Source organism: Miscanthus floridulus, chromosome 17 (assembly GCF_019320115.1).
Source record: "Miscanthus floridulus cultivar M001 chromosome 17, ASM1932011v1, whole genome shotgun sequence".
Taxonomy (NCBI): domain Eukaryota; kingdom Viridiplantae; phylum Streptophyta; class Magnoliopsida; order Poales; family Poaceae; genus Miscanthus; species Miscanthus floridulus.
The window spans coordinates 68,034,312-68,106,400 of NC_089596.1; the positions used below are offsets into that span (position 1 = coordinate 68,034,312).

The 72,089-nt window shown below is 46.0% G+C and overlaps 1 protein-coding gene, 1 long non-coding RNA gene, 1 other non-coding gene and 1 pseudogene across 3 annotated transcripts; 3 read left to right on the plus strand and 1 right to left on the minus strand.

The window, feature by feature from the left end:
• Positions 1-800: 800 nt before the first annotated feature.
• Positions 801-1,758, plus strand: LOC136519105 (uncharacterized). Its single transcript, XR_010774691.1, has 3 exons — positions 801-967; positions 1,189-1,291; positions 1,420-1,758. It is a non-coding gene; the product is annotated as an uncharacterized lncRNA (long non-coding RNA).
• Positions 1,759-36,474: 34,716 nt separating this feature from the next.
• LOC136518639 (ent-kaurenoic acid oxidase-like) lies at positions 36,475-49,294 on the plus strand (annotated as a pseudogene).
• On the minus strand, positions 45,927-46,063 carry LOC136519263 (small nucleolar RNA Z247). Its single transcript, XR_010774817.1, has one exon. It is a non-coding gene; the product is annotated as a small nucleolar RNA Z247 (small nucleolar RNA).
• Positions 49,295-50,039: 745 nt separating the features above from the next.
• Positions 50,040-52,125, plus strand: LOC136518022 (protein IN2-1). The gene is made up of 9 exons (XM_066511671.1): positions 50,040-50,232; positions 50,355-50,429; positions 50,693-50,753; positions 50,844-50,930; positions 51,019-51,117; positions 51,225-51,333; positions 51,426-51,502; positions 51,604-51,792; positions 51,885-52,125. Exons 1-9 carry the CDS (start codon positions 50,201-50,203, stop codon positions 51,891-51,893), a joined length of 738 nt encoding a protein of 245 aa, XP_066367768.1. The 5' UTR covers positions 50,040-50,200; the 3' UTR covers positions 51,894-52,125.
• The last annotated feature ends 19,964 nt before the right edge of the window (positions 52,126-72,089 follow it).

Genomic DNA, 72,089 nt, shown 5'->3' on the forward strand with positions numbered 1-72,089 from the left:
GTCTCCAACAATCGCAGACTTACAGAACTAGATCTCAATCACACCACACCAGTACACCACGCTACAACAAGCCGCAAGAATGGTACTCGCCGATCCTGCGCTTGCACTTTCATTTGCCTTGACATCTCTGGGACGGGGACGGGAGAACATATCCCTTGGACCTACAAAGAGTCAAAGACATGCGGTTTGTGGCTTCACTCATCAGCAAAAGACAGGAAAAAAGAATTCAGCACCGACGACGCCCAACCGCCATCCAACGCCCGGACACTGTCAAGAATGCGCCGTGCATCAAATTAGTCGACTTTTAACACAGCTAGCCGGGCCGGGGCGATGAATTCACTTAAACTTATCAACCACCGCAAAACAGCATCATCCAACCGCCCGAGCCCGGTACAGCTGCAGCAGCCAGCAGGCGCCGGTGCCGACAGTCGTCTTACCGATCTGGTCACCTTAATTTCCGCGGCTGCTGGATTCGGTACGGTGTTCCAAATTTCCGCGGCGGCGAGGGCAGGTGTCCACCCGCGGCTGCTGGATTCGGTTTTCCAAATTTCCGCGGCGGCGAGCGAGGGCAGAGAGTCCACCCGCGCGAGCATGCAATGCAACTCGTCGGGCGATAGCATGGTCCACGCACGCAAAGCGGCCGGCAAAGCCGAGCGCGGACAGATCGACAAGTGCAGCATCTCTCGCAAGTTTTCTTAAAGAAACCCGAAACGAATATTTGCATGTGTGCGCATGCGCGGCGGTTCGGGCTATATATGCCTCGGCGATCTCTCGCATCCCTACTCACCAAGTAAGTACATACATACATAACCGAGTAACTCAACTACTGTAGGCTATAAGAGCTATAGAGATAGATCTTCATACATCAAACGATAAAACAGAGAGAGAGAGAGAGCTGAGTTGTTTGTACAAGAACGCGAAAGAATAATGGAGGGCGTCGGCCACAAGAACCTGCAGCCTCCACTAGGTGATCGATGCATGCATATGGTCATCTTTAGTTTATACTGCTAGCTCCGATTCTTCTCTTTGTGGTTTCGCTGATCGATTCTGTTCTCCGTGATACTCTGAATTTGTTCCTCGCTCGTTTGAATTCGATTCTTCGAGCACTGCATGCTCAGAATTCAGATGCTCTCTTCGTTCTTTGCTCCATTATTGGCTGATCTCGCTCGCTCCGCCGTTATATATTAGGCTACCCGACTGTGGACGACTATTCGGAGAAGCAAGGCGCGGCGTCGCCGCGCGCCGGACAAACAAGAGCGCGGGGACGAAAGACTAGTTTCATCGATGGATGGTAAGTGTCATCAGTACTTTGCTTGCGGATGTAATGTAATTCATCTGCCAATGCCCATTGCATTCCCAAAAGGGTGTTATTTGATTAACCAATGCGCGCGTGTGGTTCGATGTTTTTTTTTTTTGCAGTATTGCTGCTCTGTGTTGCTGCTGGCTATGTGACCTCTGCTGCGACTAGAGCGCAGCAGGACAGACCTGATGCATACAAGCATAGAGTCCAAGCGACAGCCATGTACTAGTGTGCTGCATCTGCATACATGTATACGTATGTGTTAAGGAGTTTGAAAGCAGATAGTTGGTGTTTTTCTTCGTTACTTCTGTGTAGAGTGAGATATATGATCGATCCTTTTCAGTCTGATGTATCCATGTATCTGTTTTGATCACAATGCTAGCAAAAAAAAAAGTATGGGTTTTTTTTATGTGTATGCATAAACAGTTAATCATGTTGGATAGATCATGAGCAGTTAAATGTGAAAAATCCTAACTGGTTGTGTGTTGTCAATGGTTATGAAAGTGCAAAGGTAAGAAAGACCTACTGTGCTGCACTTTTAAAGAAACAAACAGTGCAATTCAGAGGGCTGTCTTATGCCTTGATCAGAGGCAAGGACACACTCGTAGCAGCCACCAAGATTGACTAAAGAAAGCTCCCCAATGCGCAGCAGCAAGATAAATGAAGAGGCACCCCAAGCCATCTCAAGCTAGTGAAAGTAACTCTAGAACAAACCATTGATCAGGTAGTTGCTGCAGCACTGGGAAGGGATTCCCACACCTAGTTTCTATTACATTTCACCTGCTCCAAGCAGACATGGGTTGCTAGCAAGCCGCAATGGCTAACTCGTCCAACGAAGGCACTAGCAGCATTAGTTTGTTCATGTTCATGTGTCCTAGTTCTAGAGCTTATCAATCCTACAAATCTAACAATGGTATCGAAGCCAGCCTAAGCTCAAGTTAGAACCAACTAGTTCATGTTGTTCATACCTAGTTCATGTTGTTCTTGTGAATCAAGTACATTAGTTCCTACCTAGTTTCAGTGGTGCTTCCCAACATCTAGAAAGAGGGGATGAATGAAAGAACACCAAACACTTCAAAATAAGAAACCCCAAATCCACATTTCCCCAAGAAATTCGCCAAAACAAGGAACCCTAACCCTAAATAGAAGGGCAACTGTTAACCCCCGGCGCCGGCGATGACCGGAGATCGGGAAGAAGAGGAGTGGTTTGGAGAGGAAGAAATAGTCCAATTAGTGTTCGCCTGCCTCAACGATGGCAGGATTGGAATATAATGTAATGTGCTGGCATGCAGGCTCAGCTGGTTACAGGACCACTGCGGGCTGAATACCTTGGAGCTCTTGGGCCTGTTGCACTTACCCCTCCTGGGCCTTGGCTGGTCTTGGGTTTCACCAGGAAGATGGGCGCTGACACCCCCCTCCCCTTGAGTACCAGCATGTCCCCATGCTGGAGCATTGGGAAACTGTTGGAACAGAGCTTCAGTGTTCTCCCAAGTAGCAAGTTCAAGATCAAGACCAGACCATTTGACCAATAGTTGAGCCACCGAGCCATCACCATGAGGTTGAATGCGCCTCTGTAAGATCTTTTCTGGAAACTGAAGGCCAAGGTCAGTATCAGGGAGATTTGGAGATACCTGATATTTCTGTGAAGGAGCCGGCCACAACAAGGAAACATGAAAAACTGGGTGTATGGTAGATCTTGGTGGCAGATCTAGCTTGTAAGCAACAGTCACAATCTTATCAGATATCTTGAAGGGCCCAAAGTACTTGAAACCGAGCTTTTGGTTTGATCTGGGAGCTAAAGAACTCTGCACATAGGGCTGCAACTTTAAGTAGACCATGTCACCCACTGCGAAAGAACGATCAAAGCGCTTCTTGTCTGCTTGGGATTTCATGCGCTGCTGGGCGCGCAGAAGATGTTAGCGGACAGCAGCAAGCATGGTAGCACGCTCAGAGATGAAAGCCTCGACCTCAGAAGAATCAGTGGCAGAATCCTCAGTAAAACCAAAGTGGCGAGGGGATGGCCATACAAGACCTCAAAGGGGGAGCGGCCAAGGGAGGAATGAGGCGAACTTGATGGTTATCGTCGACAAATTCAGTAAGTTTGCCGAGCCGGAGCGGGGGAGACCCTCAATGAAATCCATGGATATCGCTTGCCAAGACTCTGAAGGAACTGGCAGCGGAGAAAGTAAGCCCGGGTAACGGTAGCGCTCAGGCTTAGCTTGCAAGCAAACTGTACAGGAAGACATAAATGCCTTGACCGAAGACTTGAGGCCACGCCAAGAAAACAGCTTACGGATGCGGCTGTAAGTGACGGGAAAGCCAGAATGGCCGCCCAGAGGAGAGGAATGTAGTGTTGGATATATTATGGGCTTGGCCCATATAATTTTTAATAAATCAAATAAAACTCTATGGTCTGTAACATTAAGCGTTGTATGGTTTAATACCATATGGGATTTTGACTGGATGTTGACTTAGCTTATTTGGTTAGAAATTATTCATCTTAATTGAGAAGCTGAGAAAAGGACACAGGAGTGCCACACGCGCGCGCCGCCGGCCGTGGGCCATGGCCGTGGCCGAGGCAGGCAGGCGGGCGGCGAAATCCACATAATTATCAGAGTTTCTCTCCTTTATGGTGGAGGCGACTTGATTGTGCAGTTACCGTCTCCTGAGTTCCTCCGCTGGCTTTCTCTCTCCCCACCGCTGGGCATAGAAGTAGAAGTCCTCCATCAGTCCAATCTCCCCTTCGCTTCCGAGAGACCACATCTCAGCCGTCCTTTGGCTTTTTCCGTCCCGTACCTCTGTGCGCACGGAGCAGCGGGAGAGCAGGTGCCTCCGGAACCCTAGTCCGCCTGCGAACCTTGCACGGGGTGTGCGGCGATTAGATTTTTTGGGAGCGATTTCACGACTGCTCGTCCGACATCTTCTTCCTGGTGACCGCTCACAGAACCCGTCTTCTTTCTGGTGATCGCTCGCGGAATAGCAAAGTGTCTTTTTCCTGGTGATCGTTCATGGTACTGCACTACGAACACCTTTCTACATCGACTGTGGTCCACGATTTCGAGCAACGCACTATGTCTAGTGCGAATGGAGCCTCCGATGCCCTCAGTATGGGACCCTCCGCTGGGTACACTCTTAGCTCTGTGATTACCGTACTTTACGTACTTACTGTATCGATCAATATATCATACTTGCATGCTATAGTGTTTGTTAGTGATATACACATGCACATATATGTCGTCACGAACCTGCTGATGTTTTATTTCTGGATTAAATTGACCATGAAAATGCCTAATTATCTAACAATCCAAAAACCTAATGATAGACAATTTTCTGTCAGTGATTTTGTTGCTGCTTTAAAGCCGAATAATTATGATGGCAAGAATTTCATGATATGACGTGCCAAGATGATGTTGTGGTTGACTACTATGAACTGCTATCACGCCGCACATGGGAAGCCTGAATAGTTTACTCCTGAGGAGGAGCAAAAGTTCTTGGCTGTCGATAACCTATTTCAAGACGCCGTGATTAGTACACTTCATAGTAAGTATGAGAAAAACTACATATCTTGCACATCAGGTGTAACACCTCGGGTGTTAGCCTTGCATAACTTGACTTGCATAGCATGAGCATGATCATAAAACATTCATAAACAAGCATTTACAATTGAAACATTTGATTGAAACATCTGCAACATTTGCTTGTTATCGCATGTTTCATTAACATATGCAACCTTTCTCGTTATTTCATGTCTCCATGTGTATATGCATATGATCATGAGTGGACACATGTACTTGGTTAATATGAGTCACCAAAATCTTTTGGCAATGCTTAGGTTCACAATTGGAACATGGTTCATGAATGTCATTTTCCATGATCAAGTCCTTAAGTCATGTTCATGTGATTACTTTAAATGGCCCTATGGGAGACTACTACATGAAATGATTGAATGACCTTGCAAATTGCTTAAACATGTTTAGGATATCATCATGAACAACTTTGGTATTTAGGGCTAGGGCTAATTTGGTCATTAAGCCATGCTTTGATGTGTATCATCATTTAAAAGTGACATGTTTGACTAAAGATCAACTAGGTGTTAGAGACCTTGCATGGAGGAGATCACTAAAACAAAGTTGTAGTGTTTGACATAAGGAACAACTTTTATTTTTGGGTCATTGACTGATTTAGCTTCTAACATGCTTGAATTGGGCTCACAAGAATCATCAATTCCCTGTTTTCAACACTTAGAAAAATTTGTCTAAGTCATGTGCATTGACAGTTTGGTCGCGTCGACTTTCGGATGATTTTACTTGAGTTCGGTTGGGAATTAGCACAAGGTCTTTGAACAATAGTTGTAGCTGGTACATTGAGCTACAATTTTGGTTTAGACGGTGTGAGCTAATACTCCATGGATTAGGAGTTTGATCGACATGAAAACACGCTGTCAGGAGGCCATCGTGTTGTCTGAACGAACTGAACGAAGCCGTTCAGTGGCCGACCACCGACAGAGCCCGCGCGCCGCGTGTCCGCGGCGATGGCCGCGCGTCGCCGTTGCCCTGACCGCGCAGGCCACGACGCGCCTGAGCGCGGCTTCAACTCCCCAGCGTGCGCCCGCTCCATTTCCACTCGCTCACGCCAGCTCTCTCCCTCTCCAGCGCCCTCCCTTGCTCTCGCCGCGGAACCAGGCAACGCCGCTGAGCACAGCACCGCCTCCGCCGTCGCCTCACGTGCGCTACGACGCACCACCACCGCCTCCATCTCGCCCGTAGCTACGCCACACCTCCCTCCACCCCTCGTCTTGATTGCAGCGGCTGTCACGCTTCGGTGAGGGCGTATTCACCGTTTCCTTTCTCGCCGGAGTTCTCGGTCGCCATGGCCGCCTCCACGGCAAGCTGGCCGTGGCTCAGCTCATCGGCGCTTTTCCTTCGATTTTGAGCGTTAGCGTTTGGTCAGGACGTGTATTAGCTGGTGCTAAGACGTTACCTTCATTAGTGATCCCGCCGGCGTGGAACGCGACGACCCGCGCCACCGCATTCTAACCCCCGCACCACCGCGCCGTGGTCAAGCGTCGTCGGAGCTTTGCGTGATGCATTTGTTGTGGAAATAGAGTCACTAGGACACCGTGGTACTGTTGCGTGCCTCTCCCAGCCATCCCATGGCCGGAGACGACCGGCACAGAGTTGAGCAGCGCCGCCGTGCCGCCATCACCGGCGACGATCTTGCTCCGCCGCACTAGCACTGTCACCACCTAAACCATTCAACGCGTCTTGAATAGTAGATCACGATGGTGCCCGTGATTTCGCCAGAGAACTCACCGGCGACGAGCTCTGGCCGCATCCGTAGAGTGGCGCCACCGGCCCTGTTTCGTCTCGATGACATGTGGGTCCAACTGACGCGTAGGTCCCACCGGTCAGCGACAGTTAGAGTGTGTGATAGTTCATTTGATCCAGTTTTTTAATTCTTTTGTGAATTTTGTATCTTTAGTTTAGTAGCTCCAAAAATTGTGAAATAAATTTGTTAGTGTTCCTTAGGAAGTGTAGTATTTAGGAAAAATATGTTCTTGACTTGTACAGTAGAAATTTTTGGAGATTTAAATAGGGATTTGAAATGTGCTTTTGAATGCATTCAAATTTGTTTATTTTATATCTAGAGTTCCTGTGCTCCAAAATTTATGAAATTTTTGTGGTAAGCTAGTATTAGCATATATGAACTTTGGTAAAAATTTGAGGACCAGTGCATGTGTAGATTTATAGTTATAGATTTTTATTTTATGAATAGTTAATCCTTGCATGAATTTTTATAAATTATTTATGAGTCCAAAATTTATGAAATTTGTTGGAGGTAATCCTAGTAGTATATGGATGCTGAGAAAAATAGGAAATCTATTGCTTGACACTTTTCAATAGGATTTTCTATTTATGCTATTTCAAGCCTTGCTTCCTTGTCATTTTTGTATAGGATGTTCTACTTAGTAAAATGACATGAAAGTTTTATAGTAGTCCTTTTCTAGCATTAGTAAGACACTGTAAATTTTTGAGAATTTATGAAGTACATCTGGTATATGTTTATTATTTAACCTAGATATCTAAATAAAATAATAAAGGCAATTAAATAAATAGTTTGGGCTTCACCATTATATTATCTTAAAGGTGTTTGGTATGCTTAAACTGTTGGTAGATTCTATGTTGTCAAATTTGGAATGATTACATGAAGTAGAAGTAGCGTTACTTTATATTGCATGTTGAATAGTTTCCGGACAGATTCTGTAGTTTGAGAAGTTGCATGTTGAAACTGATGTGTACTGTAAAAATGGTTAATAACAAAGTTGTAGAGAATTTGATAAGCTTTCCAGAAAGTCTAGGATCACTGAATTTGGATTAGTAGAACTCCAGTTATGAGTGAACTCCAGTTATGAGTGAAACAAGTAGCTACTGTTTTGTGGCATAATTGATGCATTGTGGAAATAGTTAATTAAATAATCGAGAAGAGATATGCACCTACTCAATAAATATGATGCACTTGTTAACATTTATGCATTCGTAATACTTATGCCATACTCATGCATCTAGGATCGGAGGAAGAGATCACGTTGCTGGAATTCGAAGAAGCAGAGGAAGGGAATCAGCAGGAGGATCCGCAAGCCGTAGCTCCCGAAGGCGTGGAGCAGAATCCTGAAGAGCTTCCGGAGTGTCCTGACCACCGCCCTACTTCCTTTCTGTGAGGCAAGCCCCGGAGCATTATAAGTCTCCCAATAATTTACAAATGTTTACTTACGTACTTATGATTGATGCATTAGGTTATAAGAGTTGAATGGAACCACTTGATGCATGTAAATTCCTTGTCCAGATATTAACCCTTTAACCGGTATAGGTCCAGGATCGAATATATGCTTAGCCATGCTTAGATCGGTAGAAGTCGGGTGATGTCCTGTCACCTGCGAGATATAGAGGGATACCGGAGCACGGTTGGCTATATCTGCCATCGTGGAACAGAACCATGGAGGTCTTGGGTGTGGATCTATCCCCGTCTGTGTCGGTTAAGGATCGTACCGTTGTTGGAACTTCTGACAAGATTGAACGCATGCCTCTCACTTAGCTAGCCGGATAACTCGTTCTGACCGCGAAGCCGAGTAATTTAACTCAGGCCAGGACCTGTTCTATTGTGCGCTCCTTCCGGGGAACAATCAGACTGAGCCCAAGGGCAGGCTTGGCCTGAGCATCCTGGCATCTGGTGTTCCAGATTGTGCGATGCGGTACGGACCCACAAAATGTGTACCTGAGTTGTATCAAAGGTGACCTAAGGCTATCGTGGCTAGTAGACCTAGGTTTGTGTTAGGAATAAATTCCCAGCTGGTTGAAATCGATTCGAATCGCCGTCTCTCCCGGATAGTGAGAAACTTGACTAGCTCCAACATCGTAGTAACTGTGTTATGAAACATGATGGTTCGAATGAATATGGAATTACAATACCTGCTATGGTTACTATTGTATGCATCTAAATGATATACCACATGTTTGGCATAGGATAGTTTGCGAATCTAGAAATGGATAGTTATAATTAACTTGATAAAGGAATCATAATTGTACAATGGGTCAATTGCCTTTTACGCAAAATGTTGCCAAGTTACGTCCACTTATACAGCCTTACATAATCCTTGGAGTCATTTTATTTCTGGTTCATGACGGGTAAGTCTAGCTGAGTACCTCCTCGTACTCAGGGTTTATTTTCCCATTGTTGCAGATGGCACTGTGTATCATGGTTATTGCAAGAGTTACTTCTATCCCGCTGTGGATGAGGAGTAAGCCTTGGGCAGGCTTCTTTATTAATTTCTATCTTTGCTTTTGTGGACCGTGATCTTACTTGGCACTGTATCAAACTATGTTGGAAACTTTATCTTCGAACTTATTTGCTTTTGCTTTATTTATCAAACTCGGTTTGTAATAACTTTTATTCGTGCTCTGATGACGAAATGTATCTGTGAACTTTATGTAATATGTGGCATGTATGTTGAATCCTATATGATCTTGGTTGTTGTAAATCGTTTATCGAGACCCGTCGTGGTACTCGACGGACTACTAGGTTTATAGGGGTTCAAGTATGACAGTGCGACCGCTTGCGGGCTACCATTGTACTTGTACTCTTATAAATTGGTCGGTTCTACGACAGCAGGCATCAGAGCAAGATTCAACGTTAATTGTCACAAGTGTATGTAAAACAAAAGTTTTTGTTTTCCAAAAACCCTTCTCTAGCAACTAATAGTTATTTAATAGGTATTTGAAATCAAAAGTGTGCCAATGATCACTTTCCTTATGCCCAAATTAAGGACTATTAGGTGGTTATTTAAGTACTAACATGGGGGTTTTTACTTCGTCGTCCATACGGCGTGCTATAGTATGGATGCCATTCACTTGAGTGGTAATGTATGAATCAAATGCCTCTACGCCAAGGTAAGATGATGAGTGTATGACTACAAGATGTGAGCGTGCGGTCGGGAAGAGTTAGCTTTGGTACGGCTATGTATGCATGCTTGCATGTGTATATGGTATGTATTTAATTGTGGGTTTAAATTATTGTCGGGTAGATTGATACGGAAGTATATGTATGGGTATACATATATGGAAGTATTTACAATTACATTCTGCATATTCATTATGGGTTTAGGGCTGAAATGAAATCTTATGCAGGAACACTAACAACGAAACGTGTAGCTCGGCTAGTTACGCTATTTATGAGAGAACGTATGTATGCCACCGTGTCTACCATTAGAAACAAATTTTTTCCTAAGTTTGTGAGGACGTACGGAATGAGCATGCATCATGATAATTACCATTCACATAATTATATTGTTCCTCCCCTTATAAAATTCTTACTCGGTTATGTAACTCTTATCCATTATGGCATTGTCTCACCAAAGGGTACATGTTAATGGTGCAGATGGCACGCACCAAGCAGACTGCTCGCAAGTCCACCGGAGGCAGAGCTCCCAGCCGTCAGCTTGCTCCACATACCCATCAACGTCACACGTTCCTTGGAGAGTTTGGGATGCCTACACTCTTGTGGAGAGTGCTCAGCTATGTAGGCTATCCTGATGGAATGGAACCCCGCTACTTCTAGGCGAATGAGCAGTTGGGAGAAGGTCTCTTAGTTACTGTGGAGGCCGTTGTTCGTCCCCGAGGTGACGATTCTGAGTGGACAGGCTGGTGTTATGAGTCAACTGGCAGGACTGCTGAAGAAGCAGCTGGCAGGGCAGCCTTTGGGATCCTGAGGGATATAATTGATCGTTTTCCTCAGGAGCTGGTAGCCGCTTTGGTTGGAGTCTTTCCAAGCGGTAACCCCTCCACTGACTCATGGCAGCAAGCAAGAGGAAGACCCTTGGAGATTGGTGTAGCAGAAGGGCAGAACAGCGATAACCCTTCCATGAGCGCCATGTTTGCAAGGATGAGAGTGTTAGATGGAGTAGAAGGTAGCCTCAGACGTGTGTCTGGTGCTCTTGGTCATGCCTGCGAGGACCGACGTCAGCTTTAGAGGGAGCACGACGCCGAGATTGAGAGGCTCACTGAAGAGATGACTCGGTTAACTCACCAGCGGAATGCAGCCTAGTCTAGGGAAGATGTTCTGAGAGCTCGACAGTTCGAGCTGTGGCAGCAACTGGCCAATGCGGAAGAATACAACGATAATCTACATGAAGAGGTTCATCTACTGAACAACCAGCTCCACCCTTATGTCCCACCTGGAGCCGCAGAGATGGATCTAGAAGGGTACGAGGAAGAAGAAGAAGTGGAGCCTGAAGAAGAAGTGGAACCTGAGGAAGGAGATGATCCTACATCTGACCTCGATAGTGATCATGATGAGGATTAGATTGCTTAGCACTTAGTGGAAGGTCTAATATATCACCTTTATTCATGTAATGGACCTGTAGTTCGAATTTGGCATTAGTAACCCGACTATCATGTAATGTTGATTAATCGCACGTTTGGATGAACATCAATGCAATTCCAGTCCTTTGTCGGTAATCACGATTTAAACTTGCATGCGTTATGAGCGCGATGAGTGGTCAAATTGGGGAGGTCATGTTGCGAGAATGAATTGTTATGCCTCTGTTTTTATTGTGATTTTGAGAATTTTCTCCAGTAATTTCAGTTTGGCATGAGTACCTAATTCATCTGCAATCTCTTGACATCAACCAATAATCGCTTATTGTTGCAACATCGTAGATGACGCGCACCCATGCTGGAGCTGGTGGCAGCCAGGATGGCAACCATGACGACTTGCCACCCCCACCACCGCCATCTGCTCAGGAGTTCTTTACCTAGTTCCTGGGGAGCCAAAGGACAATGGAGGAAGCTTTGCGCCTTATCGCGCAAAACACTGCTCGTGGCCACCCACATCAACCAGGGGCCGAGCCAAATCAACACAGTACATTTAAGGAGTTTCTGGATACGAAGCCTCCAATCTTCAAGGTGGCTGAGGAACCACTGTAGGCCGATGAGTGGCTGAATACCATTGAGCAGAAATTCCATCCGCTGAGGGTCACGGAGCATCTAAAAGCAGAGTATGCTTCTCATCAATTGCAAGGACCAGCAGGGATCTGGTGGACATATTTCCTATCATCTTTGCCTGCTAACGCACGAGTGACCTGGGAACAGTTCAAGCTGGCTTTTAGGGGACACCATATTCCCCCAGGCCTGATGCGCATGAAAGCGGCCGAATTTATGAGGCTCACTCAAGGAACAAAGTCACTCACAGAATATATGCACGCATTCAACAACTTGTCAAGATATGCTCCAAGTTTCGTGGATACTAAGGAGAAAAAGATAGAAAGTTTTAAGCGAAGTTTGGGTACTAAACTAATGAAGACTATGGCAAATTCTAGGTGTGCCACGTACAATGAGTTTATTAGTGATGCCTTGACCCAAGAAAACCACAACAACATGCATGCAGTTGCCAAGGGTCGCAAGAGGGCATATGAGGCCGGTGCATCCGGATCCTTCCAATCAAAAGCGCCTATCACATCTAGGCCACAATTCCACCCACCTGCACCTAAGTATAGGCCTCCACCACCTAAAGCTCAGAATAACAGGCCATAGAAACCATTTCGTAAGGCATTCACTATTGCCCTACCAAAAGGAAATGGCAATCAGGACAGCTCCACCGGATTCAGAAGTAATCAACCATGTTTCAACTGCAACCAACTGGGTCATTGGTCCAAGGAGTGCCCCCACCCCAAGAAGAATAGCAACCAGAATCAGAACAATCAGAGGTAGGTGAATGCCAGGGCACGTCAAGGACAAGTGCATTATACCGCTGTGGAGGAAGTGCCCGCCGGAGAAGTTGTCACGGCTGGTATGTTTCTCGTCAACAAGTATCCCGTTGTTGTTTTATTTGATTCGGGAGCTTCTCATTCATTTATGAGTCAAGAATTTGCATCTAGACATGATCAAGAAATAATTGAAGTAAGCAAAGGGGGTTTTAACATAAGTTCAGCAGGGGGAATTGTTACTACCAAAAAGATAGTAAAAAATGTACTCATCTCTATACAAGGGAGGGAGTACACAACAGATTTGATAATATTGCCGGGGTTATCGATAAGTGTAATCTTAGGCATGAATTGGATTAAGGATCATGGTGTTCTTATTGACACTAGCACCCGTACTATTATGTTGAGAGAACCCACGGGAGGGAATGCTTTTCTAGTACCACTCTCCCATGATTTCAAACCCCAACATTTAGCCTGTGCTATCCAAACCACCACAATATGTGATATCCCTGTGGTTTGTGAGTTTCTGGATGTATTTCTAGAGGAATTACCAGGTCCACCACCGGATAGGGACGTGGAATTTAAGATCGAGTTAGTGCCAGGTACCGCACCCATATCCAGAAGGCCCTATAGAATGCCACCCAATGAGTTAGCAGAACTTAAGGTTCAATTGCAGGATCTGTTGGACAAGGGTCTTATCCAACCTAGCTCATCTCCATGGGGATGTCCAGCCTTGTTTGTGAAAAAGAAGGATAAGTCACTAAGAATGTGTGTAGATTACAGACCACTCAATGCTGTGACCATCAAGAACAAATATCCGTTGCCCCGCATCGACATCTTGTTCGATCAGCTAGCGAAGGCAAAGGTATTCTCCAAAATTGACTTGAGATCAGGCTACCATCAGATAAAGATCAGACCGGAGAATATACCTAAAACTGCTTTCTCTACTAGGTACGGCTTATATGAGTATTTGGTTATGTCTTTCGGACTAACAAATGCTCCAGCCTACTTCATGTACCTGATGAACTCGGTATTTATGCCCGAACTTAACAAATTCGTGGTCGTGTTTATCGATGATATATTGATTTATTCAGAAAATGAGTCAGATCATGAAGAGCATCTGAGGATTGTCCTATCCAGACTGAGGAAGCATAAGCTATATGCCAAGTTTAGCAAATGTGAATTTTGGTTGAACAAAGTACCTTTCTTAGGTCACATTTTATCAAAAGATGGAATCTCTGTAGACCCATCAAAAGAACAAGAGGTCATGGATTGGAAAGCCCCAACTTCGGTTCATGAAGTTCGGAGTTTTCTAGGGTTAGCAGGATACTATCGTCGGTTTATTCCAGATTTCTCAAAGATAGCTAAGCCTATGACCAGACTACTTCAGAAGGATGAGAAGTACAAATGGACACCAGAATGTGAAGCAGCTTTTTACACCCTCAGAACTTTGTTGACTACAGCACCGGTGCTAGCACAACCAGATATTGAAAAGCCTTTTGATGTATTTTGTGATGCATCGGGAATAGGTTTAGGATGTGTGCTTATGCAAGAAGGGAGAGTTATTGCATATGCTTCTCGGCAATTGAGGAAACATGAAGTCAACTGCCCTACACATGATTTGGAACTTGCAGCCATTGTCCATGCATTAAAGATATGGAGACATTACTTGTTGGGCAATGTATGTCATATCTATACTGACCACAAAAGTCTCAAGTATATCTTTACCCAGCCAGAGCTGAACATGAGACAACGAAGATGATTAGAATTGATTAAGGACTACAATTTAGAAGTGCATTACCATCCGGGTAAAGCTAATGTAGTAGCGATGCACTCAGTCGGAAGTCCCATTGCAACACTGTGGAAGCATTGTTGGAAGATGGATTCAACTTATTACATCCTGCTGTACTACACAATATCACCATCAGTTGTTCACTTGAGGGCAAAATCATAGAGCTACAGCAGACAGATATAGGAATAAGTCACATCAAGAGAAAAATGCAAGAGCAAGAAACCAAACATTTTAGATTGGACGAAAGAGGTGTATTATGGTTTGAGGACCGACTAGTGGTACCAAAAGACTGTGAGCTAAGGAATCAAATTTTAGATGAAGCTCACTCGTCCAAATTGTCTATCCATCTGGGTAGTAGTAAGATGTATCAAGATTTGAAAACCCGTTTTTGGTGGACTAAGATGAAGAAGGAGATCGCAGCCTATGTTGCTAGGTGTGATAACTGCAGTAGAGTAAAAGCTATCCATATGAAAACTGCTGGATTACTTCAGCCATTGCCTATTCTAGGATAGAAATGGGAAGAAATCAGTATGGACTTTATCACAGGCCTTCCAATGATGCCACAAGGTCACGATTCAATATGGGTAATTGTTGATCGTCTCACCAAGTCAGCACATTTTGTACCAGTTCACACGACATATCACGTGGGGAAATACTCTGAGTTATATGTTTCCCAGATCGTGAGATTGCATGGAGTACCTAGGACTATAATCTCAGATCGAGGACCACAATTCATAGCTCGTTTCTGGGAGCACTTACACCAGGCCTTGGGAACCAAGCTAATCAGAAGTTTAGCTTATCATCCGCAAACTTCAGGATAGATAGAGCGAGTGAACCAAATCCTAGAAGATTTACTTAGAGCTTGTGTTATATCTTCAAAAGGTTCATGGGAGAAATGGTTACTTTTAGCTGAATTCTCCTATAACAACAGTTATCAAGCAAGTATCAAAATGGCTCCATTTGAAGCCTTGTATGGCAGAAAGTGCAGAACTCCATTGAATTGGATTGAGCCCGGTGAAAGGAGATACTTTGGTATTGATTTTGTCAATGAAGCCGAAGAGCAAGTACGTATCATCCAATAACATATGAAGGTAGCTCAATCAAGACAAAAGAGTTATGCCGATAGAAGAAGAAGACCACTGACTTTTGAAGTGGGTGACTATGTATACTTGAGAGTATCACCCATGAAAGGTGTGAAAAGATTTGGGATGAAAAAGAAGCTTTCACCAAGATATGTAGGGCCATACAAAATTTTGGAACGAAAAGGGAAGGTTGCGTATAAGTTACAACTTCCACCAGAGATGAGTGCAATCTTTGATGTGTTCCATGTTTCTCAGCTAAAGAAATGTCTTCGAGTACCTGAAGAAGCTATTGCACCCACCAACGTGCAGCTTCAATCGGATTTGACCTATGAAGAAAAGCCAATTCGAGTATTAGAGGAGATGGAGAGAGTAACAAGGAGTAAGATTATTAAGTTCTATAAGGTGGCGTGGAACAATCATAGTGAACAAGATGCTACGTGGGAAAGAGAAGATTATCTACGAGAAGTTTATCCCGCCTTTTTCCAAGAATGGTAGGTCTTACAAATCTCGGGACGAGATTTTTATAAGGGGGAGGGGCTGTAACACCTCGGGTGTTAGCCTTGCATAACTTGACTTGCATAGCATGAGCATGATCATAAAGCATTCATAAACAAGCATTTACAATTGAAACATTTGATTGAAACATCTACAACATTTGCTTGTTATCGCATGTTTCATTAACATATGCAACCTTTCTTGGTATTTCATGTCTCCATGTGTATATGCATATGATCATGAGTGGACACATGTACTTGGTTAATATGAGTCACCAAAATCTTTTGGCAATGCTTAGGTTCACAATTGGAACATGGTTCATGAATGTCATTTTCCATGATCAAGTCCTTAAGTCATGTTCATGTGATTACTTTAAATGGCCCTATGGGAGACTACTACATGAAATGATTGAATGACCTTGCAAATTTCTTAAACATGTTTAGGATATCATCATGAACAATTTTGGTATTTAGGGCTAGGGCTAATTTGGTCATTAAGCCATGCTTTGATGTGTATCATCATTTAAAAGTGACATGTTTGACTAAAGATGAACTAGGTGTTAGAGACCTTGCATGGAGGAGATCACTAAAACAAAGTTGTAGTGTTTGACATAAGGAACAACTTTTATTTTTGGGTCATTGACTGATTTAGCTTCTAACATGCTTGAATTGGGCTCACAAGAATCATCAATTCCCTGTTTTCAACACTTAGAAAAATTTGTCTAAGTCATGTGCATTGACAGTTTGGTCGCGTCGACTTTGGGATGATTTTACTCGAGTTCGGTTGGGAATTAGCATGAGGTCTTTGAACAATAGTTGTAGCTGGTACATTGAGCTACAATTTTGGTTTAGACGGTGTGAGCTAATACTCCACGGATTAGGAGTTTGATCGACGTGAAAACACGCTGCCAGGAGGCCATCGTGTTGTCTGAACGAACTGAATGAAGCCGTTCAGTGGCCGACCACCGACAGAGCCCGCGCGCCGTGTGTCCGCGGTGACGGCCGCGCGTCGCCGTTGCCCTTACCACGCAGACCACGACGCGCCTAAGCGCGGCTTCAACTCCCCAGCGTGCGCCCGCTCCATTTCCACTCGCTCACACCAGCTCTCTCCCTCTCCAGCGCCCTCCCTTGCTCTCGTCGCGGAACCAGGCAACGCCGCCGAGCACAGCACCGCCTCCACCGTCGCCTCGCGTGCGCTACGTCGCACCACCACCGCCTCCATCTCGCCCGTAGCTATGCCACACCTCCCTCCACCCTTCGTCTTGATTGCAGCGGCTGTCACGCTTCGGTGAGGGCGTATTCACTGTTTCCTTTCTCGTCGAAGTTCTCGGTCGCCATGGCCGCCTCCATGGCAAGCTGGCCGTGGCTCGGCTCATCGGCGCTTTTCCTTCGATTTTGAGCGTTAGCGTTTGGTCAGGACGTGTATTAGCCGGTGCTAAGACGTTACCTTCATTAGTGATCCCGCCGGCGTGGAACGCGATGACCCGCGCCGCCGCATTCTAACCCCCACACCACCGCGCCATGGTCAAGCGTCGTCGGAGCTTTGCGTGATGCATTTGTTGCAGAAATAGAGTCACTAGGACACCGTGGTACTGTTGCGCGCCTCTCCTAGCCTTCCCATGGCCGAAGACGGCCGGCACAGAGTTGAGCAGCGCCACCGTGCCACCATCACCGGCGACGATCTTGCTCCGCCGCACTAGCACTGTCACCACCTAAACCATTCAACGCGTCTTGAATAGTAGATCACGATGGTGCCTGTGATTTCGCCAGAGAACTCACCGGCGACGAGCTCTGGCCGCGTTCGTAGAGTGGCGCCGCCGGCCCTGTTTCGTCTCGATGACATGTGGGTCCAACTGACGCGTAGGTCCCACCGGTCAGCGACAGTTAGAGTGTGTGATAGTTCATTTGATCCAGTTTTTGAATTCTTTTGTGAATTTTGTATCTTCAGTTTAGTAGCTCCAAAAATTGTGAAATAAATTTGCTAGTGTTCCTTAGGAAGTGTAGTATTTAGGAAAAATATGTTCTTGACTTATACAGTAGAAATTTTTGGAGATTTAAATAGGGATTTGAAATGTGCTTTTGAATGCATTCAAATTTGTTTATTTTATATCTAGAGTTCCTGTGCTCCAAAATTTATGAAATTTTTGTGGTAAGCTAGTATTACTTATATGAACTCTGGTCAAAATTTGAGGACCAGTGCATGTGTAGATTTATAGTTATAGATTTTTCTTTTATGAATAGTTAATCCTTGCATGAATTTTTATAAATTATTTATGAGTCCAAAATTTATGAAATTTGTTGGAGGTAATCCTAGTAGTATATGAATGCTGAGAAAAATAGGAAATCTATTGCTTGACACTTTTCAATAGGATTTTCCATTTATGCTATTTCAAGCCTTGCTTCCTTGTCATTTTTGTATAGGATGTTCTACTTAGTAAAATGATATGAAATTTTTATAGTAGTCCTTTGCTAGCATTAGTAAGGCACTGTAAATTTTGAGAATTTATGAAGTACATCTGATATATGTTTATTATTTAACCTAGATATCTAAATAAAATAATAAAGGCAATTAAATAAATAGTTTGGGCTTCACCATTATATTATCTTAAAGGTATTTGGTATGCTTAAACTGTTGGTAGATTCTATGTTGTCAAATTTGGAATGATTACATGAAGTAGAAGTAGCGTTACTTTATATTGCATGTTGAATAGTTTCCGGACAGATTCTGTAGTTTGAGGAGTTGCATGTTGAAACTGATGTGTACTATAAAAATGGTTAATAACAAAGTTGTAGAGAATTTGATAAGCTTTCCAGAAAGTCTAGGATCACTGAATTTGGATTAGTAGAACTCCAGTTATGAGTGAAACAAGTAGCTACTATTTTGTGGCATAATCGATGCATTGTGGAAATAGTTAATTAAATAATCGAGAAGAGATATGCACCTACTCAATAAACATGATGCACTTGTTAACATTTATGCATTCGTAATACTTATGCCATACTCATGCATCTAGGATCGGAGGAAGAGATCACGTTGCTGGAATTCGAAGAAGCAGAGGAAGAGAATCAGCAGGAGGATCCGCAAGCCGTAGCTCCTGAAGGCGTGGAGCAGAATCCTGAAGAGCTTCCGGAGTGTCCTGACCACCGCCCTACTTCGTTTCTGTGAGGCAAGCCCCAGAGCATTATAAGTCTCCCAGTAATTTACAAATGTTTACTTACGTACTTATAATTGATGCATTAGGTTATAAGAGTTGAATGGAACCACTTGATGCATGTAAATTCCTTGTCCAGATATTAACCCTTTAACCGGTATAGGTCCAGGATTGAATATATGCTTAGCCATACTTAGACCGATAGAAGTCGGGTGATGTCCTGTCACCTGCGAGATATAGGGGGATACCAGAGCATGGTTGGCTACATCTGCCATCGTGGAACAGAACCATGTGATAAAAGTAAATCAAGACTGGATGGGAGGTCGATAGAGAAGCAACAAGACATGGAGGTCTTGGGTGTGGATCTATCCCCGTCTGTGTCGGTTAAGGACCGTACCATTGTTGGAACTTCTGACAAGATTGAACGCATGCCTCTCACTTAGCTGGCCGGATAACTCGTTCCGACCGCGAAGCCGAGTAATTCAACTCAGGCCGGGACCCGTTCTGTTGTGCGCTCCTTTCGGGGAACGATCAGACTGAGCCCAAGGGCAGGCTTGGCCTGAGCATCCTGGCATCTGGTGTTCCAAATTGTGCGGCATGGTACGGACCCGCGAAATGTGTCCTTGAGTTGTATCAAAGGTGACCTAAGGCTATCATGGCTGGTAGACCTGGGTTTGTGTTAGGAATAAATTCCCAGCTGGTTGAAATCGATTCGAATCGCCGTCTCTCCCGGATAGTGAGAAACTTGACTAGCTCCAATATCGTAGTAACTGTGTTATGAAACATGATGGTTCAGATGAATATGGAATTACAATACCTGCTATGGTTACTATTGTATGCTTCTAAATGATATACCACATGTTTGGCATAGGATAGTTTGTGAATCTAGAAATGGATAGTTATAATTAACTTGATAAAGGAATCATAATTGTACAATGGGTCAATTGCCTTTTACGCAAAATGTTGCCAAGTTACGTCTACTTATACAGCCTTGCATAATCCTTGGAGTCATTTTATTTCTGGTTCATGACGGGTAAGTCTAGCTGAGTACCTCCTCGTACTCAGGGTTTATTTTCCCACTGTTGCAGATGGCACTGTGTATCATGGTTATTGCAAGAGTTGCTTCTATCCCAATGTGGATGAGGAGTAAGCCTTGGGCAGGCTTCTTTATTAATTCCTATCTTTGCTTTTGTGGACCGTGATCTTACTTGGCACTGTATCAAACTATGTTGGAAACTTTATCTTCGAACTTATTTGCTTCCGCTTTATTTATCAAACTCGGTTTGTAATAACTTTTATTCGTGCTCTGATGACAAAATGTATCTGTGAACTTTATGTAATATGTGGCATATATGTTGAATCCTGTACGATCTTGGTTGTTGATAATTGTTTATCGAGACCCGTCGTGGTACTCGATGGACTACCGGGTTTGTAGGGGTTCAAGTATGACAGTGCGACCGCTTGCGAGCTGCCATTGTACTTGTACTCTTATAAATTGGTCGGTTCTGCGACATCTGGCAAAGAGTTATGGGATGCTCTTGAGGCAAAGTTTGGAGTTTCTGATGCTGGTAGTGAGCTGTATCTTATGGAGCAGCTGTATGACTACAAAATAGTTGAAAACCAATCTATAGTGGAACAGGCTCATGAGATATAGACGCTACCAAAGGAACTAGAATATTTTTCATGTCTATTGTCCGATAAGTTTGTGGCCGACGGTATAATCACTAAGCTGCCACCTTCTTGGAGGGATTTTGCTATTTCTCTAAAACACAAGAGACAAGAGTTTAGCGTGGCTGAGCTTATTGGATCTCTTGATGTTGAGGAGAGGATGAGAGCAAAAGACAACCATGGAAAAGGAGTTGAGTCTTCCACTGTCAATATGGTGCAGAAGAAAAACTCATTTACATTCTGTAATAAAAAAAAGAAGAACATGCAAGAGAACAACAATACAAAGCCTAAGCAAACTGCTCAGTTTAAGAAGAAAAACAACAAGAAAGGTGGAGGTTGATTTGTTTGCGGAAGTGATGAGCATTAGGCAAGTGCGTGCCCAGACCACAAATATAAGCAAGAAAAAAAATCAACAAACATGGTGATTAGTGAGACTGGAGGAGGAACATCTGGGTATGGTAATTCTTTACATTTTGTTCTTTCAGTTTGTCTTTCACTTGAGTGGTGGATGGATAGCGGTGCTAATATTCATGTGTGTGCTGATGTTTCTTTGTTTACTTCCTATCAGACCGGCGGGACTGGAGCTTTGCTGATGGGAAATGGTTCGCATGCGCGTGTTTTTGGTGTTGGTACGATCATTCTGAAGTTTACATTGGGAAAGACAGTGTTATTGAAGAACATGCAACATGTCCCCTCCATCAAGAAGAATCTTGTTAGCAGTGCTCAAATGTGTCGCGATGGCTTTAAAATTGTGCTTGAGTCCAATAAGTGTGTTGTGTCGAGACATGGAATATTTATTGGAAAATGTTATGATTACAGAGGCTTGTTCCGCTTATCTTTGCTTGATGATGTATGTAATAAAGTAGTGAACAATGTTAATGTTTTGGATGAGTCAAATATATGGTATTCATGACTTTGTCACATTAATTTTGGATGTCTCACGTGGCTTGTAAATATGAATTTAATCCCGAAATTTAACTTAGTCAAAGATTCTAAGTGCCAGGTGTGTATGTAATCGAAGCAACCGTGTAAGCCTCACAAGGCTGCTGAGGCGAGGAACTTGGCACCATTAGAACTCGTTCATTTGATTTATGCGAAATGAATGGCGAATTGACTAAAGGCGGTAAACGATACTTGATGACATTTATAGATGATTGTACTAGAGTTTGCTACATGTATTTATTAAAAACTAAAGATGAAGCATTGCATTATTTTAAAGTCTATAAAGCTGAGGTAGAAAATCAACTTAAGAAGAAAATCAAACGTTTGCGGTCTGATCGTGGGGGAGAATATTTCTCAAATGAATTTTCTGAGTTTTGCGTGGTGCATGGAATTATTCATGAGAGGACGCCACCATTCTCACCACAGTCAATAGGATTGCAGAGAGAAAGAACTGCACTCTAACTGATTTGGTTAATGCCATGTTAGAGACTGCGGGACTATCTAAGGTATGGTGAGGTGAGGCTATATTGACAGCGTGTCATGTCCTGAATAGAGTGCCCACAAAGAACAAAGAAATTACACCATTCGAGGAATAGGAGAAGAAGAGATTAAATATCTCTTACATGCGAACTTGGGGTTGTTTGGCAAAGGTGAATATGCCAATAAACAAAAAGCGAAAGCTTGGACCAAAGACTGTTGATTGTGTTTTTCTTGGTTATGCTATTCACAGCGTGGGTTATAGATTTTTAATTATAAATTCTAGTGTTCCTGAGATGGCTGTTGATACAATCATGGAATCTAGAGACGCTATATTTTTTGAGAATGAATTTCCCATGAAAAATGCACCTAGCACGACTGGTCATGAATTTACAATTCCCTGTGAGCATGAAAATTTTACTCCAATAGAACAAATTGAGGAACCCTATATGCAAAACCCTGAGGAGGATGACACTATAGTCGCTAGGAAAAGTAAGAGACAGAGGACTGTAAAGTCATTTGGTGATGACTATATTGTGTACCTTGTGGATGACACACCAACGACCATTGAAGAGGCATATTCCTCTCCTGATGCTGACTTATGAAAGGAAGTAGTACGAAGTGAGATGGATTCTATTATGTCTAATGGAACTTGAGAAATAGTTGATCGTCCTTATGGGTGCAAGCCTATAGGGTGCAAATGGGTGTTCAAGAAAAAGCTTAGGCCTGATGGTACTATCGAGAGGTACAAGGCAAGACTTGTGGCCAAGGGTTATACTCAAAAGGAAGGTGAGGATTTCTTTGATACTTATTCACCAGTTGCCTGATTGACTACAATTTGAGTTTTGCTTTCCCTGACAGCCTCTTATGGTCTTATCATTCATCAAATGGATGTTAAGATAGCTTTCCTAAATGGAGAGTTAGAGGAGGAGATCTATATGGATCAGCCGGATGGGTTTGTAGTAAATGGTCAAAAAGGCAAGGTGTGTAAATTATTAAAGTCATTATATGGCCTAGAACAAGCTCCTAAGTAGTGGCATGAGAAGTTCGACAGAACTCTAACATCTGCTGGCTTTGTTGTGAATGAATCTGACAAATATGTGTACTATCGGTATGGTGGGGGTGAAGGAGTTATTTTGTTCTTATATGTTGATGACATACTGATCTTTGGATCTAGCCTCAAAGTGATTGAGGAGGTGAAGGAATTTTTATCTAATAATTTTGAAATGAAAGATTTGGGGGAGGCTGATGTTATTCTTAATATCAAGCTTCTGAGAGAAGGTGATGGTGGGGTAACTCTGTGTAAAGAAAATGGACCCTAGGCCCATTTACTTTGGATTTTGGTGTTTGATGACCAACATAATCAAATTAGACTAATGAATTTGCAAGTGTTTGTTTTGTAGTTCAATAGGGTGCAAGACGTGACTTGGATGAAGGCGATGTGATGATCTGATGATCAACACCACAAGCAAGACCCTAGGAGCACAAGAGAAGACCCAAGATATCAAGCAAAGTCCAAGCATGAAGACAGGAACCAAGCCATACGCAAGATCATGAAGAAACGAGCTCACAGAGGTGACCAGACACTGGACTAGACGCTCCGATCAGTGACTCGACTACAACAGGCGTCAGCAGCAACGACCGGACGCTGAACAAGCAAAACGACCAAACACACCGATGGCACTATTCATCAGTCCGGCAACACATTCAGCATTGACTAGACACTGGTGGCAAACCGACCAGACGCAGAACAGCAGCGTCTGGTCGAGTATAGCGAGGTCCAGAGCGGCGAAAGTGGACCAGACGCGTCTAGTGGCATGTGACCGGACGCTGGCAGCGTCCGATCGGTTGATCGTAGCTCTAACGGTTGGGACGACCGGACGCGTCGGGTTAGGATGTGATCAGCGTTCGGTCAGTAGCAGAAAAGCGGGATTTCGTCTCCAATGGCAACTTTCTCAGTGGGGCTTATAAATAGACCCCCAACCGGCCATTTGAGTAAGTGGAGCTAAGGAAACATATCAAGGGTGTTGATACACCATTTTAGTGATCTCCACTTGCATATTGCTTAGTGATTCATTAGGTGATTAGCGTAGGTGCTTTGTGAAGTGCTTAGGTAATTAGACCACCGCTTATGCGCTTGCTCTAGGTTTAGACCTAGTGTTTAGTGAGGTTTGCATACCTCTTACCACTCGGTGCTTGCACGCACCATTGTTGTACATCGGAGGGGCTTATAGTCTTGCGAGATCACACCAACCGCGGTTGTGGTGTGGCCGCCACCATGTACCGGTGGGAACAAGGCCCGTGGTGTTTCAGTCAAAAGCTTCATAGTGAAGACGATGGGGAGCATCCGGGAGAGGCTTGCTGGAAGGCACGTCGGAGACCCACTTACGCGTGGGGAAGGCCCGAGGCTATCTACGGAGTTACCTGACTAGGAGCTTGGCCCTTGCGAGGGATTTCTTACGAGGGGCTCCAACGAGGACTAGGGGGAAGCTTACGTGTTTCTCGATACCTTGATAAAAATACCGGAGTCATCGACGGGAGTTTGCATATCTCTACCTTGCTCTTTAGCTTCTGCATTTACATTGTTTGTATTACTTCTTTTGCGGTAGAGATAGCAACACACTAGCAAAACCATAGTTGCACATTTAGATAATTTATCTTTTGCATAGGTTTTGCTAAGGTTAGAAAAAGAGGCCACAATTTAGAGTTAGAATTTTAAGTTGCTTAATTCACCCCTCCTCTTAGGTGTCATGGTCCCCTTCAATTGGTGTCAGAGCAGTTGGCTCAATTTGAACCTTTGGCTTAATCGTCATTGAGCCGACACCATTTAGAGTGGTTGGGATAGATACCTCTAGGTCTCCGCACTTTGACGGCACTAACTTCCCCTATTATAAAGTTAGAATGGCTTGCTACCTTGAGGCGGTTGATTTGGGAGTTTTGAGAGTCACTCATGATGGGATGAAACCCATTAAGAATCCCGATAAACCCACAAAGAGTGAAGAAAAGGAAATACATTTCAATGCTAGAGCTAAGAATTACTTGTTTGAATCTTTTAGCATGGATGTGTTTAATCAAGTGTTCACTTTAAATACGGCACATGAAATATGGTTAAAACTCCAAGAGCTCCATGAGGCACATCAAATGTCCGTGAGCAAAAACATTGTCTAGCTAAATAAAATTATGATTCCTTTACAATGAATGATGATGAGCTTGTTCGTGATATGTATTCTCGATTGAATCTAATTATCAATGAGCTCCATTCAATAGGACTAACAAAGCTAGATGATGCGGACATCGTGAGGAAGATCATCTCCGTGCTACCACAAAAGAAATATGCAAGTATCATCACCATCCTTCACAACATGGAGGACTTGAGCACCATGACCCCGACCATAGTCATTGGCAAGATAGTGGCATTTGAAATGTCACGCAAGATGGGTCAAGAAGAAGCCTCTTCATCAAGCAAAGATAAAGCTCTCGCATGTAGCGAGAAAAAGAAGATGAAGGGCAAGCAAGTTGAGACAAGCTCAAGCTTAAGCTCCTCAAGTGAAGATGAAGAAGAAGATGAGGATGATGATGAAGATTCAAGTGATGATGATCAATCTTCCTCCTCCACCTTCGAACTTGATGAAGAACCAATCAAACTAATCAACAAGGTGGAGAAGATGATCTAAAAGCTCAATGTAAGGGTGTGCCCATCCAAATTCAAGATCTCATTTTCACCAAAGAAATGAGCAAAGAAAGAGAGAATGCTATGGATGCGGGAGTTGGGGCACTTTGTGGAAGTTTGTCCAAACAAGCCCACACCCATGACAAAGAAGAAGGCGTGCAAGAATCAAGCCCTCACATTAACAAGAGGTGAGGACGCAAGCACTCATCATCAAGCTCTTCTCGTGTGTGCCTTATGGCATGAGGTAATGAAAGCTCATCCTCTAGTGAGAGTGATAGTGATGATAAAATGCCTTCTTATGAGGAAATTGTGCAATAAAATCTAAATTATGCTAAAGTTTGCACTAGTCAACAAAAGAAGCTCGGAAAATTAAAAAAAACTAGAGAATTCACAAGAATCATACAAAACTTTGCTTGAACAATATGAGAACTTTGCTAATCTCAATATTGAACTATCTACTAAAATTGAGCAACTTGAGGCTAGTGCAACAACAAATTCATGCACAATCAATGATGAGCAACTTGTAAAGAAAAATAAAAAATTAAAAGGAAAGTTAGCTAGCTCACAAGATGCTTATAAAAGTTTGCTTGCTAACATGGAAACCATGTGCAAACATTATGATGAGCTAACTAATAAAGTTGCTAATCTTGAAGCCGTTAGTACAACCCCCCACCAAGGCGTCTAAAAAGACAAGTTTTATCTTTAACATGTCTAAAAAGGATGCCTCTACTTCTTGTAAGGATTTATGTTTAGACTCATCTTTGTGCAACCAAGTTTGGGTTGAGAAAGTTGTTGTAGATACATGCACACAAGAGGTTGCAAAGGAGAATGAGCAACTTAAGCAAGAAGTAGCTCACCTCACCAAGGACTTGACTCAAGTGAAAGGCAAGGCGAAGCAAGCCCAACTTCATCAAGATAATACCATCAAGGGAGTGAAGAAGCTTGATGAAGGACAAACCGTGGTTTGCTACGTGTGCCACAAGGAAGGGCACAAGTCCTATGAGTGCAAGGTGAAGAATGAGGGAGGAGCAAAGAAGAAAGAGAAGAAGCAAACAAGCAAGCTCTCCAACACCTACACCAACAAGGTGGACAAGAAGGCCTCCACACCATACTTGTTAAAGAAGAAGAAAATAACAAGGTGGTGGCCATCAAGGTTAACAAGCAAGCCATCAATGGGGTCAAACGCTTTTGGGTGCCAAAGGAAATCATTTTCAACATAAAGAGCACCAAGAAGGTTTGGATCCCGAAAGGGAAGTGAGAGGTCCAATGGACGTCGGGGAATTTGGAGACTTGGCAAAGTATGGGTGCATTTCATGGGGTGCATCATGATGGTCAAAATCATTGCCAAGTGGGTTGGTGAATACTATGGACCCAAAATCCCCTTCCCATGTTAGGTAACTAGATTCAATTTCTTTCAAGTAGTATCAATTTGTATTTCCTACAAGTGGTATTTCTTACAAATTGGTATCTTTAAGCATGTAGTTACTTTTCATGCCTATGTTTGCATTTGCATGCTTATATCTTTTGTCATGCATACACTAGGTATATCTTATGGTAGGCTTGCTCGGTTTCATTCTTATTCATTGGAGCAATCCTACATGGTTTAAAATTATTTAGGAGCACGGCACATAGCTTGTCTTTCGATTGTTCATCTAATATGTGCCAAAGTCCAAATTGTAGATAATCTCTCCTGAATATTGCCTTCGAAAATAACCCTCACATTCATGGGATATCATCTTTCAAGTGGTATTTTTTATTCCAAAATCAATGTGCATGTTTCCTACAAGCATTCCATACTTATGTGCACGAATTTCGGGGGAGGTTACTCTACAAGTTGGATACTTTGAGACTAACACCGTTTCAAGCTTATCATGTGTGTAGTAGTCTCATTGCAAGGAAAATGGAGTTCCAGGAGTTAAGCATCATACTTCAAATATCCTCCACCTATTGCAAGTGGTAGAAATCAAATTGGTTTCCGCATGTGGTATTTCTAAACCGATATCATCATGTTGATTTCATTTTGATATTTATATGATTTCTCCATGCATTATATAGATTAAATTCTCTTGGGCAATAATTTGTTAATTATGCATATGCTTTGTCGTCTACGATATGTATGCATATATTTAGGGGGAGCTTAGTCTATATAATGTGAGAGTCAAATTTTGTGATCTATTTCACTCTACATACAAAGGATCACAAAGTTTGACCCTCCCTTGTGCTACTAATGTCTTTCTTTTCGGTATTTGATTCCAAAGGGGGATAATTTAGAGGACCAAAAGCAAGCATTAATTTGTAGGACCAAAAGGTAGATCATTTACAAGTGGTTTTGGTCTACAAGTGGTGTCTACAAGTGGTAATGGTCCGAGAAAGGGAAGATAGTGGATTATGGATTAGCCTATGTAATGTGGAGAATTTGTAGGAAGCAAGGCTTAAATCCATAATGCCACATGGGGACGTTTGCTAGGGCAAGATAAGTTTTTTATGTAGTATCTTTTAGTCTTATAAGTAGTATCTTTTAGCATCATATAGCCTTGCCCCTTGCATTGCATCCTAGCAAGTAGATAGCTTTTAAATTATAAATTTTTATTATTTGCTTGCTTTGGTCGTGTTGTCATCAATCACCAAAAAGGAGGAGATTATAAGGAAAATGGACCCTATGCCCATTTACTTTGGATTTTGGTGTTTGATGACCAACACAACCAAATTGGACTAATGAATTTATAAGTGTTTGTTTTGTAGTTCAATAGGGTGCAAGACGTGACTTGGATAAAGGCGATGTGATGATCCAATGATCAACACCACAAGCAAGACCCTAGGAGCACAAGAGAAGACCCAAGATATCAAGTAAACTCCAAACATGAAGACAGACACCAAGTCGTATGCAAGATCGTGAAGAAACGAGCTCACAAAGGTGACCGGACGCTGGAGGAAAGTGACCGGACGCTCCGATCAGTGACTCGACTACAACAGGCATCAGCAGCAGTGACCGGACGCTGAACAAGCAAAACGACTGGACGCACCGATGGCACTATTCATCAGTCCGGCAACACATTCAGCATTGACCGGACGCTGGCGGTAAACTGACCGGACATAGGATAGCAGTGTCTGGTCGAGTACAGAGAGGTTCTAGAACAGCGAAAATGTGACCGAACGCGTCTAGTGGCATGTGACCAGATGCTAGCAGCGTCTGATCAGTTGATCGCAGCTCTAACGGTTGGGACGACCGGACGCGTCTGGTCAGGATGTGATTAGCGTACGGTCAGTAGCAGAAAAACGAAATTTCGTCCCCAACGGCTACTTTCTCAATGGGGCTTATAAATAGACCCCCCAACCGGCCATTTGAGTAAGTGGAGCTGAGGAAACATATCAAGGGTGTTGATGCACTATTTTAGTGATCTCCACTTGCATAGTGCTTAGTGATTCATTAGGTGATTAGCGTAGGTGTTTTGCGAAGTGCTTAAGTTGATTAGACCACCGCTTATGCGCTTGCTCTAATTTTAGGCCTAGTGTTTAGTGAGGTTTGCATACCTCTTACCACTCGGTGTTTACATGCACCATTGTTGTACATCGGAGGGGCTTGTAGTCTTGCGAGATCACACCAACCGCGGTTGTGGTGTGGCCGCCACCGTGTACCGGAAGGAACAAGGCCCGCGGCGTTTCGACAGGAAGCTTGATAGTGAAGACGGCGGGAAGCATCTAGGAGAGGCTTGCCGAAAGGCGTGTCAGAGACCCACTTGCCCGTAGGGAAGGCCCAAGGCTATCCACGGAGTTACCTGACTGGGAGCTTGGCCCTTGCGAGGGGCTTCAACGAGGACTAGGGGAAGCTTGCGTGCTTCTCGATACCTTGGTAAAAATACCGGAGTCGTCGACAGGAGTTTGCATATCTCTACCTTGCTCTTTAGCTTCTGAATTTACATTGTTTGTATTACTCCTTTTGCGGTAGAGATAGCAACACACTAGCAAAACCATAGTTGCATATTTAGATAGTTTATCTTTTGCATAGGTTTTGCTAAGGTTAGAAGAGGCCACAGTTTATAGTTAGAATTTTAAGTTGCCTAATTCACCCCCTCTTAGGCGTCCCGGTCCCCTTCACTCTGTTATAATCCCACTATGTGGAAAAGGTGCTAAGTCGCTTTGGGTTTAGTGACTGTGAACTTTCTCCTACACCTTATGCCCCTAGTGTGCTATTGAGGAAAAATCAGAGAATAGCAAGGGATCAATTGAGATATTCCTAGATCATTGGTTCGTTCTTGTATCTTGCTAGTGCAACAAGGCCTGACATCTCATTTGCTGTGTGCAAGTTGAGCCGGTTTGTGTCAAACCTAGGAGATGATCACTAGCGTGCTCTTGAGATAGTGATGCACCATCTAAAAGACACTATGAGCTATGATATTCGTTATACCGGACATCCGAAGGTGCTGGAAGGCTATTGTGATGCCAACTCGATCTCTGATGCTGATAAACTTTATGCCACTAGTGGATATGTGTTTTCGCTTGGATGTGGTGCTGTTTCCTAGAAGTCTTGCAAGCAGACTATCTTAACGAAGTCTACAATGGAAGCAAAACTCACAGCATTAGACACCGCTGGCTCTGAGGCCGAGTGGCTTCGTGATCTCCTTATGGATTTACCGATTGTAGAAAAACCCATATCGGCTATTTCTATGAACTGCGATAACCAGACTATGATTAAGAAGGTTAACAGTTCTAAGGATAACATGAAGTCCACATGGCATGTTAAGATATGACTAAAATCTATCAGAAAATTGAGAAACTCCGGAGTAATAGCATTAGACTATGTTCACACGTCTAACAATCTGGAAGATCAATTCACTAAGGGTCTGTTACGCAATGTGATAGAAAGTGCATCGAGAGAAATGAGTTTGAGACCCACATGAAATTTACTATAGTGGTAACCTGTTCTATGTGATCGAAGATCCCGTGAAGTAGGATAGTGAAACAAGCTAGTAGTAAATTATGCGGAAAGATCCTTAGTAAGACTCATTTTCTTATGCATATCTTTCCTTTCTGTAAGGCAGGTTGGTTTTACCTTAATGTGTTCCAAGTGGCTTGCTAAAGCAAAGATGTTGTCCTACAGAACATCTTTTGAGGAACACACCTATAGGAGTTAGACTGCTGGTCACAGCCTATGAGATTTGGGTGATCTCTAAATACTCATGAAAGGCACTGGAGTATGACTTATATGCTTCAAATAGAGGGGATGCCTTTTGCAGCGTAGTATTAGTTAAGTACTTTAGTGACATTCACCTCACATAAAACTGTCAATTGAAGACTTAGTCTATTGGTCAGTTGTGACTGAGTGAAACTATTGCTCTAGATGGATGTTCAACTTAACAGTCTTCATCGAAACAATGGTATATAAAAGAAATATGATTATGAGACTACTTCGTTATAAATCCTAGAGTTTGGTGGGGATTGTCGGAAATATTATGGGCTTGGCCCATATAATATTTAATAAATCAAATAAAACTCTAAGGTCCGTAATATTAAGTGTTGTATGGTTTAATACCATACGAATTTTTTGACTGAACGTTGACTCAGCTTATTTGGTTGCAAATTATCCATCTTAATTGAGAAGTTGAGAAAAGGACACAGGAGTGCCACACGCGCGCGCATGCCGCCACCGCCGCCAATGGCCGGGTCAGGAGCGGGCCGTGGCCGTGGGCACGGGCGTGGGCCGGGCCGTGGGCGTGGGCGTGAGCGCGGGCCGGGCCGGGCTGAGGCCGTGGGCGTGGGCGTGGTAGGCAGGCGGGCGGAGAAATCCACATAATTACGGGAGTTTCTCTCCTTTATGGTGGAGGCGAGTTGATTGCGCAGTTACCGTCTCTTCGTGTCTCCGTCTCCTGAGTTCCTCCGCTGGCTTTCTCTCTCCCCGCCGCTGGGCATAGAAGTAGAAGTCTTCCGTCAGTCCAATCTCCCCTTCGCTTCCGAGAGACCACATCTCAGCCGTCCTTTGCCTTTTTCCGTCCCGCACCTCTGCGCGCACGGAGCAGCGAGAGAGCAGGTGCCTCCAGAATCCTCGTCCGCCTGCGAACCTTGCACGGGATGTGCGGCGATTAGGTTTTTGGGGAGCGATTTCGCGACTGCTCGTCCGATGTTTTCTTCCTGGTGATTGCTCGTGGAACCCGTCTTCTTCCTGGTGATCGCTTGTGGAACAGCAAGGTGTCTTCTTCCTGGTGATCGTTCGTGGGACTGCACTGCGAACACCTTCATGCATCGATTGTGGTCCACGACTTCGAGCAACGCACTATGTCTAGTGCAAATGGAGCCTCCGATGCTCTCGGCATGGGACCCTCCGCTAGGTACGTCTTAACTCTGTGATTACCGTACTTTGCGTAGTTATTGTATCGATCAGTATGTCATACTTGTATGCTGTAGCGTTTGTTAGCGATATACACACGTCACGAACCTGCTGATGTTTTATTTCTGGATTAAATTGACCATAAAAATGCATAATTATGTAACATGTAGAGCCTGCATAATACGAAGCTGCAATGCAAGGTTGGCACCAATCCAGATTCGGCCTTGATATCTCAACACGCCGCTGCTCAAAGTGAATGGCTTGTGGGAGTCAGGAGAGACAGACAGCTCTTGGATAAGAGAGACTGAGAAGGGATCTTGAGAGTAGCCGTCGTTCACAGCAGACAACCATTCAGGAGTGCAGTATGAAATATCATGAAGTTGTCCTAGAGGAGCTGGATGGCGTGAAAGAGCATCTGCTGCTGCATTGGAAACCCCAGGCTTGTAAATGACTTTGTACTGCAGACCAACCAACTTTGTGTACATCTTAAGTTGCACGGAGTATGGAATCGCTGGTCAGTAATGTCGTAAGGCTGTTGTGATCAGTAAAGATGACAAACTCGGCGTGTGTTGGATCAGGCCTATTCGGTTGACTGATTCGTTTCGTTGTTGATTCGTGAAGAAGTACCGCTGGCTGATTTGTGTAAGAGAAAAATACTATTCTAACAAGAAATTTACGATCGTTTACGACAAGCCACAGCCAGACGGACAGGCTGAGGACCGCCATTGCTCCTCTTCAACGATTATGGCCAGGAACTCTTTTTCATACGTTGATAGGCCCCTGGTGCGAGGGCCGAGGGCCTTGCTGACGAAAGCCAGAGGGTGGCCTTCTTGGAGAAGTACTGCACCGACTCCCAAATCACTGGCGTCCGTCTGGAGTTGGAAAGGCTTAGAAAAGTTGGGAAGTGCCAGCACTGGTGCCGTCACCAGAGCATGCTTCAAAGTCTGGAATGATTCTTCATGAACAGATGTCCACAGGAACATTGTGCCTTTCTTTAGCAGGTCATTGAGGGGCCTGGATATGACAGCGAAATGCTTCACGAATTTGCGGTAATAACCGGCAAGGCCTAAGAAGCTGCGTAGCTGCTTTGCATCAGATGGAGATGGCCAATCTTGAATGGACTGAATCTTGGCCGGATCAGTTGCGATGCCCTCAGCGCTGACAACGTGGCCAAGATAAGAAATCCGCTGCTGAGCAAACTGGCACTTAGACTTCTTAATCAACCAATTGTCCTTGGCTAGGAGGCTGAAGACTTGCCTGAGATGCTCAATGTGTTCTTCCAAACTGTTGTTGTAAACAAGGATATCGTCGAAGAAGACGATAACACACTTACAGAGCAGAGGTTTGAGGGTGCAATTCATGGCGCCTTGAAATGTACTTGGTGCCCCTGTCAACCCAAATGTCATCACAGTGAACTCAAAGTGGCCCCAGTGCATTTGAAACGTAGTTTTATGTTCCTCCCCTGGCGCCAACCGGATTTGATTGAACCCTGCCCGAAGGTCCAAGCTGGTGAACCATCTTGCTGAAGATAACTCATCTAGCAGCTCATCGATAACCGGGATGAGAAACTTGGACTTCACCGTCAGAGAATTCAGCATACAGTAATCCACACAGAATCGCCACGAGCCATCCTTCTTTCGGACCAAAAGGACCGGGGAGGAGAAGGCACCGCTACTTGGCTGGATCATACCGGTCTTGAGCATCTCTGTAACTTGTTCCTCTGTCTCAGACTTCAAAGTTGGAGAAAACCGGTAGGAGCGGACGGCCACCGGCTGAGCACCAGGAATAAGAGGAATTCGGTGATCACAAGCACGGCGCGGAGGCAGCTCGGTAGGCTCGGCAAATAGTTCAGAGAACTCCTCAAGCACGTGCTGCACCAAGGACTCATTGGATTCCAGCCGAGCGGACACTCAATCGGAGTCTAGCTGAAATAGTTGGATCAACGCACAGTCCACTGGTTCTGGATGAATACCCTGGAGCAGGGCAGTCGAGGACCCATAAGGAATTGCCATCCATTTGTTGCGCCAGTGAATTTTCATTGGTGAAAATGGTTCCAACCAGTCCATCCCAATAATCAAATCAAATGAACCCAGAGGAAGAACCTTGAGAGCAGACTGAAAGGAGTAGCCCTGCACTGTCCATTTAGCCTCTGGCATCTCATACTCGCAGCGAACAGTACCCCCATCTGCAATCTTGACTGTCATTGGTTGTAACAGAGGAATGCACCCAGCAACTTTGCTTGCAACAGAAGAGCTAAGGAATGAGTGAGTGACTGCTCCCCGAGTTTATCAGAATGAGCACCTCCAGATCACCCAAGAAGCCCCGAAGCTGCATCGTACGGGAGCGACGTCGCCCGAAACCGCAGCAGCAGACAACAGCATGAACACCTGGTTCTCGGGCTCAGATGGCGTGGTAGTCGAAGACTCCAACTCTTGGAAATCGTCCTGGCACAAGTTCCACACCTCTTGAAGGGCATGTAGCTGGAGCTCTGCGGCACACTTGTGCCCGGGCGCCCACTTTTCCCCGCAGCGGATGCACAGGCCCCGGGCCTTGCGGAAGGAGCGGAGCGCGGACAGCTTGTCATCAACAGTCACCCCACGGCCACCCTGCTTCTTGTCGTCCATGGGGCGCTGCTCCTGCCCCGGGCGCGGAGGTGGGGGTGGTAATGGCAGGGCGCCCTTGATCGACGCCGTCTTGGAGAAGACAGAGTTGTCCGACTTTTTGAAGTCGCGACGGTGAGCCGGCTCGAGCGCCTCTTCCTATAACAGAGCAAGAGTGCAGGCAGCATCCAAATCGCTGGGCCGTTGAACCATGACAATGGCATGAATATCATGTCGCAGACCGTCGATGAAGCGGGTTGTGTAGTAAAGAGGGTCAGGGGTAGTGTAGACTTTGAGTTGTTCAACCAGCTCAGTGAAGCGCTCGGTATAGTCCTGGACAGATGATGTTTGTTTGATGTGGTACAATTGGCGGATAAGGAGTTCGTGTTGGTCACGGCTGAATCGCTGGTGAATCAGACGGCAAAAGGTAGGCCAATCTGAAGGAAGGGATCGCTCCACGGACTGAAGCCAGCGAGCAGCGGCACCGGTGAAGTGGTGCATAGAGACACGAATCCAAACCGAGGATGGAACAGAGTACATCTCCAAGTAATTTTGGGCGTTGGTGATCCACAGCTGGGGGTTGTCACCGTCGAATTGTGGAAAATTCATCTTAGGTAAGCGGCCCAAATTGAATTCTGTTTACAAAAATGACACTCGAAATATTGATTCCTTGATTACGATGACACTCGGGTGGATGACAAGTGAGTCCATCTGTGTTTATGAATGTGGGTCAAATGTCAAATCTGTAAACGACCGATGTTTTGAGTCCCATGTTTACAAATCGCCCTTTGATGTTGTTAGAAAAGTTCATTTAACATCCACAATGATCCACCTAGGCCCCCACACCCTCTCTGGTCTCCCGTGCAGGCCCACGAGGCTGCAAGTCAAAATTCCCCTCAATCCCTCAGTAGAACCGAACAAGGACTGAACGTGCACAAGGTGTACGTGTCCGTCGGCAGAAACACTCACCCAAAAGTAACAATGTACTTATATAGGTTATATAGCCATAGATAATATACCCCATAGGAGTAAGGATCAACTAGACAAGTATAACCATTTTTAGTTTGTCCACGTTCGGACATAAGGTTGAAGCATCTACCGATCGGAAGCATCCAAATCCAACCAATTAAAGCAACTATATTAAAGAATGCAATAAGCTAAGAAACTACAGCTCTAGAAGGACAAGAGTACGTCTAATAATAATATACGGTACGGTGTCTATAACCTTGGTCATCCTTTTTTTCTATTTCATTTGTACTATTCTGTTCGATATTAAAGAACTTGTAGATGTTGGGTTCTTGCATGAATAGACATGTATGTATAAGCAAGCTATACACGTTTATCATACTTGCTCTAATTGATACGAATATAACTCATTCGTTGGGGAAAAATAAATAGGAGTATATTATACATACATAGCTCCTCTGCTGCTGCTCCTATATATGAAACGCCAAACGCGTAGTTAGTGGCACAGGCAGCATAGCGGTCAGTCCAGTCCCGCCAGCGCGCGAACCGAGCATACCTGCTAGCTGACTGTTGGAGTCCACTCGATGTCGATGCACGCACAAGTGACGCCGGCAGACTGGGCGTGGTGGATCGGCCTCCTCCTCGGCGCCGTTCCGCTGCTCGCGCTCGCTGTCTGGCACTGCAACGACGCCAGCCACTGCGCCTTCTTCGCGCTGAAGCGCTGGCGCCGTCGTGCGAGGCTCCCGCCGGGCCACATGGGCCTCCCGTTTGTGGGCGAGAGCCTCTGGCTGCTCTGGTACTGCAAGCTCGCGCACCGCCCCGACGGCTTCGTCCACGCCCGGAGGAGGCGCTACTACGCCGGCACCGGGCCCGCGCGGGCGACGTGGGCGTGTACCAGACGCACCTCTTTGGCTCGCCGACCGTCCTTGTCTGCTCGCCAGCGGCCAACAAGTTCGTCCTGTGAAAATGGTTGGAACGTGATGCCCTCTCAGGCTCACGGTTTCGTGTTAATATAGCCAGGAAGAGCCCCTGGCGTGGCGGTATAATTTGTACAATAAGAAGAAGCTAACTACTTTGATAACTCTAGATTACATCAATAAGGAGATACATATCCTATCTAATCGAAGCCGTAATACTTGTCTTCACCCGCAATCTAAGCCTGAGCGCATAACCAATCTTCAGGAGATATCAATCAACCATCAATCAACCAGATATTGCGGTCATGTGATCCTATTAGATATTCTTAACATCCCCCCTCAATCACAACTTATCAGCGAGGTTGAGATTGTCTCTGAACATGACCATTTGCTTCTCTGGAAGAGGTTTAGTGAAGCCATCGGCGATCTAATCCGTAGTGCTGATGAATCTGATGTCCAGGCTCTTTGCTGCAACTTGTTCGCATACAAAATGAAAATCGATCTCTATATGATTGGTGCGTGCATGAAATACATGGTTAGCCGATAGGTACTTTGCGCCAAGATTATCACACCATAAACATGCTGTCAAAGGATGTCGAATACCTAACTTATCAAGTAATTTTTGTACCCACATTACCTCTGCAGTAGCCTTGGCCAAAGACTTGTATTCAGCTTCTGTACTTGATCTTGAAATCGTAGGCTGTTTTCTTGCGCACCATGACACTAGGTTGCAACCTAGGAATACAACAAAGCCGCATGTAGATCGTCTGTCATCAGGGAAACCGGCCCAATCAGCATCTGAAAAAGCACTTACAAGCATAGAGTTAGATTTTCTAATTTTTAACCCTAGACCGATTGTTCCTTGTACATATCTCAATATTCTCTTCACAACTTCCCAATGAACGGTTGTCGGTGAGTGAAGGAATTGACAAACTTTGTTGACCGAAAAAGACAGATTTGGTCGTGTGAGGGTGAGATATTGGAGAGCTCCAACAATGCTCCTGTATCTGGTTGAGTCCTCCACTCCTAACCGAGTGCCACTAGTGACTGAAAGCTTTTCGGTAGTATTAAGGGGTGTTTTGACGGGTTTACACAGCTGCATATTAACTCTCTTGAGGATATCAGAAGCATACCGTTCTTGTGTCAAAAGCAATTCACCTTTCTTTCTTTGAACCTATATGCCAAGAAAATAGTGAAGGTTTTCGAGATCTTTGATTGCAAAGTCCTTCTCTAAAACTCGAAGAAGAGCATCCACTGCTTCCTATGATGAACTGGCCACAATTATATCATCAACATATACAAGCATAAAGATGACATGATTTCCTTTCTGATAAAAGAATAATGATGTGTCAGCTTTGGAGGGAACAAAGCCTAGACTCTGAAGTGTACTACACAACCTAGAATATTAGGCTTGTGGTGCTTGTTTTAAACCATACAGGGATCTGTCAAGTTTGCATAAGTGATGTGGTTTGATCTTATCTTCATAACCTCGCGGCTGTTTCATGTATACCTCTTCTTCAAGGAAACCATGCAAAAAAGCGTTCTGAACATCGAGTTGCCTCAAACACCAATCCTTAGACATAGCTAGAGAGAGCACAAGACGAATTGTGGCTGCTTTCACAACAGGACTAAAAGTATCCTCATAATCAATGCCATATCATTGTTTGAACCTCTTTGCTACTAGGCGTGCCTTATATGTGTCAATTTTCTCATCTGATCTTCTTTTGATTTTATAGACCCACTTACAATCTATCACATTTTTACCTTTTTGAGGTGGAACTAGATGCCAAGTTTTATTCCTGATCAATGCATCAAATTCAACATCCATAGCACACTTCCAATTATTATCGACTAAGGCATGTTGCAAATCAATAGGACCTTCAGTGGTGGCTGCTAACTGACCATATCAAACAGTTCCATCAGTGTAAATTTTTGGTTTACGTATACCTTATTGTAGACGTGTGGTGGGTCGCTAGAGAGCCGGTGCTGTAGGCGATGCAGAAGATCCAGTGGGTTGATCTGTGGCTGGCGCAGAAGATCCGACGAGCGGTGGACCCAAGGGAGATTCTCCACCACCGGTCGAAATATCCTATCCCCCCGTCCGTGGAGCTAGGCGAGGCGAGTTCGAGACAGGTGGCGCACGCGGAGAAGATGCCGGTGGAGCTAACGCGTTCGTCACGAGCGCAGGAGCTGACACCGTCGGATCCAAGACCGATCCTGTCAGCTCCGCAGTGGAAGGTGCAGGTGAATCAACCTAGGGATCGCTGCCTGTTCTTGCCAAAATGGGAAATTGCTCGGGGAGCATGAAATGACGCCCATTTCTAGCCAGATTTAGTTCATTTGACGTCAAATTTTTTTCATGTGCTGCACGCTTAGACATAGGGTTAGTATGCAGGGAATCATTATCAAAATGATCTGAAGAATTGTCGTCCCCAAAATCATGTGAAGGATTTGTCAAAGTTGGAGGAAGGAGGAGAATTTCATATCGTAATCGAGCACCGGCGTTTGGGTGGAGTTCGGCGAAGGGGAAGACTTGTTCATCGAAGACCATGTCTCCAGAAATATAGACACGCCCTTCATTGACATCCAGACACTTGAACCCCTTGTGTATGTTACTGTATCCTAGGAAGACACAGCGTTTGGAGCGGAATTGCAACTTGCGAGCGTTATAAGGCCATAGATTCGGCTAGCATGCGCAACTAAAAGTACGAAGAGAGGAGTAGTCTGGTGTTTGATGAAACAGGCGCTCAAGAGGAGTTTGGTTATTGATAATTTTACTAGGGAGGCAATTAATAAGATAGGTGGCAGTGATGAAAGCTTCATCCCAAAATTTTAAGGGCATAGAAACATGGGCTAAAAGCGAGAGACCTACTTCAACAATATGGCGATGTTTGCGTTCAGTGGAGCCATTTTCTTGATGTGCATAAGGGCATGAGACATGATGCGAGATGCCAATGCGCTCAAGGAAGGCATTTAGCTTTTGATATTTCCCTCCCCAGTCAGTTTGCATAGCGAGAATTTTTCTATCAAATTAGCGTTCAACCATAGCTTGGAATTCATGAAATTTTTGAAAAACTTCAGATTTATGATGAAGCAAATAAATTCATGTAAACTTGCTAAAATCATCAATGAAGCTAACGTAATAACTGTTTTTGCCAACAGAAGTGGACGCAGGACCCCATACATCAGAAAACACAAGTTCTAAGGGACTTAATGAGATACTCGTGGATCTAGGATAGGTGAAAGGTCCTAATGGCTAGAGGGGGGTGAATAGCCTAATAAAAATTTCTACAACAACACTTAACAAAATGGTTAGACAATTATGAGGCGAAGCAAGTGTTGCGCTAGCCTACTCAAAATGCAAGCCACCTACCACAATTCTAGTTTAGATAGTATCTATTCACACAATAGCTATGACACTACCCTATGTTAGTGTGCTCTCAAAGGCAAACTAAAGAGCCACACCAACCAACCAACCAAGCTCTCACAACTAGCTACACTAAAGAGCTTGACAACTAGTTTGCGGTAATGTAAAGACAGTGATCAAGAAGATTATACCGTCGTGTAGATGAGGGAACCAATCAATCACAAGGATGAATAATAATGAAGACCAATCACCTTGGAATCAATGATGAAGACAATGATTTTTTACCGAGGTTCACTTGCTTGCCGGCAAGCTATTCCTCGTTGTGGCGATTCACTCACTTGGAGGTTCACACGCTAATTGGCATCACACGCCAAACCCTCAATAGGGTGCCGCACAACCAACACAAGATAAGGATCACACAAGCCACGAGCAATCCACTACAGTACCTTTTGGCTCTCCGCCGGGAAAGGTCAAGAACCCCTCACAATCACCACGATCGGAGCCGGAGACAATCACCACCCTCCGCTCAACGATCCTCATTGCTCTAAGCCGTCTAGGTGGCGGCAACCACCAAGAGTAACAAGCAAAATCCACAGCGAAACACGAACACCAATTGCCTCTAGATGCAAACACTCAAGCAATGCACTTGGATTCACTCTCAATCTCACTATGATGATGAATCAATGATGGAGATGAGTGGGAGGGCTTTGGCTAAGCTCACAAGGTTGCTAAGTCAATGAAAATGGCCAAAGATATGAGCTACAGCCGGCCATGGGGCTTAAATAGAAACCCCCACGAAATAGAGCCATTATACCCCTTCACTAGGCATAACACGGGCTGACCGAACGCTCTAGTCCAACTGACCGGACGCCGCTCCTCAGCGTCCGGTCGCCCTATGGCGGCCACGTGTCCCTTGCATTCAACAGTGAACGTTTGATCTCAACGGTCGAAATGTTGACCGGACGCTCCGATAGAGCTGACCGGACACTAGACCCTCAGTGTCCGGTCGTTTACAGTAAGGGTCCAAAATGAGTTTTTGTCGACCGGACACGTCCGGTCATGCTTGACCGGACACAGCCCAGCGTCCGGTGCTTAACCCTAATCACTGTGCCGACGATCAACATGACCGGACGCAGCCCTTCAGTGCCTGGTCGCAGAGCGACCCAGCGTCCGATCAGTTGACCGACGCCAGCGTCATTGCGACCAACTCCATTTCACCTCTAACTTCTTCACCCTTGCTCAAATGTGCTAACCACCAAGTGTATCACCTTGTGCACATGTGTTAGCATATTTTCACAAACATTTTCAAGGGTGTTATCACTCCACTAGATCCTAAATGCATATGCAATGAGTTAGAGCATCTAGTGGCACTTTGATAACCGCATTCCGATACGAGTTTCACCCCTCTTAATAGTACGGCTATCAAACCTAAATGTGATCACACTCTCTAAGTGTCTTGATCACCAAAACAAAATAGCTCCTATGGTTTATACCTTTGCCTTGAGCTTTTTGTTTTTCTCTTTCTTCTTTCCAAGTCCAAGCACTTGATCATCATTATGGTATCATCATCATTTGCTTCACCACTTGGAATGTGCTACCTATCTCATAATCACTTGATAAACTAGGTTAGCACTTAGGGTTTCATCAATTTACCAAAACCAAACTAGAGCTTTCAATCTCCCCCTTTTTGGTAATTGATGACAACCCTTTCACAAAGATATGAATTGAAATTCAATTGAATCCATGTTGCTTGCCCAAACATATTTACCATGTGAAAAAGGATATGGACAAGTTTCATGAACCCCAAATGGTAGCAATTGCTCCCCCTACATATGTGCTAAGAGTTTGGATAGTAGCTTGCACATATGCTTAGATAGGAAATATAGGAGACAATATCTACCAAATGATGCTAAGGTATAAAAGATGGACCTTTGAAGCGTGATACCAATCGGAGTGCACCAATATACCTTCCTTAGCACCATGGTTAGCTCAATACCACTTGGAAACAATACTTGAAATGAAAGTTATCTAGTGATTTCATTTCATCATTCAATCTTACAACTAACATACATTACACAAGCATGTATGTTTAAATTTAATACTTGTGCCATGCAAGCAAACATATGAAATGCACATTCAAATGCACCATACAAGTTCATGAGCTTGCTCCCCCTACTTGTGTGCTCAAAATTTTAATTGATCCCTTTCCTTTGTCATATCTCTCCCCCTATGTCATATATCAAGATATCTTTATGTTTCTCTCCCTTTATGATATTTCTTCCCCTTTTTCACTATCTTTGTTTCTCTCCCCCTTTGTCATCAATGACCACAAAGGTTCTAAATATAGATAGTATTACTTGTAGGGTCGAGATTATCAATGTCAATCAATGGGGTGAGCTCATGTTCTAGATTAAACACTAGGTTTACAAGCTCACAAACATGTCATATGTTGCCACTAGATCAAGTCAAACATAGAAGCAATAGTGGTACCATATAATCATCAAATTCATTTGATTTTCATGAATGAGCCTAATAAGAGCCCTAATGAAAATAAGAAATGACTAGATACACTAAAACATGTCCTTAGCAAGGATGTATGTCATGCCAATCAACTTTTACCTTTGATTGCTCGAAGGAGAGGCATGTCATATAAGTGGGGGGTGCATCAACACATATTTGAGAAATCCAATATGTTCAACTCATTCCTTAGCTTGCAAAACCTTTTCTCATCCAATGGCTTGGTGAATATGTCGGCAAGTTGATCTTCGGTGCCTACACTCTCAATGCAAATGTCCCCTTTTTGTTGGTGATCTCTTATGAAATGGTGGCGGACATCAATGTGCTTTGTTCTTGCATGTTGAACCGGATTGTTGGTCAACTTGATTGCACTCTCATTGTCATATAGCAATGGCACTTTCTTGAACTTGATTCCAAAGTCACTCAAAGTGGCCTTCATCCAAAGTACTTGTGCACAACAACTACCGGCGGATATGTATTCGGCTTCGGCGGTTGATCATGCAACACTATTTTGCTTCTTTGATGACCATAAAACAAGTGATCTCCCCAACAATTGACATGTGCCTAAGGTGCTCTTCCTTTCAACCTTGCATCCCGCATAATCCGAGTCGGAGTAACCAACTAGCTCAAACTTTGCTCCTTTGGGATACCACAAACCAATATTTGGTGTATGCTTCAAGTACCTCAATATCCTCTTTGTAGCCTTCAAATGACTTTCTCTTGGTGAGGCTTGAAATCTTGCACACATGCATACACTAAACATGACATCCGACCTTGATGCGGTCATATAGAGTAGGCTTCCTATCATACACCGATACAACTTTTGATCTACCATGTTTCCACTTGCATCACTATCCAAGTTGCCATTGGTTCCCATTGGTGTGCTAATGACTTTGCTATCAATCATGCCAAACTTCTTGATCATGTCCTTGATGTACTTGCCTTGACTCACAAATGTACCATTCTTTAATTGCTTGATTTGAAGACCAAGGAAGTAACTCAACTCTCCAATCATGGACATCTCAAACTCATTAGCCATCATCTTTCCAAACTCATCACACAATTCTTGATTTGTTGATCCAAATATGATGTCATCAACATAGATTTGCAAAACAAATAGATCTTTTCCAATTTTCTTGATGAATAGAGTGGTGTCAACCTTGCCCATTGTGAACCCTTTAGAGAGGAGGAAGTCCCTCAATCTCTCATACCATGCTCTAGGTGCTTGCTTCAAGCCATACAATGCCTTATTCAACTTGTATACATGGTTGGGCTTCTTGTCATCTTCAAAACCGGGAGGTTACTCAACATATACTTCTTCATTGATGTAGCCATTGAGAAATGTACTCTTAACATCCATTTGATAGAGCTTGATGTTGTGGGCACAAGCATAGGCTAGCAAGATTCTAATTGCTTCCAATCTAGCAACCGGGGTATATGTTTCTCCAAAGTCAAGACCTTCAACTTGTGTATAGCCTTGTGCTACTAATCTTGCTTTGTTCCTTACAACTATCCCATCTTGATCTTGCTTGTTTCTAAAGACCCATTTGGTTCCAATAATATTGTGTCCCTTTGGTCTTTCTACTAACTTCCATACTTGATTTCTTGTGAAGTTATTCAATTCTTCATGCATAGCATTTACCCAATCAACATCCTTCAAAGCTTCATCTATCTTCTTTGGTTCAATGGATGACACAAATGAGAAGTGTTCACAAAATGATGCCAATCTTGATCTTGTTTGTACACCTCTTGAAATATCACCAATGATAGTGTCCAATGGATGATCTCTTGCAACATTGGTTGGTTGGAGGATTGGAACTTGATTGCTTGCACTTACTTGATCATTGGGTTGAGATGATGTACTAGCCACTTGATCTTGTTCATTGTCATGAGAGCCACTTGCACTAACTTGATTTGTATCATCTCACACATTTGAGTTAGAGAGCACTTGCACTTGATCATCTTCATCATCATTCATTTGTCTATGCCTTAATTCACCAATATCCATGTTCTTCATGGCATTTGAAAGTTGAATGCCTCTAACATCTTCCAAGTTCTCATTCTCTACTTGTGAACCCTTGGTTTCATCAAATTCAACATCATGAACTTCCTCAAGAGTACCACTATCCAAATTCCAAACTCTATATGCTTTGCTTGTAGTGGAATAGCCAAGTAGGAATCCTTCATCACATTTCTTGTCAAACTTGCCCAATCTTGTGCTTTTCTTCAAGATATAGCATTTGCAACCGAAGACCCGAAAATATGCAATGTTGGGCTTTCTACCATTCAAGAGCTCATAAGGTGTCTTCTCTTTCAATGGGTGACAATAGAGGCGGTTGCTACAATAGCAAGCTGTGTTGATAGCTCCTATGGTTTATACCTTTGCCTTGAGCTTTTTGTTTTTCTCTTTCTTCTTTCCAAGTCCAAGCACTTGATCATCATTATGGTATCATCATCATTTGCTTCACCACTTGGAATGTGCTACCTATCTCATAATCACTTGATAAACTAGGTTAGCACTTAGGGTTTCATCAATTTACCAAAACCAAACTAGAGCTTTAAATAGGGTACCTGATGACTTTTGCCCTTTTGGCAAGCATCGCAAACAGTTTCTTTATTCAAATCGGCAACAAAGGGAATACTATTTTTGCTAAGGACTTGCTGCATGACCGCAAAAGAAGGGTGACCGAGACGACTATGCCACCTGGACAAAGGAGACTTGACAGCACCAAACGCCCCTTTATTCGATGATGGCCTAGACTTCAACGGGTATAGGCCGCCTTCACATTCCCCTCTAAGGATGGTTTTCTTAGTCGCCTGGTCCTTAATCAAAAAATAGTTGGGATGATATTCAATAAAAGCATGGTTATCAGATGTAAGACGATGAACAGATGCAAGGCTTTTGTTAGCTTCAGGAACATAAAGAACATTGTTTAGGACGAGATTTTGATTTGGGGTATGAACAAAACTTCGACCAATTTGATTGATTCTCATACCTGCGCTAGCAACATGAACCTTGTCGTTTCCATGGTACTTGTCCCTCACGGTGAGCTTCTCCAGCTCTCCCGTGATGTGGTCGGTAGCACCAGTGTCGGTGTACCAGTTGGTGTCGATCCCATATGACGCAGAGGAGGCAGATCGGGATTGCTCTGGTGGGCCGATGAAGGAAGCGTCAAAACGCTTGAAGCAGCGGAGTCCGGTGTGGCCCTCCTTGCCGCAAAGCTGGCAGATGGGTTTATCGCCGTTGTAGTTCTACCGGGGGCGCCCGCTGTTGTTGTTGTTGCCACGGTTGCGGCCGCACCCGTGTCCTCGGCCACCACCGCCGCGGTTGAAACCGCCACAGCCTCCACGTGTAGCCATGTTAGCAGATAAACCGGATCCACCGTGCAGGAGATCCATCCGTTGTTCCCAGCTCACTAGCTGGGTGTAGAGCTCGCCCAAAGATAGCGGCTCCGTGCGCGCTGCGACAACCGAGACAATCGGATTAAAATCCATGTCAAGTCCGGCTAGTACATAGGAGATGATCTCTTCATCTTCAAGACGTTTGCCGGCGGCCGCCATGTCGTCAGCAAGAGATTTCATCTTGTTGAAGTAGTCGGCGATTGTAGATGAGCCCTTCTGCGCTGTGGCCAACGCCATGCACGTGTTGATGATACGGCCCCAAGACTGGGAAGCCGTCATCTCTGAGATCACTTTCCAGATCTCGGCCGATGTGGCGCAATTGGAGACTTGCACCTGGATCTCCTTGGAGATATTGGAGAGCAGATAGTTAACGATCTGTTGGTCCTTCGCAACCCAAGTTTCATACTCAGGGTTGGGGATGAGCTCAGCCGGCTTGTCGGCTGCCTTGGGGATCTGCTTCGCCGGCATCACAATGTCGGGCTCGAGATAGTGCGCTATCTGCGCACCGCGAAGAGCAGACAGCACCTGGGCGCTCCATAGGGAAAATTTCCCTTTGCCCAGCTTTCCGGTGACGGGACAACCGATCAGAGAGAACGATTGTTGAAGCACGGAAGAGGAAGCCATCGAGAATATTGTGGACTAACCTAGCTCTGATTACCATGTGAAAATGGTTGGAACGTGATACCCTCTCAGGCTCACGGCTTCGTGTTAATATAGCCAGGAAGAGCCCCTGACGTGGTGGTACAACTTGTACAACAAGAGGAAGCTAACTATTTTGATAACTCTAGATTACATCACAAAATTACATCAATCAGGAGATACCTATCCTATCTAACTGAAGCCGTGATACTTGCCTTCACCCGCAATCTAAGACTGAGCGCACAACTAATCTTCAGGAGATATCAATCAACCAGATATTACGGTCATGTGATCCTACCGGATATTCTTAACATGTCCTCAAGTCCTCCCAGGACGGCACCTTCGACATCCGCTGGCCCGCGCCGGAGCTCATCGGCCTCTCCTGCGTGGTCAACGTGGAGGGCACGCCAGGCTCCGCGGGTTCATCCTCGCCGCCATCAACTGCCCTAGCTCGCTCCGGACCATCGCAGAGGTCGTCCAGCCGCACGTCGTGGCGGCGCTGCAGTCGTGGGCGGACAAGGGCACCATCTCCGCCGCCACTGAGATCAAGAAAGTACGCATGTATGCTCCTTAATTAGCTATATATTCCGGCGCACAGTGATGCACGCTAATGCATTTATTTGAAGCCATAAATCGAATAACTAACGCATGCGCTTGCAGGTGACGTTCGAGAACATATGCAAGATGTTCGTGAGCATGGATCCGTCGCCTCTCACCGACAAGATGGACGGGTGGTTCGCCGGCCTGGTTGCTGGATTCAGGGCGTTGCCGTTAGACTTCCCCGGAACGGCCTACCGTCACGCTCGCGCTGTACGTGCATGAGAAGATATGCTTTCAGTTCATGTCGCTCTTATACTTCTGCCGTGCTTAATTAATTAATTAATTACTCTGATCTGACTTTAATTTTGAACGGTGACTCATATATATAAGCAGTGCCGCAAGAAACTAGACACGGTGTTCAGGGAGGAGGTCCAGAGGAGGAGAGAGGACACGACGGTGGATGCCAACAAGGACTTGATAAGCGGGCTAGAGATGGAAGACGAGCAAGGGAAGAAGCTCTGCGACGATGAGGTGGTGGACAACATCGTCTCCCTCGTCGTCGCGGAGTACGAGTCAACTTCCAACGCCATTATGTGGGCGGCCTATCACCTAGCCAAATCTCCCCTTGCTCTTCACAACCTGAGGGTAAGCTAGCTAGCTACTTGTACACAATTCTCTTCTCTTCTTGTACACAATTCTCTTCTTGAATTAGCTAGTTTTTTGCGGCACTGCTTATGCGTCGTCGTGCAAAAAAGAGTCAGATCAGAGAGGTAATTAGGCACCGTAAACTCACGAAGAGCCCAATTCTTGAATAAACTAGTCTGGATTATATATTATTCAAGAATTGTAATCCAAGCGGTCGGAATGGCCCATGTAAGTGCTGCGTAATTTATATGATGTTTATTATCTGAACTTGGCAACTTGCACATGTCAGGAGGAGAACGACGCTGTAAGTAGAGACAAGAATGGTGTCTTCATTTCCCTGGATGACATCCCTAGCATGAAGTATACTGCCAAGGTACATAATATACGACGATGCATATCCATCACAAGTCACACAATACAAAAACTAGCTCAAGGATATGGATATGCATGCAATTTATTCTGAGCCCTTGGTCTTTCGCAGGTGGTAGAAGAAACAATTCGAGTAGCCAACGTAGCTCCAATGGTCCATCGCGTGGCACATAGAGATGTCCAGTACAGAAGCGATTATATTAAGCAATCACTTTTATATGATTCAGTACTAGTACTTCTCCCACTACTCTAGAATGAAGAATCAATGGACAAGCCAATATAATGCTTAAATTGATTACATGTACTAGGTTATACGATTCCTAAAGGGTGGAGGGTCGTGGTGTGGCTGCGCTCCTTGCATACCGACGCCAACTACTTATGATGATCCACGCAGCTTCAACCCAGACAGATGGGACGTAAGTCTCTACTAAGTTCATTCAGCAGTAATCTGTTGATTTTTCGTTAATTTAATTCCCTTGTTATTAGAGATCAGGGGCTCAGAGTGTATAACTGTATATACAAAGCTAAGCTAGTTCACCTCATATATAGTACTGTCGATTGGGACTTGCACTGACGATTCAACATCGGACATTATTACTGATCACTTTACCAGAAACCGCCAAAGCCAGGCACGTACCAGGTGTTCGGTGGAGGGCCCAGGATCTGCGCTGGGAACATGTTGGCAAGGCTGCAGCTCACTATCATGCTCCATCATCTAGCTGTTGGATACAAGTAATTGATCATCTAAATAACATAGTACAAATTGTTTTCCTTTTCTCATATCTGTCCTAGCTACCGTAGATAGCACTCCCTACAGCACGAGTGTAAATAACAGAGCTTGTTAAGCTAAGTTATACTGAAATTTTCAAATTTGACTAATCTTCGATTAATCCTGTTGTTGGCTTTCAACTCTTTCAGATGGGAGCTGCTTAATCCTAACGCTGAGGTCACATACCTTCCCCACTCGAAACCGGTAGATGGGGCTGCCATGTCATTTAGCAAACTGAACTCTGTTTAAGATGCGGGCAAGACGACGTGCTCGATCGTGTCCAGATAAAAGAACAATTGTCGACAGCACACGTTGCAATTTGCAAAAGCATATGCTACATTTGACTGTACTTGTCCAAGCAGTCCAACAGGCGACAGCGCAAGGATTGCTCAGAATTCAGAAGTCAGAGAGAGCGCTTGTCATATATATATATATATATATATATATATATATATATATATATATATATATATATATATATATATATATATTGTTGGAGTTGAAGAGTTAGATGACGTAATCGATTGGGTCATCTTTGCCTCTTTGTGATGCTTGATCAATCTGTATTGCCCCTGTTTAGGTGGGAACAAGATCCTCTAACTTCGACTTGGATGACTACTGGGTACAGTCGAAGAAGGATCGTCGTTCTTGCATGTCGTCATCTATGACCTAACTGATGAAGTCACACACACACACACACACAAGCAAGGATTGCTTGAAACCCTTGCTGATTTTGAGGGACACTACTACGGCAAAGATCCGTAGAGGCGCCTCTAAGTTGATCATATATATATATAATGCAGTTGATCCACGTAGGGACGAAATAAACACTACATGTAGCCGCCGTAGTAGTGTCCCTCAAAATCAGCAAGGGTTTCAAGCAATCCTTGCTCCCTGCAGTTAGCTTCGACATGTGACTTCATCAGTTAGGTCATAGATGACGACATGCAAGAACGACGATCCTTCTTCGACTGTACCCAGCAGTCATCCAAGTCGAAGTTAAAGGATCTTGTTCCCACCTGAACAGGGGCAATACAGATTGATCAAGCATCACAAAGAGGCAAAGATGACCCAATCGATTACGTCATCTAACTCTTCAACTCCAACAATAAGGTCCTCACAAGTGGGGTGCCACCGCAATTTAGCAGACAGCGACGACAGCGATCACTAAAACACCACTAGTCCATCCACTGGTATAAATACGTGGGCCGATCACGATCATCTCACCACCGCACTCACGCGCCCACCGCTCGCCAATCAACCACTGCCGCTGCCGGCGTCGCGTCTGCAACACGTCCCAGTCCCATCCCGTCGACATGGCCGCAGCCGCAGGACCCTCCAGCTCCAGGTGGGTGATTGGTCGCCGTCGTCGTACGAGGAGTCGAGGAGGATGCATGCTATGCTGTGCTGTGATTGCCGTTTTGTGCGCGTCCCTAGCTAATGGAACCGAACGCCTGTGTCTGTGTGCAGCTCTGTGAAGGAGACGCTCCCGCCGGCCCTCGGCTCCACCTCGCAGCCACCTCCCGTTTTCGATGGCACCACCAGGCAACTCACCATCCTATATTCCTATTCAATACCACATTTCCTCTCTTTTTGTTTTCATTGGCCCCGTTCGCTTCGCTGAAAAAACAAACCGAAACACTGTTCCGGCTGATTTGTTGTGAGAGAAAAATACTATTCCGGCTGAAAAACAAGCTGATAAGTACGGATTATAACACAAGCGAACAGGAATAAGAAAAAGAAAACTTTTGCACTGATCAGACGGTAAATCAGTGACTGACTTTTACTCATATTTTGCTGGCGTGAAGGCTCTACATTTGCTACTTCTGCCCGTTCGCTCAGCGTGCCTGGGTTACCAGGAACTTCAAGGTTCTGCTACTTTTAGTTTTACTGCCTCTTCACAAGTGAAAAATTACTGCAAAAACTAATACCCTCGTTTCGTTTGCTTCCTCTCTCCAGGGTTTGCAGGACAAGATGGAGCTGGTGGCCATTGATCTGCAGGACAAACCAGCTTGGTACAAGGAGAAGGTTTACCCACAGGGCACGGTATGCTGGGTCTACAGTTGTAGTACATGTCCACCATCCTGAGCATCTTCTTCGTGAAACACTTTAGACAACATCTGTTTCTCGGTAGGTGCCTTCCCTGGAGCACGACAACGAGGTCTGGGGCGAGAGCCTGGACCTGATCAAGTACATCGACAGCAACTTCGACGGCCCTGCGCTGCTCCCAGAGGTACCTGTCAAGTGTCACCTTCAGTGCAGCGGAACACTTGCAACGTTGCAGCGATTTCTGATCGTCTCAGAGCAGAGGATGAGGATGTGTGTGTTGGTTTCCTGCAGGATTCTGCAAAGAGGCAGTTTGCTGACGAGCTGATCGCATATGCCAATGCGTTCACCAAAGCCCTCTACTCGCCGTTGATGGCCCACGCAGCCGTGTCAGATGAAGTTGGTAAGGCCATTGCTTAGACTGAAAGGATTGCAATTTGGATTCGTTGACAACTTGAGATGCTGCATCGCTCAAACTGTATGTTCCATCATCAGTTGCTGCTCTGGATAAACTCGAAGCTGAGATGACAAAGTTCAACGACGGCCCGTTCTTCCTAGGCCAATTTAGCTTGGTAACTCACTGCCTTTACGACCTGAAATGTGGTTTGCTTTTTCTCCTTTCATTTGGATTGCCCAAATTTTTTACTCTTTCTAATGCTCGATTCCCTTTCAGGCGGATATAGCGTATGTTACAATTTTGGAAAGGGTTCAGATATACTACTCTCATCTTAGGAACTATGACATCACCAAAGGCAGGCCGAACCTTGAGAAATTCATTGAGGAGATGAACAAGATCGAAGCATATACGCAGACTAAAAACGATCCTCTGTTTTTGCTTGATCTTGCCCAGAATCATCTTAAGGTTAGATACTATAGATAGTGAAAGTATGGTGAGTTTTCTTCTTTTATTTTATTTGCCAATCGGTACCAACAAGCTTGCTGTAACTTTTCCAGATTGCCTGAAGACGTGACAGAGCGGCATTAGTCCGTTGATCGAAGACAAATCACTCATCAGTGTTGATTTGATGAATAAAATACGGCATGCTATATATAAGGGTAGTTTTATGCTATTGATGATAATACACTGTGGTACTGTTCAGTTACTGTACTCTATTTATTAGCCATGTGAAGTGTAGTGTAAGCTTTTCTTATTTTGAATCCCATTATTGCAAAATAGAAAGACAAAAAAATTACATGTCGAACAGAGTGCTTTGAGTCGTCCAAACGAATTTTCCTATTTGCGTCTCAAATTTCTTTAGTCTTTGGACCGAACAAGCATCGATGGGCCTGTTAAGTGCCCATGATCGATCCCAGTTCTCGATGTAGCACGCAGGCTTCTCCCAAAACATGGAATGTAACAGGCATGAATAAATTCAGCGTGCATTAAATTTATGTTGCATCGTTGCCTGTTGCATCTCATATTTTGTTGTGGAAAGTTCTTAAAACACTTTTGGGCACCAATTCAAATGTTTTGGAAAATTCTCATTGTTTTGGGCATTTTCCTATTTTGTATAGAGATAAATTTAAAATTTGGAAGCTTCTATACATATTTTCACGAGCTTTAAATATTTTATTTGGCTTTGCCATGATCCAATCTATCTCTAAGTTTTTTTTCTAAAAAAAATTAGAAGCATGAAGACATTTTTCATCGGTTAAAAATCATATTAGATTTTTAAAACCGAAACTACTTCAAATCATGGTACAATGGTAATTTAAACGGTTTTGAGAGTCATGAGAGTAAGATGGCTGATTTCAAAGTTCGAAGGGAAAAATAAGACCACGACGATAATTCAGAAAGGTAAGAACCTTTTAAAAAAAAAAATACCATTGCACCTCTAGTATCCTGTGCTCAAGAGAAGGCTTCCTAGCTTTTATCCATTAAGGGAAATTCAATTAATTCTAAGATTGTTATATCAAGATGATACAATGATCTTAAAACACTCTCAACCTCTGCATAACTAGGCTACACATAGCCTTAAAAAAGATTTAAAATATTCAGACGCACTACTAATACTCGATCGGTAGACTGGCTACACATAGCTTTAAAATGTTTTGATCCATATGCCTGGATCAAAACTTCTTGGTCACCCACACCAATTGCTGAGATGCCACTGCAATCAAATCCTATGATGTTGTCCATATATGAAACCAATGTATAGTTGAGAAACTAACCTACAAAGGAGAAGAATTATGTTTGTTTTCAAAGATCACATCGTTCCTCCATAACCATAACCATAGTGACCAACACATAGCTACTGCTCTTAGCAAAGCTTATTACTAAGACCCTATAGCCAAGTCCCAAACATATTTGAAACAATATGTGGTTGAGATAAGTCTAAAGCCATTTGAATAACAAACTAGACAACATGAGCAAAAGCGACATTCAAAGAACATGTGCTTAATTGTTTTATCCTTGTGAGAAAAACAACACTATTTGTTGCCTTGTCAACTACATTTAGCTAACTTGTCTTTGGTTAACATTACCTCCTATGTAGATACCACATAAAATCCTTGATTTTCAATGGAGCTTTTTTATTTTCCATAGGCGTTTATTAATACTAGGGACATCATTGTGGATTATAGCCGGATATTGTGATTTAACTTAGAACTGTACATTAGGATGTAGCTCCTTCTTCTTGGCTTAACACAATATTAGCAATGTTCCAACACACTAGTTTATGCCCAATTAAGTCCTTTCGTCCTTTCACCATGATAGAATGGGTGGTGAGATATTTAACACGTCTGCTACATTATTCTATTTTTGGTGGATGGGCAACATTATAAAGGCAAGGATATTGTTTATCCCAGCCACCTTCTTTCTAGAATCTGACTTGTGATCAACAAGGATATTGTTTGTCCCAACCTTCTTTCTAGATTCTGACTTGTGATCCATCTTTAATTATAAAGTCCCAAAAACAGATAAAATCATGTTTGACTTTCATAAGGCTAGCATAAAAATGTGAATCCCCTTTGTTCCGTCGAACTTGAGAGAAAGGCTTAGATCTTAGATATTTGTTGTATAGCATTTGTTGCCAAGTCCCATCTGTGTCAGTTTGAAAAGCCACTTACAGGGAAGAGCTATGTTCTTGATGTTTAAGTTACGAATTCCAAGCCCACCTTGGTCTTTGGGTTTGGCATAAGTTGACATTTTATGTGGCAGACAGGTAAATCCTCAAACGTACGAATGTGTAATGTAGCAATCACCTGGGAGCATTCCAAGGTATCAATTTTTATGGAAAACACGAAGTGAATTAGCTAAGAATCAAGGACATCCTATGATAAAAACAAGGATAGATAATATGAAGGGGTAGAGAGCATATCTAAAGTTGATACTTTCAAGAAATTAAGATAAGTTCGCATATGGTTATTCACTTTGGGGCACGGTCCAAATACAACAACAAAAAGGGATGAGAAGGGTGATGCGCTATGTCGCAAAGAGCCCTATGTTTTAAAAACCAGCCCAAACATGGTGGATTATGTAGATCAGACAAGGTTGTCACTGTCACAACCTGTGGCTACCACACAATCGTGAGACATATGTATCCTCAAGTAAACTATTGCCTAGATACCACATCTATGCTAGATATTTACTACTATAACCCGGATCTTGATGGTTGATTAGAGCACTCTATAAGAGTGGTGAACCCATCACCAACAGCAGTATGAACTAAACTTAATCAATCAAAATGATCAAAGTTAGCACAAATAATCCTAGATGTCACTCGAACCTGAGATGCATCTACTGAGGTACAAGTAGAAGAGGAAACTCACAACCGTATCTCCTTCTCCATTTTCTAAGACTAAAGTGGTATGGATTCGCCATATACTCTAAGTCTTTCACCTTGCTTCTATGCCTCAAGAGTGGTTAACCATCGGCTAATATTCAAATGGCTTTTCTGTTGTCGTCAGAATTCAGGGCTCCAACAGATCAAGAAGTCTATTCAGATTTCGATGAATTGGAGTATGAGGAGATAGTTGCCAAGTTAACAGTGATACAATAGGCTATATTTGATAAGCCAGTCAAGCATCGACACTTAAAGGCTTTATATGTAAAATGTTTTGTTGATGGGAAGCCGATGAGCAAGATGTTGGTGGATGGATGTGCTTCTGTCAATCTTATGTCTTACACCACTTTTCATAAACTTGGCAAGGGACCAGGAGATTTGATTGAGACCGACATGATGCTTAAGGATTTTGGGGACAATGCATCTAAGACCTGGGGGCAATGAATGTCGAATTGATAATCGAAAGTAAAACTTTACTCACCACATTCTTTGTCATTGATGGAAAAGGGTCATATAGTTTACTCCTTGGTCGTGATTGGATTCTTACAAATTGTTGTGTACCGTCGACTATGCATCAATGCTTGATTCAGTGGCATGGAGACGATGTTGAGCTAGTTCATGCTGATGATTCTGTAAGTATCGCAACAGCCGATCCAGTATATTGGGAGCTAGAAGACTTCGAGTGTTTTTCTGGCAAGCTATGGGTAGAAGGCTTCATTAAAGTCAATGATGAAAGCCAACAGCCGATCCAAGCAGTTGGCTTTGAGAATTTGTTTTAATATCTAATCCAATAGATGGTACAGATGGTAAACTAGGACATGGCTTTACGTCGGCCGATGAATTAGAAGAGATAGATATCAGTTCTAGAGATAGGCCTAGGCCGACGTATGTAAGTGTCAAGTTAGATCCTGATAGTTCAAAAATAAACCTAAAGGGGGTAAAAGTCGGCATGATATGTATTGCCTATAGAGCAAAAACAAACACAGGCAAATTAGTACATGGATCATGAGTACAGGGCAAAAGAGAAACCACTTAAAATGAAGAGATTGTTTGCTAGCTTCTCCTATTATAAGCTAACAACCAGAAAACACTTTGTTCACTATGTCTTTGGCCTGGGAAGCAAGGGCCATGGAGTTGGCGGCGTTGAAGAAATCCTTGACCAAGCGCTCATGATCCTCAGGGTGTTCAGTGGCTGGAAAACCATGGGGAAGAAGTCAAAGCTTGTGGCCAGAGTGAGCTTGCGCAACAGACAATGCCATGGCAGCACCATGATGAACACCGTGAAGAGCAACCTCTCTGACATGGTTTGGGACGTCGTACAAGCGAACCACCAGCACGGCACCCCTGGCATTGACGAATCATGCTGCGTACTCTGCAGCTGATCGAAGGCTTTCCAACTAGACCGATAGATCTAGAAAGATCCGAGGAAGGGATAATCAAGATCTTGAAGACAAAACTAAGAAGAAATAGAAAATTGTGGTAGGCATCTCACCCATGATTCTGGCCTTGGCATTGGCGAACCTTTCCCCCACCTGGTCGGTGGGTCTACCCCTTGGGGCATCTTGATGGATGGCGGCTGCAACCCCTAGAGTTTCCTGATCGACCTTCGATAGATCGGAATCAGAGGGTGATCAGCACTGAACCAAAGTGGTCAGAGCTGATTCTACGATGGAAAGGCAGCCAGTGAGCTTCTGGCCAACCTGATCGATGGACGCGATCAGATCATCGTTGTTGATCTGCTTCCTCGGGTAGCGGTGGAGCGGGCGGCGAATTATTGATGAAGATGACCTCGGAGGTTGAGTGGAGTTGGCCCTATGCTCTGAGATGATGAGAGCATCTTGTAGCACGTCTAGATGAAGGTCCATCCACCCAAGATCATAGGTTGCATCCTCCTAATGATGAAGACGCTGGCGTGGTGATGAAGACCCATCAAAGGCCTCTTCAGCAGACCTCTTGCCATTCTCCATGCCTTCGAGCCTATGGGAAAGCAAAATCGCACAAAAGACACGAAAGGTTTGGGACAAAGCAGGTTGTTTTTTGATCCACAGCCATGGCCCATATATATAGCCTAGGAGGTGAGAAGATATGCTTCATCGGGGTTATGGAATTAAAGGCAGTTATGGAAACGGATTGACACTCTAGAAATTCAGGGGACAGATCACGAAGAAACAACGGATTCGGACTCATTACTTCCCATAATTACAAGATACCATGGGATTAATACAAAAGGTTTACATTACGATCAACCCACTAAGACTTCTTTGGACTGAAGCGAGTCTGGATCTCCACAAAGCCAAAGGTCATCATGGACCGAATCATATCGGCCCGGTGATAGAAGTGCATCAGGGCAGAGAAAAGGCTGCCTGCTTAAAAAATGCCCATATATTCAAATGATTCCTCGGTGGCTGGGAAAGAATGGGAAAGAAAGCCGCCTGCTAAAAGAGCCTAATTCACGGTGGCTGGGAAACCATGGGAAAGAAGTCTGTTATTTTTCCGATGGGCATTTTATAAAGCAAACAAGGGAAAGGTGTCCACATATTTTAGCCCTTGGAAACACTAGAATAGCTCTGCGATCATGGTGAGAAAACTCAGGTGATGTCACAAGAATTCTTCTAACCGCAGTAGCTGATCCTCTTGCTCGACAAGGCGCTAAAATGAGCGACACAATCACCCTATGCACAAGAATTCTTCTAACCACTCAAGACCCTCATAGCAAGGAATTAGACCATGGAGGGTCTGGCAGAGCCAAGGGCACTCGAGGAAGCAAGCAAAAGAGAAACATAACTGAATTGTTGAGTTGCTCTCGCTAGAGTCGGATAGACATTTATAGCCGGTTTGGAAAGATGGATCTAAGCACCCGTGAAGCAATGGTGCTCTCATAAAGCTTTGAAACATGGGCTCATAAGTAGGCAAGGACGGTGATAGATAGTAGGTCCTAGATCATGATTCTCTACCCGTGACTACGTACCTATCGGGGGTACAGACGTGGTAATTTTGGAATAAAATTACTTTATCCCAAAATTGGGGGGGCATGTGTTTACACCAAAAGTTAGGAATGTTTTCTTTTATACCAAACATTGTAATGAGTCGTACTTGAGTAGGATTAATGCTTAGGCTCCGGGTATAAATATTGGCCCCTGGCTATTGTAAAAAGGACATTCAATTAATCAATACAAATTACTTTTTCGGCTTTACGCCAATCCTTAGGAGTAGGAGTAGTATAGATCTCGGTGAGTTCTTCAACAAGCAGGGCTGTATCGGTTCGACCGACCACCAGCTTGTCTGTAAGTACCGTCATGGCTTATGCTTTGGTTTGTAAGACTGCATCGGTTAAGTTCGACCTCCACTGCAAACTCTCGCATAAGCTAGTTATCGATCTTTATCTAGTTCAAGTACGGTTGCATCGGTTAAGTACGACCTCCACTGCTCGAATTAGATTAAGGTCAACTTATCGGCTCTACCTAAGGGTGGCGTCCTTCGGGTAGATTCATTAAGTTACCGATCTTGCTGATATTCTTATTGCCATTAGTTTCAGCAACATCAATCTGCTCGATCGAGATTGATGTAGATCGGCCTCACATCCTTTTAGTCCGTTGTTTATTTTATTACAATACGATGTTTCTTACTCCAAACGATGGGTTATGTTTCATCAGCTATTCTACTTCGATCTTGATCGTGCATAGTACGCAGTTAAGGCATGTCTGATCTTGAGGAGGTTTGCTGGCTAGTTAAATCTAGTCTATAGTTCGCTATTATGGCTGTAATGATCCAGTCGATCCCCACTGATGACACTTTAGATCGGAGGATGCTAGTTGGTAGATTTGTTTTTGATCAGGCATGACCTTGACTGTTTGCTATGCCTGCATCGGCTAAATGGCCGATCGCCTGCACTTCAACGCCTATAGTGTGTCTCCATGATTCTGTTAAATGTGAATAGATCTATTTACTTTAAAGGTTTGATTTGTTGTCTTTATCATGGCTGCCATCGATTCGATCGAACCCCACTATTAGAGATAACAGGTTAAGTCTGATGAGTTCATAGATTTGTCCATGTTAAATAGTCGATTGTACACATGATGTAGTCCCTTTCACCCCAGAATTGGCTATTTCAGCCGATTCGCTTGAGCTTTCACACATATAGCATGTCTTTTGGAAAGCATGTCAATGTATGGATGGTTTTACAGATTCTTCGGTTTTACTTTTGTCGGGTTTATAAACCCAGGGTCCCTCATGGACTGGCTTCCTAGCAAAGGCTCGGCCCGGCAGACAACGTTGCGAACGATGCGCGACTCTTGGGCCAGCCCAAACACCTAAATGACAGGCCAGAAGGACAATCCAATCTCCGACCAGAAGGCCTGGCTGAGGAGGAATGATGCCCGCTTCTGACTCTGGCCCGCCTCTCCGACCAGAAGGCCTCACAAAAGAGGAACAATGCTCACTTCCTTCATCGAAAGGCTTGGCCAAAATGACACTTCGGACTCCGACCCGCTTCTCTGACCGAGAATACGCCAAAACCCTAGCTTATAGCTCCTCTCACAATTCGCTCGGGCTGACCAGAACATCGCCGCTGTGGCACTGCTTCTGCGCGGCCTTCCCGAGCCGAACGACCCCCAGGAATAGGTGATCCACCGGAACCTCCGGGCACTGGTGGAAACCACCACCGTTCAACAGGCGGAGAGCTCCGCATCACGGCACCAACTCGGACCTCTCTCCCCACTAGGGGAGTGGGGATGCACTAGATGAATCACTCCACCCGCTCACCGCTATAGCCACTGAGCGTGGCACACGAGGCCACATCTGCGCCCCGGCTTGACCTGGCGCCCGCTCCGCATCGACCTCCTATACACGAGCGGCTCGGGTCGAACCAAGATGCTCACGGTGTCATCAGCAACCAGCGTCGGTCCCGGTAGGATGATGGCGTCCATCGAGCGGTAGTGATGGCAGGTGACACAGACCCTGGTCGGACCATCATGAGGAGTGGTGAAACACACCCTAGCCATGGTCGCTACTTGGACGACAATAGTCCCAGCCTGGATGGCCCGGGACCACGGGACTTTGCTCGACGCATCCAGAGAGCGCTGCTCCCGCAATGTTTGAATGGAGGCCGAGGCAAAGGCAAGGCTAAGTGCAAGGATTAGGACGAGGGCCCCTCACACAGAGGGGCAAAAAGAACAAAAAAATTGCTGCCGACCGGCAACTCTGCGTTGGTCACCACGGCTGATCACATGGGCAAGCAGCCCCAGTAGGGCCTTCCGGAGCACTTTAATGAGCTCATGGAGAGCCCATGCACCAACCATGCCTACCCCGTCAAACACCTCTATAAGGACTGCGAGCTCCTCAAGCGCCTTCTTCGACAGGCCAGCGGACCGAAGGAAAGAAAAGGCGAAGAAGCAATGGCCAAGAAAGGGGGCGTAGCGGGCAAGGATCCGGATGACTGAAGGTCAAGGTGATCTGACCAAACAGTCATCGACTAAAGGATGACAACGACAACGTTCTCACCAACGCTTAGAGCAGCTACATTGTTTCTTCCCCTAAAATTCAGTCTTATCGTTTTCTACTTAGCGTTTGCTCTTATAGAGCACCCTAACCCGAACACTTTCCATCCGGGTCGCTCGGGGGCTCCATGGGGGTATAGTACCACCTCTCTTTTCTACTATCATAAGGTAAAACCTTTTTTTACCTAAATGAAAGGGTAGTTCCTTCCTTTAATTACCTTACGTAACTTTGCTTCAAATATTCCAACCGATCGAACCCTGCCTCTACCTATGGTTATGGGTACCTGAGCCTTGCGGGCCACACCCCAGGCTCTTAAGGTTGCAACCTAAGGGACGAACGAGCAGGTGCGAAAAAGAAAGAATAACAAACAAAGTTACGCTAAGGTAAAAATCAGGAACGAATGGGACAAGCTTCCCCGAACGAAGTAGTTCCATCACAAAAACACTTTACACAGGGGGCTCCCCCATGACATTATCTTCTACATTTGCTAAAGTATTTCTACTACTTCTACTATGGCTCCGTGGTGGCATCCACTACCAGCTCGACCGGTGAGGGAAGGGGCTACTCGTCCTCTGACTGGGCAACATTCGGCTCAGTTGGAGGCAGGGCGATGTCTACTTCCGACCTAGGCTCCACGCCATCCGCAGGCTGGACGACGTCCTCCTGACGCACGCTTCCGGCCATGTCCGCTTGGTGAGCATCCATCACCCACTACGTGGAGACTTGCTTGGCCAACAACTTTACGTGTGGAAGCTTGCTCTACCCAAGCGACTAGATGTCCTTTGTGCTACAGCCGTCAGCATACCCACCATAGATGGTGGCAAAGTCTAGGTCCAGGTGATATGTCACCATTGAAGTCAACACCCCCAATGCTCCGTAGAATAGTCCATCGATGATGAGGGCCCAGACCTCATCCAGAACCTCCGCCAGCCGGATGGCGGGCGCGCTGGTACTTGGCACCGACTCGAAGACCTCCGAGATGATGAGCTAGGCAACATTGCGTATCTGGTCAAGTTCCCCCTCGAGAGCACATCACTCTTCAAGGGACATGGCCAGTGCCTCCGCATTCTAGCCAATCGTCGCTATGGCCGCCTCTAGGTCCTGCCCCAATGACTCCACCTTTCCACCCAGCTCTAGAAAGAGGACGACAAGCTCAGAATCAAGCTAAAGGAAGAAATCAACATGCCAAAAAACATCGCCACTGTGGCAATGCTTCTGCGCGGCCTTCTTGAGCCGAACAACCCCTAGGAACAGGTGATCCACCGGAACCTCCGAGCACTGGTGAAAACCACCACCGTTCAACTGGCGGAGAGCTCCGCATCACGACACCAACTCGTGCCCTCTCTCCCCACCAGGGGAGTGGGGATGCACCAGATGAATCGCTCCACCCGCTCACCGCTACAGCCACCGAGCATGGCACATCAGGCCACATCTATGCCCCGGCTTGACCTGGCGCCTGCTCCACATCGACCTCCTATACACGAGCGCCTCGGGTCGAACCAAGATGCTCGCGGTGTCATCAGCAACCAGCGTTGGTCCCGGTAGGATGATGGCGTCCATCGAGCGGTAGTGATGGCAGGTGACACAGACCCTAGTCGGACCATCACGAGGAGTGGTGAAACACATCCTAGTCATGGTCGCTACTTGGACGACCATAGTCCTAGCCTGGATGGCCCGGGACCATGGGACTTTGCTCGACGCATCTAGAGAGCGCCGCTCCCACAATGTTTGAACGGAGGCCAAGGCAAAGGCAAGGCTAAGTGCAAGGATTAGGACGAGGGCCCCTCACACAGAGGGGCAAAAAGAACAAAAAAATCACTGCCGACCGGCAACTCTGCGTTGGTCGCCATGGCTAATCACACGGGCAAGCAGCCCCAACAGGGCCTTCCGGAGCACTTCAATGAGCTCATGGAGAGCCCATGCACCAACCATGCCTACCCCATCAAACACCTCTATAAGGACTGCGGGCTCCTCAAGCACCTTCTACGACAGGCCAGCGGACCGAAGGAAAGAAAAGGCGAAGAAGCAATGGCCAAGAAAGGGGGCGTAGCGGGCAAGGATCCGGATGACTGAAGGTCAAGGTGATCCGACCAAACAGTCATCGACTGAAGGATGACAATGACAATGTTCTCACCAACGCTTAAAGCAGCTACATTGTTTCTTCCCCTAAAATTCAATCTTATCGTTTTCTACTTAGCGTTTGCTCTTATAGAGCACCCCGACCCGAACACTTTCCGTCCGGGTCGCTCGGGGGCTCCATGGGGGTGCAGTACCACCTCTCTTTTCTACTATCATAAGGTAAAACCTTTTTTACCCAAATGAAAGTGTAGTTCCTTCCTTTAATTACCTTATGTAACTTTGCTTCAAATATTCCAACCGATCGAACCCTGCCACTACCTACGGTTATGGGTAGCTGAGCCTTGCGGGCCACACCCCAGGCTCTTAAGGTTGCAACCTAAGGGATGAACGAGCAGGTGCAAAAAAGAAAGAATAACAAACAAAGTTATGCTAAGGTAAAAATTAGGAACGAACGGGACAAGCTTCCCCGAACGAAGTAGTTCCATCACAAAAACACTTTACACAGGGGGCTCCCCCATGACATTATCTTCTACATTTGCTAAAGTATTTCTACTACTTCTACTATGGCTCCGTGGTGGCATCCACTACCGGCTCGACCGGTGAGGGAAGGGGCTACTTGTCCTCTGACTGGGCAACATTCAGCTCAGTTGGAGGCGGGGCGATGTCTACTTCCGACCTAGGCTCCACGCCATCCGCAGGCTAGGCGACGTCCTCCTGACGCACGCTTCCGGCCATGTCTGCTTGGCGAGCATCCATCACCCACTGCGCGGAGACTTGCTTGGCCAACAACTTTACGTGTGGAAGCTTGCTCTCCCCAAGCGACTGGATGTCCTTCGTGCTATAGCCGTCAGCATACCCACCGTAGATGGCGGCGAAGTCTAGGTCCGGGTGATATGTCGCCATCGAAGTCAACACCCCCGATGCTCCGTAGAACAGCCCATCGATGATGAGGGCCCAGACCTCATCCGAAACCTCAGCCAGCCGGATGGCGGGCGCGCTGGTACTTGGCACCGACTCGAAGACCTCCGAGACGATGAGCTAGGCAACATTGCGTATCTGGTCAAGTTCCCCCTCGAGAGAACATTGCTCTTCAAGGGACATGGCTAGTGCCTCCGCATTCTAGCCAATCGTCGCTATGGCCGCCTCTAGGTCCTACCCCAGTGAGTCCACCTTTCCACCCAGCTCTAGAAAGAGGACGACAAGCTCAGAATCAAGCTATAGGAAGAAATCAACACGCCAAAAAACATCGCCACTGTGGCAATGCTTCTGCGTGGCCTTCCCGAGCCGAATGACCCCCAGGAACAGGTGATCCACCGGAACCTCCGGGCACTGGTGGAAACCGCCACCATTCAACAGGCGGAGAGCTCCACATCACGACACCAACTCATGCCCTCTCTCCCCACCAGGGGAGTGGGGATGCACCAGATGAATCGCTCCACCCGCTCACCGCTACAGCCACCGAGTGTGGCACATGAGGCCGCATCTGTGCCCCGGCTTGACCTAGCGCCCGCTCCGCATCGACCTCCTATACACGAGCAGCTCGGGCCAAACCAAGATGCTCGTGGTGTCATCAGCAACCAGCATCGGTCCCGGTAGGATGATGGCGTCCATTGAGCGGCAGTGATGGAAGGTGACACAGACCCTGGTCGAACCATCACGAGGAGTGGTGAAACACACCCTAGTCGTGGTCGCTACTTGGACGACCATAGTCCCAGCCTGGATGGCCCGGGACCATGGGACTTTGCCCAACGCATCCAGAGAGCGCCGCTCCCGCAACATTTGAATTGAGGCCGAGGCAAAGGCAAGGCTAAGTGCAAGGATTAGGATGAGGGCCCCTCACACAGAGGGGCAAAAAGAACAAAAAAGATTGCTGCCGACCGGCAACTCTGCGTTGGTCGCCACGACTGATCACACGGGCAAGCAGCCCCAGCAGGGCCTTCCGGAGCACTTCAACGAGCTCATCGAGAGCCCATGCTCCAACCATGCCTACCCCGTCAAACACCTCTATAAGGACGGTGAGCTCCTCAAGCGCCTTCTACGACAGGCTAGTGGACCGAAGGAAAGAAAAGGCGAAGAAGCAACGGCCAAGAAAGGGGGCGTAGCGGGCAAAGATCCGGATGACTGAAGGTCAAGGTGATCTGACCAAATAGCCATCGACTGAAGGATGACAACGACAACGTTCTCACCAACGCTTAGAGCAGCTACATTGTTTCTTCCCCTAAAATTTAGTCTTATCGTTTTCTACTTAGCGTTTGCTCTTATAGAGCACCCCGACCCGAACACTTTCTATCTGGGTCGCTCGGGGGCTCCATGGGGGTACAGTACCACCTCTCTTTTCTACTATCATAAGGTAAAACCTTTTTTACCCAAATGAAAGTGTAGTTCCTTCCTTTAATTACCTTACATAACTTTGCTTCAAATATTCCAACCGATCGAACCCTGCCTCTACCTACGGTTATGGGTAGCTGAGCCTTGCGGGCCACACCCCAGGCTCTTAAGGTTGCAACCTAAGGGACGAACGAGTAGGTGCAAAAAAGAAAGAATAACAAACAAAGTTACGCTAAGGTAAAAATAAGGAATGAACGGGACAAGCTTCCCCGAACGAAGTAGTTCCATCACAAAAACACTTTACACAGGGGGCTCCCCCATGACATTATCTTCTACATTTGCTAAAGTATTTCTACTACTTCTACTATGGCTCCGTGGTGGCATCCACTACCGGCTCGACCAGTGAGGGAAGGGGCTACTCATCCTCTGACTGGGCAACATTCGGCTCAGTTGGAGGTGGGGCGATGTCTACTTCCGGCCTAGGCTCCACGCCATCCGCAGGCTGGGCGACGTCCTCCTGACGCACGCTTCCAGCCATGTCCGCTTGGCGAGCATCCATCACCCACTGCATGGAGACTTGCTTGGCCAACAACTTTACGTGTGGAAGCTTGCTCTCCCCAAGCGACTGGATGTCCTTCGTGCTACAGCCATCAGCATACCCACCGCAGATGGTGGCGAAGTCTAGGTCCAGGCGATATGTCGCCATCGAAGTCAACACCCCTGATGCTCCATAGAACAGCCCATCGATGATGAGGGCCCAGACCTCATCCGGAACCTCCGCTAGCCGGATGGCGGGCGCGCTGGTACTTGGCACCGACTCGGAGACCTCCGAGATGATTAGCTAGGCAACATTGCATATCTGGTCAAGTTCCCCCTCGAGAGCACATCGCTCTTCAAGGGACATGGCCAGTGCCTTCGCATTCTGGCCAATCATCGCTATGGCCGCCTCTAGGTCCTACCCCAATGATTCCACCTTTCCACCTAGCTCTAGAAAGAGGACGACAAGCTCAGAATCAAGCTAAATGAAGAAATCAACATGCCAAAAACATCGCCGCTATGGCAATGCTTCTGCGCGGCCTTCCCGAGCCGAATGACCCTAGGAACAGGTGATCCACCGGAACCTCCGAGCACTAGTGGAAACCGCCACCGTTCAATAGGCAGAGAGCTCCGCATCACGACACCAACTCATGCCCTCTCTCCCTACCAGGGGAGTGGGGATGCACCAGATGAATCGCTCCACCCGCTCACCGCTATAGCCATCGAGCGTGGCACATGAGGCTGCATCTGCGCCCCGGCTTGACCTGGCGCCCGCTCTGCATCGACCTCCTATACACGAGCGGCTCGGGCCAAACCAAGATGCTCGCGGTGTCATCAGCAACCAGCGTCGGTCCCGGTAGGATGATGGCGTCCATCGAGCGGTAGTGATGGCAGGTGACATAGACCCTGGTCGGACCATCACGAGGAGTGGTGAAACACACCCCAGTCATGGTCGCTACCTGGACGACCATAGTCCCAGCCTGGATGGCTCGGGACCACGGGACTTTGCTCGACGCATCCAGAGAGCGCCGCTCCCGCAATGTTTGAATGGAGGCCGAGGCAAAGGCAAGGCTAAGTGCAAGGATTAGGACGAGGGCCCCTCACACAGAGGGGCAAAAAGAACAAAAAAGATCACCGCCGACCGGCAACTCTGCGTTGGTCACCACGGCTGATCACACGGGCAAGCAGCCCCAGCAGGGCCTTCTGGAGCACTTCAACGAGCTCAAGGAGAGCCCGTGCACCAACCATGCCTACCCCATCAAACACCTCTATAAGGATTGCGACCTCCTCAAGCGCCTTCTATGATAGGCCAGCAGACCGAAGGAAAGAAAAGGCGAAGAAGCAACGGGCAAGAAAGGGGGCGTAGCGGGCAAGGATCTGGATGACTGAAGGTCAAGGTGATCCGACCAAACAGCCATCGATAGAAGGATGACAACGACAACATTCTCACCAACGCTTAGAGCAGCTACATTGTTTCTTCCCCTAAAATTCAGTCTTATCGTTTTCTACTTAGCGTTTGCTCTTATAGAGCACCCCGACCCGAACACTTTCTGTCCAGGTCGCTCGGGGGCTCCATGGGGGTACAGTACCACCTCTCTTTTCTACTATCATAAGGTAAAACCGTTTTTTACCCAAATGAAAGGGTAGTTCCTTCCTTTAATTACCTTACGTAACTTTGCTTCAAATATTCCTACCGATCAAACCCTGCCTCTACCTACAGTTATGGGTAGCTGAGCCTTGCGGGCCATGCCCCAGGCTCTTAAGGTTGCAACCTAAGGGACGAATGAGCAGGTGCAAAAAAGAAAGAATAACAAACAAAGTTACGCTAAGGTAAAAATAAGGAACGAACGGGACAAGCTTCCCCGAACGAAGTAGTTCCATCACAAAAACACTTTACATAGGGGGCTCCCCCATGACATTATCATCTACATTTGCTAAAGTATTTCTACTACTTCTACTATGGCTCCATGGTGGCATCCACTACCGGCTCGACCAGTGAGGGAAGGGGCTACTCGTCCTCTGACTGGGCAACATTCGGCTCAGTTAGAGGCGGGGCGATGTCTACTTCCGACCTAGGCTCCACGCCATCCGTAGGTTGGGTGACGTCCTCCTGACGCACGCTTCCAGCCATGTCCTCTTGGCGAGCATCCATCACCCACTGTGCAAAGACTTGCTTGGCCAACAACTTTACGTGTGGAAGCTTGCTCGCCCCAAGTGACTGGATGTCCTTCGTGCTATAGCCGTCAGCATACCCACCATAGATGGTGGCAAAGTCTAGGTCCGGGTGATATGTCGCCACCGAAGTCAACACCCCCAATGCTCCGTAGAATAGCCCATCGATGATGAGGGCTCAGACCTCATCCGGAACCTCCGCCAGCCAGATGGCGGGCGCGCTGGTACTTGGCACCGACCCAAAGACCTCCGAGATGATGACCTAGGCAACATTGCGTATCTGGTCAAGTTCCCCCTTGAGAGCACATCGCTCTTCAAGGGACTTGGCTAGTGCCTCCGCATTCTGGCCAATCGTCGCTATGGCTACCTCTAGGTCCTGCCCCAATGACTCCACCTTTCCACCTAGCTCTAGAAAGAGGACGACAAGCTCAGAATCAAGCTAAAGGAAGAAATCAACACACCAAAAAACATTGCCGCTACGACAATGCTTCTGCACGGCCTTCCCGAGCCGAACGACCCCCAGGAATAGGTGATCCACCGGAACCTCCGGGCACTAGTGGAAACCACCACCGTTTAACAGGCGGAGAGCTCCGCATCACGACACCAACTCGCGCCCTCTCTCTCCACCAGGGTAGTGGGGATGCACTAGATGAATCGCTCGACCCACTCACCGCTACAGCCACCGAGCGTGGCACACGAGGCCACATCTACGCCCCGGCTTGACCTGGCGCCTGCTCCGCATCGACCTCTTATACATGAGCAGCTCGGGCCGAACCAAGATGCTCGCGGTGTCATCAGCAACCAACGTCGGTTCTGGTAGGATGATGGCGTCCATCGAGCGGTAGTGACGGCAGGTGACATAGACCCTGGTCGGACCATCACAAAGAGTGGTGAAACACACCCCAGTCATGGTCGCTACCTGGACGACCATAGTCCCAGCCTAGATGGCCCGAGACCACGGGACTTTGCCCGACGCATCTAGAGAGCACCGCTCCTGCAACGTTTGAACGAAGGCCAAGGCAAAGGCAAGGCTAAGTGCAAGGATTAGGACGAGGGCCCCTCACACAGAAGGGCAAAAAGAACAAAAAAGATCGCTGCCGACCGGCAACTCTGTGTTTGTCACGATGGCTGATTACACGGGCAAGCAGCCCCAGCAGGGCCTTCCGAAGCACTTCAACGAGCTCATGGAGAGCCCATGCACCAACCATGCCTACCCCGTCAAACACCTCTATAAGGACTGCGAGCTCCTCAAGCGCCTTCTACGACAGGCTAGCGGGCCGAAGGAAAGAAAAGGCGAAGAAGCAACGGCCAAGAAAGGGGGCGTAGCGGGCAAGGATCCGGATGACTGAAGGTCAAGGTGATCCGACCAAACAGTCATCGACTGAAGGATGACAACGACAACGTTCTCACCAACGCTTAGAGCAGCTACATTGTTTCTTCCCCTAAAATTCAGTCTTATCATTTTCTACTTAGCGTTTGCTCTTATAGAGCACCCTGACTCAAACACTTTTCGTCCGGGTCGCTCGCGGGCTCCATGGGGGTACAGTACCACCTCTCTTTTCTACTATCATAAGGTAAAACCTTTTTTTACCCAAATGAAAGGTTAGTCCCTTCCTTTAATTACCTTACATAACTTTGTTTCAAATATTCCAACCAATCGAACCCTGCCTCTACCTACGGTTATGGGTAGCTAAGCCCTGCAGGCCACACCCCAGGCTCTTAAGGTTGTAACCTAAGGGACGAACGAGCAGGTGCAAAAAAGAAAGAATAACAAACAAAGTTACACTAAGGTAAAAATAAGGAACGAACGGGACAAGCTTCCCCTAATGAAGTAGTTCCATCACAAAAACACTTTACACAGGGGGCTCCCCCATGACATTATCTTCTACATTTGCTAAAGTATTTCTACTACTTCTACTATGGCTCCATGGTGGCATCCACTACCGGCTTGACTGGTGAGGGAAGGGTCTACTCATCCTCTGACTGGGCAACATTCGGCTCAGTTGGAGGCGGGGCGATGTCTACTTCTGACCTAGGCTCCATGCCATCCGCAAGCTAGGCAGTGTCCTCCTGACGCACGCTTCCGGCCATGTCTGCTTGGTGAGCATCCATCACCCACTACGCGGAGACTTGCTTGGCCAACAACTTTACGTGTGGAAGCTTGCTCTCCCCAAGCGAATAGATGTCCTTCGTGCTACAGCCGTCAACATACCCACCGCAGATGGTGGCGAAGTCTAGGTCTGGGTGATATGTCGCCACCGAAGTCAACACCCCCGATGCTCCGTAGAACAGCCCATCGATGATGAGGGCCTAGACCTCATCCGGAACCTCCACCAGCCGGATGGCGGGCGCGCTGGTACTTGGCACCGACCCGAAGACCTCTGAGATGATGAGCTAGGCAACATTGCGTATCTGGTCAAGTTCCCCCTCGAGAGCACATCGCTCTTCAAGGGACTTGGCCAGTGCCTCCGCATTCTAGCCAATCGTCGGTATGGCCGCCTCTAGGTCCTGCCCCAATGACTCCACCTTTCCACCCAGCTCTAGAAAGAGGACGACAAGCTTAGAATCAAGCTAAAGGAAGAAATCAACATGCCAAAAAACAGAAAAGGTACAAACTAAGATGAGTGTTCTCGAGGATGGAGAGTGCCTCCTCCTGTCGAGTCACCTGCTCGCGTAGCCAGGCGTTCGCCTCCTCCATCCCCATCACCTAACCCCAAAGCACGAGCACTTCCTGGATAGCCTTCGACCGAGCCATTTGCTCTTACTCTAGGGCCTTCTGCTCCATATCCAGGGTCTCTAGGGCTCTTTGGAGTGCCGCCTCAGTGTCCACTAGGGACTTCTACAGCGCCAGCTCAGTCTCTGCCTAGCAGGCCTTCGCCACCTCAAGCCCCCGCTCGGAGGCAGTCGCCCATTCCACCACGAGCACTTCTACCGCCTATGCCTCAGTCGCCTCCACTGCCCGGTCCTAGGACTCACGGCGGGTGGACTCTAGCTAGCGCTCAAACTTAGCCATCCAGGCATGTACCATCAGGAGGAAACATGACTTACGGCATGACATCTCCTCTAGACCCTACAAAAAAGAGAAGCAAGCATGCTGAGGCAACCGATGAAAGACCAAGGGGGCAAGAACAAGCACGGGAAACTCATAGCCATGGCGTGGCGTAGGTCGACCTTGACCAACTGCTAGATGGACTCAACCCACTCCTAGGCCTCCTCAAGCTTCATAGATAGCTTAGCGAGATCAAACTCCATTGCAACTACTCTCCCCCCAAGGATGTTCTAGAGCTGACACTCCTATAAATCCCAAAGGACGAACTGAACCTTCGTCGGGTCCTTAGGATGGGGCCACTCCAGGTAGGTCTCCTCTAGCCTGCTGGAGGGCCCAGCCTTAGACCAGACCATCACCAGCTCCCACGACAGCATCGGTGGCTCCACCTCGTCATCTGCTTCGTCATTAGAGGGGATCTCCACCACCTCGATCTCATGATCCTTCGATGGTTGTTCCACCTCCGTCCTGGCCACATCTCCCCCTGGCACCTCTGGCTCTAATTGGGATGGTGAACCATGCGACCCTCCACCCAACGAGGCAGGGAGCCCGGTCTTCCTCTCCTCTTCCACCATAGCTGGTGGAGGAGGGGCACAAGGGATACCTCCGACGCAGCCTCCGCCGTCACCACTAGAATTGCCGCCAACACCGCCGCTGCCGCTGCCGCCGTACTGGCAACCGATCCGAGGGGCACCGCCCTCGAAAGGGAAGTATCCACCGCCACCAACCTGCTCTCCCCGCCACTCACCATGGCATGCTACAAGGTGGGCCTCCAAACCTCCTGCATAGGAGTTGGGGTGATGCTCAGTCCCATCTGCATCCAGCCGCTGTGGAAAAGTAGCGATCAGTCATACTCCAAAAAACTCAACAACAAGATCGAGAAGAAATAAAGAAAGTCATACCGGGATGTAAGCAGTATGACTCTGAAACCCTGACCCGACGACAATGGGCCAGCAAGGCGAGGGCCACTCCTAGGCCACGACCCATGCCCCCTCACTTCAACCGGGAGTGGAGCCAACCCAACCAGCTCCTGCCCAGCCCACAAATCAACACGACCTTCGGCCTGAGGCATGCCGACCGGAGCAGCTGGCGAGGCATCCTCCCGCTACGAGCCACGTGCTGGTGCCGGCCCTAACGATGCGTGGGTGCAAGCCCAATCCTCTGACCATCTAGCCTATCCTACCATGCCAATGGTAGGCGGGGATGAGGCCAGCGACACCTCAGAAGGGCGCAGTGACCGCGTCTGCTTCGCCTCCCATTCACCGATGGTGTCCACGCTCGTAGTATGCTTCCTTGGCACAAAAACATCGTCGTGCCTCTCTGCCTCATGCTCGTCGCCAGTAGATGCGGCCGTAGGATCGCAACGCTCCACCGAGGTCATAATGACCTCCTGGCTTTCCTCCTCCTTGGAGAAAATCATGTCATCCCCCACCTCTATGGGGTCCTTTGACTCAAGCTCCGACTCGACGTCGCTCCTATTTTCCCCAGCCTTCATGTGCTAGGTGATCTCCTTCTCATGCTTCTGCCGAGCCTCCTCGACTTTCTTCTTCTTCTTGGCATCCACCGCCTCCTTTTGGGTGGCCTGCCGAGCTGCGCCCTTTGGCCCCTTCGAAAGGTGCGGCCAGGACTTGTAAGCTTCAAGTCCCTACGAAACAGGCAACTTGAAATCAAAAATAGGAAAGCAAAGGGGAAAAACACACAGTAAAGAAAGGGGAG

What these genes read in the sequence shown, in the direction of transcription:
- LOC136518022 (XM_066511671.1), top strand. Translation starts at nt 50,201, where the DNA reads ATGGCCGCAGCCGCAGGACCCTCCAGCTCCAG. An exon ending in GGGTTACCAGGAACTTCAAG is followed by an intron (nt 50,754 to 50,843) that starts GTTCTGCTACTT and finishes TCCTCTCTCCAG; the next exon opens with GGTTTGCAGGACAAGATGGA. An exon ending in AGCCGTGTCAGATGAAGTTG is followed by an intron (nt 51,334 to 51,425) that starts GTAAGGCCATTG and finishes TTCCATCATCAG; the next exon opens with TTGCTGCTCTGGATAAACTC.